Source organism: Scomber japonicus, chromosome 14, assembly GCF_027409825.1.
Source record: "Scomber japonicus isolate fScoJap1 chromosome 14, fScoJap1.pri, whole genome shotgun sequence".
Taxonomy (NCBI): Eukaryota; Metazoa; Chordata; class Actinopteri; order Scombriformes; family Scombridae; genus Scomber; species Scomber japonicus.
The window spans coordinates 31594275-31666363 of record NC_070591.1 but is presented as its reverse complement, the minus strand read 5'-3'; the positions used below and the strand labels follow the sequence as shown (position 1 = coordinate 31666363).

General features: G+C 39.8%; 4 protein-coding genes across 4 annotated transcripts; 3 read left to right on the top strand and 1 right to left on the bottom strand.

The window, feature by feature from the left end:
* The first annotated feature begins 7428 nt into the window (after positions 1-7428).
* wbp1la (WW domain binding protein 1-like a) lies at positions 7429-14613 on the top strand. Its single transcript, XM_053333089.1, has 4 exons — positions 7429-7572; positions 9739-9841; positions 11205-11366; positions 13587-14613. Exons 1-4 carry the CDS (start codon positions 7510-7512, stop codon positions 14060-14062), a joined length of 804 nt encoding a protein of 267 aa, XP_053189064.1. The 5' UTR covers positions 7429-7509; the 3' UTR covers positions 14063-14613.
* A 7213-nt stretch (positions 14614-21826) lies between these two features.
* Positions 21827-51458, top strand: nt5c2a (5'-nucleotidase, cytosolic IIa). The gene is made up of 17 exons (XM_053332927.1): positions 21827-21950; positions 28611-28684; positions 36746-36863; positions 37711-37806; positions 38279-38370; positions 39823-39880; positions 40081-40174; positions 40261-40314; positions 41238-41321; positions 41425-41466; positions 41730-41837; positions 41954-42020; positions 43874-44044; positions 44642-44693; positions 48298-48358; positions 50797-50973; positions 51069-51458. Exons 1-17 carry the CDS (start codon positions 21850-21852, stop codon positions 51309-51311), a joined length of 1692 nt encoding a protein of 563 aa, XP_053188902.1. The 5' UTR covers positions 21827-21849; the 3' UTR covers positions 51312-51458.
* Positions 51459-59930: 8472 nt separating this feature from the next.
* On the bottom strand, positions 59931-62860 carry borcs7 (BLOC-1 related complex subunit 7). The gene is made up of 5 exons (XM_053332773.1): positions 62707-62860; positions 61504-61566; positions 60994-61037; positions 60885-60905; positions 59931-60752 (listed from the first exon to the last, which is right to left on the bottom strand). Exons 1-5 carry the CDS (start codon positions 62851-62853, stop codon positions 60701-60703), a joined length of 327 nt encoding a protein of 108 aa, XP_053188748.1. The 5' UTR covers positions 62854-62860; the 3' UTR covers positions 59931-60700.
* A 966-nt stretch (positions 62861-63826) lies between these two features.
* LOC128372655 (steroid 17-alpha-hydroxylase/17,20 lyase) lies at positions 63827-70941 on the top strand. The gene is made up of 8 exons (XM_053332772.1): positions 63827-64141; positions 64266-64404; positions 65307-65542; positions 65901-65987; positions 67239-67457; positions 68720-68889; positions 69030-69133; positions 70661-70941. The coding sequence occupies exons 1-8, from the start codon at positions 63827-63829 to the stop codon at positions 70939-70941; spliced, it is 1551 nt and encodes a 516-aa protein (XP_053188747.1).
* The last annotated feature ends 1148 nt before the right edge of the window (positions 70942-72089 follow it).

Genomic DNA, 72089 nt, shown 5'->3' with positions numbered 1-72089 from the left:
GTTAAAACCTCCACAGGATGATCACAGCAGCCAAATGGGAAAACAGAGGGAAGATAGAGACACAGCTAATTGGTAATGACTCATGTAGTCTGTGGCAGGGGCTATACACAATATCTGACTTTAAAGGGAGACCCAGCTGCGTAGCTAATGTCACTGCCTCCATCCTGGACGAACTGAACAGTCAACATCTACAAAGTGTCCGTCCCTGGTGATGCCAGTGTGCACAGCACAGCTGGCTAGTGTGTTCAAGGACATATCTTCAGCCTCTCCCTTTCCATGTGTGTGGTCCCCTCGTGCTTCAAGTCATCCACCATTGTTCCAGTGCCAAAACAAAGTATGGCAACATGTTTAAATGACTGGCATGCTGTTGCCCTCACTACCATGGTGAGCAAATGCTTTGAGGGATGTGTTACAGCCCTAGTCTGTACTAGTGGTGGTGGAAAAAATAGATACAGCATAGCATTGCAATATTTTGCATGGCAATATTGAACCGATACACAGTTGACAAATATCGATATTTTATTATATAAATTGCAAATGAAAATTTAGGTTTTTGGTATTAGAATAATAAAATCAATTGCTTTCTCAGTCCACTAGAGGGCTCTAGTTTGTTTTCTGGTGAGGTCAGCAGAGATGACAGTCAGCGTGCAGGAGGACATTATTTGCAGTTGAAAAAAGGTAATGAATTGCAATATATCGCAGCATACCACAATATATTTAAAATCGCAATAATACTGTATTGTGACACAAGGATCGTGATAATATCATATCATGGAGCATCTGGTGATTCCCACCCCTAGTCTGTACCATGTTACCATCCACCCTCACCAATTTGCTTACCTGTTCATAGACTATAGTTAGTTCAGCATTCAACACTGTACTTATATAGTACTTTTCTAGTCATTATGACCCCTCAAAGCGCTTTTACACTACATGTCATTCACCCATTCACACACATTCATACGCAGGGTGCCAACCTACTCATCAGAGGGAAACTAGCCATTCATACACATTCATACACCGTTGGCACAGCAACGGGAGCAATTTGCCCAAGGACACATCGACATGTGGACTGGAGGAACCAGGAATCAAACCACCAATCTTCTGATTGGCAGCTTGAGCCCCTCTGACACTCAACACAGGAGTCCCCCTAGAGCTGTGTCCTAAGCCCCCTCCCCTACTCACGGTACATCTAACGGTGCATGGAGACATACAGCGCCAACTTTACAATGTAAATAAAGTTCACTGATGACATGACAGTGATAGACCTGATTACCAACAACAACGAGACAGCCTACAGCAGAGATGTCAACAACTTGACACAGTGGTCTCAGGAGGTAGAGAAAAGAGGCTGGACTGGATGTGTTCAAAAAAGGCACAGCAATGTCTCTTTCATCTCAGGCAGCTGAAAAAGTTTAGCATGGGGTCCCAGATCCTATGGGCCCTCTACAGAGGCACGACCAAGAGCATCCTGACTGGATGCATTACTGCCTGTAATGGGAAATGCACTTCACCCAACAGCAAAATGCTGCAGAGGGTCATGCGGAGCCCACAACCCAAACTGTCACACAGCCTGTCCACAGCCGGACCAGCGGCAACCAATAAACCAGGTTTATGAATAATGGACACTAATGGCCTGTCGCCTGTCCGTCTGTGACACACACACATGCACACACGCACACACGCACACACATACACACACACACACACACACACACACACACACACACACACACACACACACACACATACACACACACACACAGTTGTTGATGTGTATACACAAACACAAACAAAAATGTAAACAACTACATACTGTACACAGGACAGCACAGGACCTATACAGACAATACATTATTATTCCTATTTTTATTGTATTTAAGTACTATTTTAGTGCTATCCTTATGATTATTTTACTGCCATTGTTTCTGCAATGTCAAGGAGCTGAAACCTAAGAAAAATGCTCTCTTATTCTCAGTATGTAACAATAAAGGAATCTTGAATCTCTGGGATGAATGGGTCTGGTAGTGAGCAATGTGTTTTCTTGTCTCTGCGTGTTCTTTCTCCTCTGTAGTGTCACTCAAGGTTTGAGAGCTTAGACCACTGTAGGAGACAAAAAGGCTCCCAGATTGTCCTCTCATCACTGATACCTATGTCTCAGGTGACATCATCCATTTCAGAAGGTGCTACATCATGAAGCACAAAGCTGCTGTCGAGTGTCAGCCCTGTGAAAAATGCCACCCTGTTCATCCAAACACTTTTAACAAGTCAAATGGGGCAACAGCAGCCCTACCCCTCTTTAGTTTATTTCTTTAGACACACCTCTTTTGGACCTCCTTAATTTTAGTTGAATGCCAGCTACAACCATAAAGTATTAAAAAATGCTTGTTGTTTGTTTCTAATTGATTTTTACATAAACTTTTACAAGCACACATATTAATCCATAAAATGGAGATGGATAGCATTAACCAAAGACCCCACATTGACAAATAGCACTCAGCACCATGTGATACATTTTTGCAAAACAAATCCCAATAAGGAAAAAGTTGTATTGATTCTATAGTGGAGTGGGAGATAACCAGGGGACTGGAATCATTTGCACAAACCTATAACATTTCACAGTCCCAGATACTCAAGCATATGGACTGACAAATGAATGCATGGATTCAGAAGCAGCTGCTCAGAAAAAGCAGCATTCAGAGTTGTTCAGTGATTTGGTTGGACTAAATGTGCTGGATGGGGACCACGTCAACATTCAGGACTCTGACACCGAAGACTGGGGTTTGCATCCGAAGCCCTGTGTGTGTTTTGGTTTATACAGCAAAAGCACTTTGGTTAAGATCAGTGAAAGATGGTTATTGTGGATTAAATGTTAAAGGTGCACTATGTAACAACTGTGTAAAAATATGTTACGCTTCAAGTCACTGAAAACTCAAGTCAGGATGTTGTTAGCCAGATTAGCATTAAGACTTAAAGTAGGGGTAAACAGTTAGCCTGGCTCTGTTCAAAGTTAAAAAATTACACCTACCAACACCTCTAAAGCTCAATGGTGAACATGGTGTATCTTTTTTGTTTCTTCCATACAGAAATGTAAAAACAATTTGTGGAAGTTAAGAGCAACTGGGTGCAGTCACTGTCTGCAGACTGTTGGAGTTTTGCTGTCATGGTGGCCAAGTTTGTCACCATCATACCTGTACAGAGGCCAAAACAAAAACCTGTGCTCACCAAATGTATATGGCAACCTGTACTATAGCCGAACACTGCACTGTAGTGAACAGCACTAGGTGGATGGATACTTTGTTGTTCATCAAGAAGACTCCCTCCATTAACTCCCACCATGTCCTGATTCAAGTTCCATACCCAACAATAATAATAAATATAAATCTTGTCTTGTCAAATTTGAAAAGAGAGCAAATAAGTATACCTCCCAAATGTTGAACTACCCCTTTAACGCGATATTTACTCACAGTAGTGATGAGCTAAATATTCTATGTTCTTCTGATCAAAACATTTTGAAAATATTTTTTATTAGTTATTTATCCTATCCTGTGAATCCCCCATCCATACTTTAGTCATCACTTGGTTAACCAGTAACTCTCAAAATTAACCTTCATTGGACATTTTCTTCCATATCCAATCAGAGTGCAGCTCCAGCTAGCCTACATAAACACAGAGTAACAACTGCAGGCACCTGTCACACATGGAAATCCACCCTCCTGTGACTCACTCCGCATCACACAATGACTAACCTGTGATTTACCCCCAGCACTTAACAAGACCATCACTGTAACATGAGGAGATGTGAAGAATCAGCCGCTGTTTTCTTTGGCCAAGTTCACTGGAGCTGAATGGAGTGGGAAGCTTCCCCTTTCAATGGATGTGAGCCTTGCTTCCTTCAGCTCTGGGACCTGGAGTCAAGTCCTGCTGCAGCAGTGGCAAGGCCAAGGGATTGGATATCAGAAGCATTACTGCCTGGACAGTTTATTGTGTTTAGTGTTGCTACATGGAGCAGTCTTTTCTCTTACCTGAGGTGCTTAATTTTGACTGCAAAGGGAATTCTGTTGTAGACATATTTGTTCCAATGGGGCCACCTGGTGTCCAAAAGATGAAGTGCACCCATTGATCAGAGGAGTAGAGGCATAGATTTCTATGGTTCTTTGAATGGGATAGCCTTAGAAGAATAATGCTCATGCCTGCAGAAAAATGAGCAGAGGTCTTGATTCTCCACGCCTTTTTTAAAAAAATCATGGAGTTTGTTAAACATTATAAGACACTAAAACACTTCAGTAAACCTCATCACAACAATATGAAAGACACATATCTCAACAATAATTGGGTAATTAATCAAACTGCATCAGATAGTATCCATTGTATTAGAGGTGGGTGTAGGAGGAAATGACCCCAGGAGACAGGCAACAAAGTTGGGCACTTGCAGGGTCAAAATGTGTTTTTTGCTGAGATCTGGAGACACACATTAACATCAATATAACTGAGTTACCAGGCAAGAGTGCATACCTGCACCTTCTATCCCACCAAGAATACATTCACTCACTCGTATCCCCTAAAATGTTGCTAGAGAAATTAACTGCTTCTGTGCAAACCCCCCTCCCCAGGGTACAATTCCAAACTCTGTTAGTTCTTAACCCTCACCTGTCAGTCATTCCTGAGTCCCTGGTGTTCAGGGGACCAGAGGCCTGTCAGACCTCCAGCAGCCTCTCAAAGAAATATCCTCCCCCCCTGTCACAACCCACCCATCCCTCCCCTACCTCACTCCCATCCTTCTCGGACCCGCCAAACAAAAATAAAGTCACATAGAAGAGAGAGTAGCTGGGGCTCCTGCTTTGCAGATCAGTCAGTGGATACCTGATTGTCACTCAGGGTCGGGCCCTTAATCCTATTGTTTCTCCGACAGGATTACTCTCTGTGGTCCCTCTCTCCCTATGGCTGTGCGCGGGAGAAAGGCCAGATTAAGGGGATTAGCGTGTATCCTCCTGACTTGTCAAACTGGGATGTAAGGAACCATTGACTTTCTTGGGGACCCTGAATGAGGAGAGGCAGAGAGGTGCCTAAAGAAGAGGTAATGAAAGGCGGTGAACAAGCCAAAATTCCTGACAAGACAATGTGATTTGTTTGCTTTTGTTCCCTCAAACTGGGCTGAAAGGTTCAAAGAGCCAGCCCTGACGAGTGAACATCAAGAGAGAGATGCAAGGACAGAAAGTAGAGGGAACTTAACTTGATGTTTTGGGTGACGAATTTCACATCGCTCGCAAGAACGTCATGACAGTCAGATACTGTATCAGCCAGAATTACTCTGATATATGGGACTATTAAACTTGGTTTATGCTTGACACAAGGGGTTATTGGTAGTCTTGCTATAGACACCTACTACAGCAATTTTCATTTATATTTCAGTTTTGGATTCAACACCACAACACTGAATGGATGTATTGTACTGTATACCATTACATTGTATCATGATTTAATTCACATTATTTAATTCACTTTTTGTACAACCATGATAGGAAGGTTTCTGTCCCATGTACTCTCTCTAAGCACTCTCAAAAGTTTTGAGACAGCACACAGTATTTGGGGTGCACCTTCTTTTGTGAAGTAGCTGGATTCGTAAGATCACAACATCACAAGATCACGCAAAAAGCCATCTGATTGGTCAAAAACCACCAGTAGTCCTGCTCTTACTCTGACAGGTTATTCTCTGTGGTCCCTCTCTCCCTGTGTCTGCGGATCACTAGTGGTTCGGACCAATCAGCATCCTATGAGTATTTTCATGTGATCAGATCCAGCTGCTTCACGAGGTAAGATGGTGATAGAGGATGATAGACAGATGGTTCATCCAATCACCTGCTAAATATTTTTTGAAGTGCCTGCCACATTCCAAACAGTTTCCAAGGATGACTTCTTTTTCTTAGGTGGTTCCGTGTAACAAACCATCTGGAGTGTCAGGTTAGGGTGCAGCCTCTCAACACAGAACTATAGAGCTTTAGTCATTTAAAGCCTCTTTGTGTAGGACTATTCCATACTTGGCCCCATCAGATGTTGGTATCAAACATAACACCACCTGATTGCCTCAGGCCTGTGACCAGTGGGCTGTTCACACATAGGAACTTAAAAGCTGGGACAGGGATAGGCTGCTATTAATTGTGAATAAAGATCAGAGTCGATCTACACGCAGGTGAAAGTAGAGAGAGGCTCAACTTTATGCAAATATCCTCTGAGGCAAAGTGAGCGAAAATCTGGAAAATTAAGGAAAATACGTACCAATTCTCTGTGATGTGTCTTTAATGAGCAATCAGAACCTTAAAAAGAAGAATGATGTGGAAACCTGTCACTGGCATTGTTGGTTATTATCGGCTAACAAGAGCATGTATATTACGTATGTATATGATGTGCTCAAAGCAACATGTATAGCAAGAGCAGAGACTGCCTGCTAATTTTCAATTGTATCTTAACATACTGTGAAATGTGTGCCTCACCATTACACACACCTGCCACACCCCTCCACCTCCTAAAAAAGAATTTTCAAGTGAAAGAAACTCATTCACTTCAATTTGTACAATGTGTGAACATTCATTGAAAGTAATGAGGACAGTTTTGTCTGACCACTGTTGACTGATGCACCATGCATCTAAGGCAGATAGATAGATAGTTGCAGTTCTGTGGTATGTACTGTAACAGTTCAGGTACAAGGTCAGTTTTATGAATCGATTGATTGATTGATTGATTGATTGATCACTCTCACCACAAAAGGGCACATAGGCCTATGGGGACAAAGGACTTAGCACATGAGTAGTTTACAGTGTACAGGTCAAGTTGTGAAACATTTGAAAAGCATCTGTGACTGGCTTCTGATAAACATTTGTGTAGCCTTTGCAACCAATTAAATCCAATAGTCTAAAATGAAAGTTAGGTTACCAGTAGCCTATTTAACAGACCTAAAAGAGATTATCAAACTGATTGCAAATTCAACTTTAGCAATTATGGCAAATCCAATCAAAAAGCAGTAAAGGGTTGTTTGAGCCAATAAATAAAACAAATAAAATAACGGATCTATACAGCAGATAACTCATAGACCTTACTATGACTTTTTCCATCGAAACCACTTTCAGCAGAGGAAATGTGACTGGTAAAGCTATTTATATAATACCTGATTAAATAACTACTATTAGAATATATTGGTATTCATACTAATTTGAAGTTGAACCCGTCTCAAAAAAAAAAAAAAAAAGTTGAACCCGTCTCCCTGGTGACAGACGACATGTCAGTCAACGAAACGTCATTTTAGATTGACAATAGAAAGAGCCAATTGAGAAGCGACTACTTTCATGAATGGACCAATGGCAGAGAGCTAATGCAATCCAATGCAACAATTGTATAAGTTTTGCTGGACTTGTTTTTGTTTGGGTTGGCCTCTGAGGCCGACGTTTTGACAACAATGTGACGGTTCATTTATACTTTAGTGGTTAAGAGATATACATTTCTGATATTCTGGCAATGGGGTCACTGACGTCCAACGTAGGAGAAGAAAATTCAGCGACGGCAGCCACAGTAGCAGAGGTAACAGTTAGCAACAGTTTAGCTGTTAGCTAACATTACGGTAGCTTCGGCTAATTTGTTACATTAGTTGTATTAACCTGATGTTGACTGACCACATAACCGTCTCTTCATACTGTGGTTGGGGGCTACAGGTTTTTGGATTGAATTTTAAAAGCTTCTTTAAGACCAGTGTCAGTATTCACTACACTCACAGAAAGACGTTTGCACTGCTGTTAAAATAAAAAGTGCTAGTCCAAAGGCTAACTGTGGAAACGTTAGCAGGGATGGGTGATATCACTTATTTGGATTTCCTGGTAACATTAAATACTGACGGATTGTTTATATCTTACCGTGATTCCTTAGCCTGCTTGGACTGTCATATAGGATGTACCACAGACCTAAACTATAGCTGTAACAGCTGTAATGTTACTTATTATTGTAAACGATTGCTGAAATATAACTACACGTAACTGCTGGTCATTGGATTAAAGTAGCTAGCGTTACATGGCATCTTTTTCACTCAAAGATCCGCAGTGAAAAACTCAGTTACATCCTTCAACTGTAGTGATAGCTGTCGTGTTGTTGGTGATCCCCAGGGCCATACAAACAGACACTACACCATACACTACTGTACTATAACGTGACCCTACCGAAATATGTTTGGTAACAGACATAATACAGCATCGGCAATATAGCTGACATTCACATAATCTTGACAGGATTGGAGATTTCAATACATTGAAGATTGATCCATTAGTCGTTCGTGTTAGCATTTGTTGGGACAAATAGGTCTGTAATATTTGCAACTGTTTACTATCTGCAAATCTGGAAAACAGTGACAAATTAAAGTGAATAGGAATGTGCCGGTAACACATTTTCGCACTTTAATAATCGTAGTTGAAACAAGTATCAAGGTTAATGGTTTTATCACGATAATCACGTTTCCTGAAATCCTAATATTAGGGCTAAACCATAATTAAATTACTTAAAGTTCACACAATGATTGCCTTGGTTTGTTTTGGTTAGTTATTGCAACTTTGTTGGACTCATCTAACTTCATTAATTCTTCCTAATGAAATTGATCGGTTGATTCCTGGAGTGCAAGGACTTTGTAGAAAGTGTTGTCTTCAGGGTATTAACATTCAATCAATCAATCAATCAATCTTTATTTGTATAGCGCCAAATCACAACAAAGTTATCTCAAGGCACTTTAGACATGGAGCAGGTTCTAAACCGAACTCTTCAGGTTATAATTTTAAAGAGACCCAACATTCCCACATGAGCAAGCACTTGGCAACAGTGGCAAGAAAAAACTCCCTTTTAACAGGAAGAAACCTCAGACAGAACCAGACTCAGAGTGGGAGAACATCTGCCTCGACCAGTTGGGTTAGCAATTTAACTCAATTCTAGAACGCAGAAAAAGTGACTTTGAAATCTAATCAAACTGACTGACAAGCTGTCTAACTTGTCTCAGAAGACAGGAATCTTTAAAAATAGTATTGTCTTGCAGAGGAGTACACTGCTCGCACAACTACAGTAGTTTGCTCCTGAGCTCAGACTGTTGCAGCAATGTTTACCTGACAACTCATGCCAGAGTCTCTGATCAGTTAGATCCAGGCCATGTCTGGATGTTGAGCTCATATTATGTCATACTAAGACATTGAGGTTAGACTTGAAACGATTGGTTGGTTGATTAATTAGTTGGTCCATACCAAATTAATTACAACTTTTCTGATAATGGATTAATCATTTAGGTAGGCGAGGGCAGGATACATTTACTGTATTTTTATTTCACACCTTCAGTAAAACTTGTTTTTGTAATATATTTGCATCACAAGGGAAGTTTTTTGTTATGCGTTGATCTTATAACAAAGGTGTTAATAACAAAACCTGCACTGTAAGGACACTGAATGTTTGATAATATTTATAATCAAAGCTTTTAAATAGTATGTGGCTGTCTGAAATCTTCCATCATATCATTAACAAGACATGTTAATGATATGATGGAAGATTTCAGACGTTTGCAAAACATTGAATCTCACTGGTTTATAATGTGCTTGTAATATAAGTGTTGTGGTTAGTAATATAAAGGTGCATGTCTTGGTGTGACTGTGTCCTAATGCTGTATGTTGTTTCCATAGCATTCTCAATGCCATGTGTCAGAGTAGTGTGTTTGTGTCGTTCCAGGCTAAGTTGGTGTGTCTGGGAGTAAACAACCAGAGCTACATATGTGAGTCGGGTCATTGCTGTGGAGAGACACAGTGCTGCAGCTACTACTATGAACTGTGGTGTGAGTTACCTAACTCTACTTCTTTCATTCTCTGAGTTTTTTCTTCTTCGTCATGTTACTCATATATAAATAGCATACAACAGGATTACACAAAACTAAGCACATGACTTTGTCTGTAAATTTATACTGCGCTGGCTTGTATGATGAGAAGCTACATTTTATAGTAAAGTAAGTTTGAAATGCAGTAAAAGGAAGGAAATAGAAGGAGGAGCTGATGTTTCATAAAGGTCAGGAATTGTACCACTTAGCTGAGTGGAGCCAAGCAATGTGTCTAATCTGTCACTCATCTGCACTTGTTTACAGTTTGTGCTGCTTCCTGGTTGTCCAGTTGTCTCTCATGTTACAAAAGCTTGCGTGCCATTTTAATAAATACTCCCAGGCTTTCACAGCACTCACTGGTCCTTTTTTAAATTTAAACATTCCTTTTGTAACTCAAGTTTTTTGATTAAAAAAAAACATAGCAACACAACATAGCCAGCCAGTGGAAATAGTCAAAGATTGAATACCTAACAGTTTTAAACAAGTGAAGTGCTATTAATAGTAAAAAAGACAGTGTGTCAGATATCTATCTATCTAACTGAAGGAGGAACAGATTATAACAATATAAAGAGCTGTCACATGAAGACCATGGTGCATGTTTCATAATACACTCATTAGTTTGATGAAGTTATTAGAAATGTCCCATTCTACTTTTCTGCTTCAGGTATTTTTTAATATGCGCATTGATTTATTTACTGCTGCTGCACGTCTCCTGTTTAAAAGAAACGTGTTACTTATCCCAGGCTACATTATAAAGCCTATTTTAATAAGCACACTGCAGGATAAAAGAGAAAAACACAGAAAGAAACTGTTTTATTGATGCTGCTCAATCCGCCTGTGGCACGTTGAATAATAATAATAATATTCTCCTCAGGAGATCAGTTTGGCAGTGTTTTGCTATAATCAACCTGTAGCTGGAGATGGTGAGGCTCTCTCAGGTCAGTAGCTGCCAGTCCATCAGTCCCACGTATAATAATGTAATGCCTCCACCTCGTGCCATATGAAACAAAATAAAAACTTCTGGGGTTACTGGCAGGTTGCGTGTATCCATGACAAGCGTACTGAACGAAACAGATTTTTTTTTAATGAACCCTTCTTTGTCAGTGAAAAACTAATTTAAACTGTGTGGATACTAAGTATACTAAAGTATCAAAAAGTAGTAGAAGCTCAGATTTTAACAGTAATATCAAAAGTTTCAGCTGATACAGAGTCTGACTTTGTACAGTTTGTCAGGATGTCTATCAATTCAACATCATTATCAATATCATTATTATTATTATAATATCCTTATCATTTTGCTGCATGTCCTGTGGGCTCCCTGCAGGGTTCTGGTTGGTGTGGACTCTGATCATTATTCTGACATGCTGCTGTGTGTGTCAGCACTGGCGTTCTAAGCAGCGCTTCCAGCAGCAGCGCCGGCAGAACGAGATCAACCTCATTGCTTACAGAGAGGCTCACAACAACTCTCACTTACCCCTCTATCTCCGTAAGTAGCTGTGGCATGCTGCTGCCTCTGCACATTCCACACATAGTCTCTATCTCTCAGATATATCAGCAACCACGCATCAAACATATTTTTAAATAGAATTTGAAGTAAATGATTCTGTCAAACTGAAACACCATCCCCTGTGCCACTGCCAAGTGACCACTCCATTGATACAACCTGCACAGTTAGGACTGGTGCTGATCCAGCTCCTACTACACAACATTCACACACACAAACAGACAAGACTCAACATGCATTTAAACCTTATTTGACTATTAGTCTATCAGTGTAGATGGTGAAACTGAATAACTTTAAGGTGCACCCCTTCTAAAGTTGTGTTCCTTATCTTATCTATTCATTCATATGTTTTCCTTTTAAGGGCAGAACAGATGAAAAAAACAAAACATTCACTGACCTTCAAAACATCTATAGCCAGTTGTGTCTGCTTCCGTGTCATTTAGAATCACATTAAATGTGTCCAATCAAACCAGCTCCTGAAATTCAGTGTCCAAGCCAAGGGTGTATACCTACACACACCCTTTTTCATAATTCATTATGGACTTTAGGGACACTTAGTAGGAAGACAAGTCCTGGGAGCAAAGATAATAACTTCCCTTCTTTTTTGTAGGATGTGAAAGGAAGCAGTCCAAAAATAGCCCTATGAATAAAAATATGCCAATGCTTAAGTCCACAGGTGGAAAAGGCAGACCATAGAACCTGAGCATACATACAAAAAGCAATGGTGTGATTTGTAATAAATCTCAGTGCTATATGGTAGACAGTATCCAGCATGTGTTGGCATTGCAGAGATGTATATAACGTCACTGTAGTCCATCACAGCAACAACTCTCTTTTTGGCCTTTGTCAATTTCCAAATTCAACTTTAGTTTTTTCACTATTTGTTTACCAGTTGTTGAATGTGGGGCTTAAATGAGAGAGAAACATCAATTATAATTCTAAGGTACTTATATTGAGTTTTGTTGTCAGCATTCAAAGCTTATTTTGGATAATTGCGTTTGGGATATTTAGATAGTGACTGAATAGCAGTGGTCTCAGGACTGATCCCTGGGGCATGCCCATGGAGAAACTAAGGGAGCTAGAAGTGACACTGATATCTATCAGACAGCTTGCTCTTACTGAAGTCTTTGCTTTAACATTGCATAATCCACAGTATCAGATGCCTTAGATAAGTGAATAAAAATTGCCCGCCCAATGTTGCTTGTTATTTAGAGATTAGATCAAATCATGTACAACTTTTAAGGCTGCTGTAGTTGTACTGTCTTTATTCCTTAAACCAGATTGTAAATCAAATTTGATATTGTTAGCAGATACAGACACACACAAGGGATTGCAAAACCTCAGCTAGAACAGATAATTTGAGGATGGGTCTATCATTGTTTAGGACAGTAGGGTCAATAGGACAGTAGGGTATTTATATTGATTTAGGAAGTTCTTCCAAACTTATTTGGACATGGGCCTACAGTACACAGAGCTACATTAGCATCCATTTTGAGTAGTTTGTGTCCCCCTGATGAATATAAGTCCAATATTCACCCTTCTTTTAGTTCTGGTTTGTTCTCCGTCATCTCTAATCAGTTGTAAAATGTTCCAATATGACCACCAAGCTGCTGAGAGCTAGAAAACCAGAACCATCAGATAAATGAAGCTAAAACAGATATAGAGCTAAGTAGAACTGCAGAGCTAATCACAATTCTCTGTGGGTTAATTACTTAGACCAACCCACTTTCACAGTACTTGTTTGATTCAGTGTTGTTGTCACACACTGATCCTGATGGACAATGTGCAGGATCCTGTATGATCCTATATGCCATTGCCATATGTCATTAAAGCTTTATGTTGTGCAAGAACCTTTTGAAATTGCATCTCTTATTATTTTATTTATTCAATCTTTTATTTAAACAAAGAGTCTCATTGAGATACTAATGTCTTCTTCAAGAGACCTGTGTACAAAAAGTTCACACATACAGATAGATAAACAGACAATAAATAATTCAGACATACATGTCTGATAATGTGAAAAAAGTATTGATTGGTGTAGCTTTAAACTCTACAATTATGTTCTTTGTGATGGTGAGGGCTAGAATGTTTAAGTAGAAACAGTGTAAATGAATAGTGCTTGGCTCTCTAGCAGACTAGGAATGACTGAGGCACATCATGATACACTTGTCATTTTTATGCTTCTCTGTTGTCATTTTCCAGGATTCCTACCCACCTACCTGCTGCCAGCCTATGAAGAGGTAGTTGATCGCCCGGCCACACCTCCCCCACCCTATACCCCTCTCCAGCCTGCACTTCCACCCACAGACCCACCTGATGAATCACCCTGCCCACAGTCAGCTGTCTCCATCCCCAGTGATGCTGATGCAGAGCACCATGCTACTCCAGAGGCTATACACACCCACCCACACTGTGCTTACAACCACAACAAGGACTCAACGCCGGGCAGGTACCGGCGTTTCACTGGGGATTCTGGGATTGAAGTGTGTGATGGCCAGGAACTGTGGGATCAGCACAGCCTTTTAGAAAGAGAAGAAGAGACAGAGGAAGAGGGGGTGGAGCAAATGGATCGCTGTAGTCCCCAGACCTGTGAACACAGCCATATTAGTGATGTAGTCATCAATGAAAGCACAGATGGACATACAGTTGTGGATACAGAGCCACAGTCTCTTAGGTAATCTGAAACAAATCTGTACAGCAATAGCTGATGCAATATTCTGCCTTTGGTGCTCAGGGGTTAGGTCCTTATGTACATGTATAAGTTTTACTAACACCAGTTTGTGTGTGTGACAGGTCTGGAGACAAATGTAAGGTACAACTAAACAATTTCCAAGAATTTAAAGCAACGTTATCAACTTAGCAACTTCTGATTCTTCTGAGGTTGAAAGTGTGATTTTCAGCAAGCTTATCCCCCTTCACATTTAAGGCCCATTTATGCCCAACGTTAAATACAGATCTTTTTCCGGATGGAGCCTTCTGTCCGTGCTCTGCGTTCATTTCATCCGTATTTCTGCACGTTTCCATAAAGCTTACGGATACGGACTTAACGGAGCAGTACCACCGTAAACCATGGGGGGCAGTGTTGCTGTCACTACCCGATACGTAGCTCTAGTGAGACATGAAGAAGAAATAACAATGGCGGAACCTTTTAAGGAAAGGTTGTGTGAGTTGGCTAGAAACTTTAAACATATCGTTTTTTGTCTTTTATGCAAGAGGAACATTATCAATATCTCCCCCACAGTCGCCATGTTTGTTTTTGATTTTAGGACGCATGGAAGTATGTGAGCAGTGACGATAACATCGTTTGAAAAGGATGTATACATTTTCATACGTACATTAAGCATAAATGGGCCTTTACACACGTACAGCTGATGCAACACCATCTTATGTAGAAATGGATATAATAGATCTGCTGGCTGTAAGTAGAACTGATGTTCATATTTTTCATGTTTACCTTCACAGTTCTTGTAGTTACAACACTTCCACATACCTTAAAGGGCTTATGCTATGTCTCAGACTGCAGCAGTTTACTAGTAAAGTAGCTGTGAGGGTTGGGCAATATTACCATATACATTAGCACTGTCAACCTGGACAGCTGTGACCTGACAAGCCAATCCACATTTCTCAGTAGCAAAGTATAGTGTCTATTTCGTGATCATTCCCCCCACAGATCCATATATGAATGAAAAACAATCACAGATACCAGCTGGCAAACAGAAAATGTTTTAGTTTTTTAAAGGTAAAGGATTTCCAGTGATGCAAAGCAAGCAAACAGGATATTGTGAAAACTCCAATCATGCTGAAATGCCCGGTTTTTTAAAGAAGTTTTAAGAACCATAAGATTGTATTGAAGACCTGTGGACAACCAACAACATACTGTTGCCTTATCATGAGCATATTTGTACAATGCTCCAATTCACAAGGGATCAGTTTTTTAGTTAGTAATCAGTTTTCATAAACTCTTGTATGAGTCTCCAGTCACCTGACACATAACCCGGGTGAGGCATTTTTGTACCAGGCAATAGTGCCGTAATGTGTATCTTCATGTAGCCTTTCAGTAGAGAATGTGTAGGTGAACTTAATCAAAGCTCTGGAGTCTCTTTGGTCCAGGGTAACCCTCCAGTGTACCCAGTTATAGATTTATCATCATTTAATCATTGTGTTATTATGCAGAATATGTGTTTTACTTGTAGTTTGCCAAAAGAAGTTTCACACATCAGCTCTGGATTAAATACTGCAGAAAGCTGTTCCTGAATTAAGAACTATAGATTTGAGACATATTAAATATCTAAACATACCACCATCAGGATGTTTTTGCAGTGAAGATGTACTGAATGTGGACTGAAACAGCTCACAATCTTACGGTTTTGTGTTGTAGATTGTTGGTTGTACTCCACACGTGTGTACATAAAGGGAATGACTGACATATTGCAGCTCTTGGAAACACTCCGTGTGGAAATGTATCAGACTGTTGGGAAGCTGGCAGTGAAAACCAAACTTTATTGTGCACTGAGGGAACTTTTCTACAATTGAATCAGTTGAGCACTTTTCTACATGTGCAGCATTGTACAGTGGTCCACTCTACCTGCTGCTACACTCTTATGCTCTTTGTTATCTGCTCAATTAAATTATATTTTTCTGTCACATTTTGTATGAAAATGGTTATTAAAAGTTATGGGGAACAACAAACTGTAGTACTGTGTTTTGGCAGGATAAAAAGCAGTTTTATTGATGAAATCAAACACTTGAAAATCTAGAATAAATCATTACTAATCATACTGTACAAACACACACAACTATAACAGTCTAATGTGATTTTAAAAACAAACACTACAAAACAAAATGAATGCACAAGAAGAATCAGGAAGTAATTAGTCTGAATAAATGTAAAAGAATGAAGATATTGCTGTTAATTCAGTTGCTGCTACGTCATCCATCCCACCAACCACTGACATTACAAATGTCCACACCATCACCAGTTCAGTTGGCATGTCACCGTCATATCATTTTAATGAGTTTCTATGCAATTAATGATTTAGACTGACATTTCACCAGTTTCTTTGTTGACAACTGACAAGCAACATACAGTGAATGATATGTTTATGGGGCATCTTCTGCCAGAAGACCACATACCTAATGTGCAAAGAAAAGGTCATTAGAACTCAAACCAGTGCTTTCTTGAGAAATAGCCCTTGTAGCTTTATTAGGCCTTTTCCCTTCATTATTGATAGTGCTGCAGACTCACTGAGAGCAACTCTGGACTCCATCACTCCTTTAAAAAAGAAGATAAAACAACAGAGAACAGCTCCATGGTATAATTCTCAAACAATTAAAGCAAACTTCACGAACATTTAAAAGAATGTGGCGCTCCACCAAACCAAAAGAATCTCACTTAGCCTGGCAAGATAGTCTTAAAACATATACGAAGTCCCTCTGTAATGCCAGAGTCACCTATTACTCATCACTAATAGAGGAGAATAAAAGCAGTCCAAGGTTTCTTTTTAAACTGACAAAGAGTCATAAAACTACTGATTCATGTATTCCTATAACTCTCAGTAGTGATGACTTCATGAGTTTCTTTAATGATAAAATGTTAACTATTAGGGACAAAATCAATCACCTCCTGCCCTCAATAAGCACTGATTTATCTTCTAACACAGGAAACTTAGAAATCACTGTTAAACCTGATACATATTTAGACTGTTTCTCTCCAGTCGACCTTACAGAATTAACTTCAATGATTACTTCATCCATACCATCGTTCTGTCTCTTAGACTTGATTCCAACTAGGCTGCTCAATGAAGTCTTTCCCTCAGTTAGCACTTCCTTATTAGTAGTCTCAGTCTCTCAGATCCTCCACCTCCACAACCGCCTCACAGTTCCACGTACCAAACTGTCCACCTTAGGAGGCCAGTCCTTCAGTGCCATGGCCCCCAAGCTCTGGAATGCTCTCCCACAATCCCTCCATGACTGCCCCTCTGTCTCCATTTTCACGTCCCAGTTAAAAACGAACACTTCTCTTCCTTATCTTCTGCTCCATCTTGATTTGAGTTGTTGTTGTTTTGTTTATTTGTTTGTTTTATTCTATGTAAAGCATCCTTGGGTATGTAAAAGGTGCTATATAAATTGCACCTATTATTATTATTATTATTATTATTATTAATAACTATAGACCTATATCTAACATCCTCTTTCTCTCCAAGATCCTTGAGAAAGCAGTTACTGTCACAGCTGGCTCAAGGCCATGACAAAACAATGGAGATGCACCATTTAAAGAAGTAACAAATTATATTTATTTACCAAAATCATAAAGACAACTTAGGACATACAATAACGTGAGGTGTGGAAGTCAGTAAGATCAGTGGTGTAGGATGTGCATGCATGGTAAATATGGTGTGTGGATGTTGTATGGTGCACAAAAGGAAATCATAAGAACACAAACAAAACAAACTAAAGCTGCCGCATCACCCGGGATAACAGGCCTCTGTCTGTAAGGGAAGAGAGAGAGAGTGAATGAGATGGTGCTTATATATATAGGAAACCAGATCACTGGCCCAGGTGCCTCCAGTTACCCGATTACCTGATTACCTGCTGGCCCAACCCCCTGCCAACCAGCCATTTGCACAAGACCATACTGGCAACACCAGTAGGGGTCGCCACAGTTACCAATCAGATGTGGAACTTTCTACATAGTAATAGTTTATTTGAGGATTTAGAGCTCATCATAGCACAGAGACCGCACTAGTAAAAGTTATAAATAACCTCTTAACTTCATCAGACAATGGACTTCTCTCTGTCCTCGTCCTGTTAGATCAGGATTTGTCCTTCAATTCACACATCAAACAAATTTCAAGGACTGCCTTTGTTCATCTGCGTAATATTACAAAAATCTCAAAATGATGCTGAAAAACTAGTCCATGCATTTGTTACTTCTAGACTGGATTATTGTAATTCATTATTATCAGACTGTCCTAACAAGTCTCTAAAAACTCTCCAGCTGCTCCAGAATGCAGCTGCACGCATACTGACAAAAACTAGAAAGAGAGATCATATTCCTCCCATTTTAGCTTCACTGCACTGGCTTCCTGTAAAATCCAGAATAGAAATTAAAATCCTTCTCCTCACTTTCAAAGCTCTTAATGATCAGGCTCCATCATATCTTAAAGAGCTCATAGTACATTATGTACCTACCAGAACACTGCACTCCCAGCATGCAGGTCTACTTGTGGTTCCTAGTATCTCTAAAAGTAGAATGGGAAGCAGAGCCTTCAGCTATCAGGCTCCTCTCCTGTGGAACCATCTTCCAGATTTGGTCCGGGGGGCAGACACCCTCCCTACGTTTAAGAGTAGGCTTAATACATTCCTTTTTGATAAAGCTTATAGTTAGGGGCGGCCAGGATTGTCCTGGACCAGCTCCAGTTTATGCTGCTATAGGCTTAGATTACCAGGGACTCCCATGATGCACTGAGCTACTCTCTCCTCCTCCCTCTCTCTCTCTATCCATCCATCTATAACCATTAACATTAATGTACTATTAATGCATTCAATAACCTAAACTTCTTCCCCGGAGTTGTCTGTGCTTTCTGGTCTCACAGGTAATCTGGGCCTGTAGATTTCGGGATGACAGATTCCAGTCCCGGACCTTCTAACTTCAATGTTGATTTTCATTGTGCTTCTCTCTCCTCTCCTTCCTCTCTCTCCTCTCTACCCCAACTGGTCGAGGCAGATGTTCTCCCACTCTGAGTCTGGTTCTGTCTGAGTTTTCTTCCTGTTAAAAGGGAGTTTTTTCTTGTCACTGTCACCAAGTGCTTGCTCATGTGGGAATGTTGGGTCTCTTTAAAATTAAACTAGTACACTGAGTACAGTCTACTCTATGTGTAAAGTGTCTTGAGATGACTTTTGTTGTGATTTGGCGCTATATAAATATTGATGATGATTGATGTGTTCATGGAAGAGCATCTTCAGGTATGATTTTTGGTTGCTCCAGAGGTCATTTTATGATAACTTTTTCCAAGTTTTGTTTATTCCACAATACAATACACAATCATTTCAATACATGTTTAGAAGTAATTTGAACTTTTCAACTCATCAAAATGATGTGAAAATGTATTTCAGATGTTTTTATTTGTAAGAAAATGTTGGTATACCTTAGTACTCCTACTTGGATTTTTTTCTACATGTTTAAAACAGATGCAGTGCCCCTTTTTGAAACATTTGTTGGTTAATAAAAAAAGAAACTGAACTAAATAGATAGGCTAATTAAGTCCAGAAGATGGCAGTAAAGTCATCTAATGTAAAGGTGAGTACCACGACTTCAGCGGGCTGCAGGAGAACTCGGAAGAAGACGGTGGGGAAGTGTGCGCATGCGTGACACAGTAACTCTTCCAAAAACAGGAGAAAGAGGGTAAGTGTTGTGTCTTTGTCAACAGTCAGTCAGTGTGTCTGTTAATAATACCACGGTTGTAAAACAAGTTATTACTATCCCAAGTAAAACATAGAGCATATAGCTGATTCAGTTATATTTGAATGCGCTGTTCTCAGACGTTTTTAATAAAGTTATATTAGCTGACTTAACAGTTGGATTTGTTAGCTGGCTAACGGTGAAGTTAGCTTCCTATTCGGCGTTAAAGGGAAAGACATCGCAGTAGAAGCTTCAACGCTGTTTAAACCCACTGTCACATTTATGGAAGCTTTGTTTGTCTTATGAAAAATGAACAAAGGGCGATTTTGCTGATATTTCTCCGTAAAGGCCACATTAGAGCAAGTCTAGGTCAAAAGCCACTTGGTCCAGTCGATTCTTGACTCAGGTTAAATGATGAAGGAGAGTCCAGAGATGTCACACAGCAAAGTCCATTTAACTCATCTTGTGGCTAGAAAATCACAGCACGATTTTATTGTCCGCTTTATAGGTTGTAGCCGTGTAGATCTCCTCTTTCTCACTTAAAACGAAGGTAGATTTTCACCTTTTTATAAATACAATCACACAACATCTTTATACTTTTTCTTCACTCCATTTTTCTTTCAAATACAAAATGATTATTGTTCTCTCACCTGTCCTCAAACTGACCAGAAGTAACAGTGATTTTTTTCAGTGAAATCTTTTTTCTTTTTTAAGGCTTCTGCTATGATGTGTTTTCAGAAATGTAACTTAAATGATGAAAAAACAAATCCACTGTTAAATATAATTTATGTTTCTCTTTTAATCCCAACCCCCCCCCCCCACACACACACACACACACACACACACACACACACACACACACACGCACACCAATATGAAGCTAACCTGAATAGACCTGATAGAACGGTTGGTTTCAGATGACATAACCTTCCAGCAACGTTAGAAAGATAATAGAAACCTAAAGGAACAGCCACTTATCTTGCTAATGTTAGCTGTCAAGCTTCATCTGAAGTTACACTACCTTTACAGGGCACTGAGCTAACTTTAGTTTTGCCTCGATGTTACAGCTCTTGAATGAAAGAAGCATTAACGTTACGCTATACGCTATACTCGGTTTACAAATCTGACCTATATGATCTGCTGTAAATGACTGTCAACTCATATTAAACTGATGTTAAACTGTAACTCTATCAGAAACATCACTTTAGAGTCTAAAGCAGTCTCTAAATGTCATTGCGTCTTACATTCCTGTTTGCTGTCTGTTTCTTTTTCAAGTGTATCTTAATTAACTATTCAACTCATCGACAACTATTTTACTAATTGATTAATCTTTTATTTTTTTTAAACTATTCCTAATGATCAGATTCCAGCCTCTCAAATGTTATTATTTTCTTTCTTTAGTCCTCTATTATAGGAAACTGAATATTTTTGGTTTGTGGACAAAACAAGACATTAAAAGACGTCACCTTGGCTTTCGGGAAACCCTGATCAGCATTTTTCACCATTTTCAGGCATTTTATGGACCAAACAACTTATCGATTCATTTATAAACAAAAACTGAAAATCTTACACCCTTGACAATGTAGTCATATTTGTATGAAATGTCCTCTTTGTGCTTCAACAGTGTTTGTCTGCTGATCCATGGTAGAGGGAGAGAAATACAGAGGAAGTTTTGTACTAAAAAGACTGAAATATATTTTTACACAATAGATTTTGTGGAATTGCTTTAAGAGCTCTTTGTAGCCGACATGGACAGGATGAGTAAGAAAAACTGTCTCACAATACATTTGGACATTGGCCTTTTTGCAGCAGATTGGTATAACCTGGTCTTTATACAAATTTCATGTTCAAATTCAAAGGTGAAAACTTGCTCACTACATGCCAATCTCTGTAATTCATTGTTTGTATTGCTCTGTTTATGCTTACAGTTTGTTCTGGTCAGAATAGAATTTTAGAACATTTCACACAATAATCCTAAACAAAGACTGAAGTGTCACTGTATGTATGGGTCTGAGTTTAATAAGCAGCTCTTTTCTTCCCAGAACCTGCTTTTAATGGTATAAGATGACGACTTCATGGAGTGATCGTCTGCAAAACTATGCCGACCTCCCAGCCAACATGGACGGTGTGACCATGAAGAAGTATCGGCGTGAAGCTCACCACAGGTACATTTTAGTCACACCGCAGAAAAGTGCTGCAAACTATTTTAGCATCCACCAGTTGTTTCTGACACAAAGGTCACACCCGTGTTTGAGTCCGTTTACGAATTTTCATTGTGTGTGTTTGAGTTGTATCCACTATTGGACATTTGCACAGCATCATGATTGTTAAATAATAATGATGTATGATAAAAAACCAAATTGTTTTATGTTTAAGCTTCTTGTTGTTTTGGAGGAATGTGGTTATTTCGGTTTGGCTGTTGACAATCTGACATGAACCAGAATTTTCAGTAATTCTGAAAATAATCCTGCAACATTTAAAGCTGGCTGCTTCTCTGTTTTTATGCTTTTCATATAATTAGTGTTGGTAGATCAGCATGGTCTTTGGTTTGTAAAAAATACAAATTTATTTGAATATCACAATTTAAATTTCCAATATATACCATACCAAAAACTAAATACTGTTTTTATTGTGTACTTTTTTCCTTTATGAAATCTCTTAAATCTTGTACACATCTCTCCTGATTGTAAGACATGTAGAAAAACCTCTACTCCAAAGCAATTGTGTTATCCAACAGTTATGATATCCATATAAAAAGTCATTTTTTTCCAGCATGCTGAGCAGCAGTGTTTTACTGCCCTCTTTGTTTGAATATTTTAAAGGATAACATTTTTGGCTGAACTGCAACATTGGAGCCAACCCAAACCTGAATGTCTGTCTGTCACTGACTGACTGACTGAAGGTGACTTGGTCAGCTAAAGATGACTTAAGTATCCCAGAATGCATTTCGCACCAATTCAGTATGAGGACAAAGAGTGCAGTATCATTTGTTTTATTGAGATTTAGCTGAACAAACCGATACCTGACTCAGATGTGAGTTGGTGTGAATAGAGACATTACCACTGGGACTTACTGTACTCCTGAACTCTCATCTCAATTTTCCCTCTTCTCCCTTTCTCCCTGTCCTCTTTATTTCTCCTTTCTTCCTCCTCTCCTTCTTTCCCTTTCTCTCTCAACCTCAACTGGTCAAGGCAGATGGTCGCCCACTTAGAGTCCAGTTCTGCCTGAGGTTACTTCCTATTAAAGGGAGTTTTTCCTTACTGCTGTCACCAAGTGCTGCTCCTGTTGGAATGTTGGGTCTCTTTAAATTAAATTAAAGAGTACAGTCTAGAACTGCTCTATATGTAAAGTGCCTCGAGATAACTTTTGTTGTGATTTGGCGCTGTATAAATAAAGATTGATTGATCTCAATAGCTAGCAGCCTGACCCCTGTATGGGCCACAGTTACCTACTGAAGGAGACTCGTATGTGACATTTACACGAGAAAAAAGGATCTGTGCACTGTCACCAGAGTGACTTAGTATTAATTTACACATTACGTGCATCTAGTAAAGCACTTCCATGTTCATGGTAAATAAAATAAAAGCAATAAACAAATGCATTGATGAATGCAAACTTCACAAAGATAAAACCCATTGTAATGGGGTCATTTACACTTAGCACTTAGCATTAACAATTGACTTGATAGTAACTGCATCAAAACTATATTAGAGTTGTGGTGGGTAAGTCAAATAATATTTAACCCCCCCCCCCCCCCCCCCCCAACAACAGCACCGTATAGTTTACACCAGGCATGTCCAAACTAGTCCACAAAGATTGATGTGACTGCATCATTCATTCCAACTAAGCAGTAGCGGAGCAAGTCTGACTCTTTTAATCAACTGATCTCAGTCTTCAGACAGTTGATTAGTTGAATCGTGTACTCTTTGATTGGAACAAAAGCCTGCAGGCACACAACCCTTTATGGACTAGTTTGAACATGTCTGGTCTACGCTCAAAACCTGGAACACCCTACCAGCAGAAATCAAAGAGGCATCCTTAGTGATCACTTTTAAAAGCCAAGGAAGCACTTGCCTTACCAACATCTATCTATGGTTGTTCATTGTACAGCACCTTGCCTAACAACTACTGTATGAAAAGTGCTACATGAATAAACTTAAACTTACATAAAAACAAGCATCTTAAATATGCTGATGATGTCCATGTCTGAATGTATACGTGTATCACAGTTTTAAACGTACCAAATTCAAATGTGCTTCGTAGTAGGGCAGGGCAATATTCAATTCAGTCTTTATTTATATAGTGCCAAATTACAACAAAAGTTATCTCAAAGCACTTTACACATAGAGCAAGTCTAGACTGTACTCTTCAAGTTAGTTTAAAGAGATCCAACATTCCCACACGAGCAGCACCTGGTGACAGCAGTAAGGAAAAACTCCTGTTTAACAGGAAGTAACCTCAGGCAGAACCAGGCTCTAAGTGGGTGACCATCTGTCTTGACTGAGAGAGAGGAGGAGGAAAGAGGACCTTGGAGTATCATGGGTCTCTCAGCAGTCTAGGCCTATAGCAGCATAAAACTGGTCCAAGACAAGCCTGGCTGGCCTTAACTATAAGCTTTAACATAAAGGAACATTTTAAGCCTACTTTTAAATGGGACCCAACCTGGAAGATGGTTCCACAGGAGAGGAACCTGATAACTGAAGGCTCTACCTCCTATTCTACATTTAGAGATAGTAGGAACTACAAGTAGGCCTGCATGCAGGGGGCGCAGTGTTCTAGTGGGGTAATAGGGTACCGTGTAGATCAGTCTATATTAAATAGTGTTTTCTTTCATTAAGCTACATAACAGTTTGGATTTTTATTGTAGCCACAGACTGAATAACATAAATTAGAGCCACTCCCTGTCAATAAGGTTATTTTTTGTGACAGAAAAAGTGTTAATGGAGCTTTGAGTTGAGATTGTTTTGTCACAATACCGTCAGGTAGTTGTGTTGAAGCTCAGCCGCTGCTGACAAACTAACAAGTACATGTCCAGACTTAGCATACTTGGTATTGAGAAAGGCCTTATATCAAATTGGCTTCAGTCTCTTCCTGGGGGCTTGGTGGCCTATTGTCATCAATTCCTGTATCCATTGTTTGAAATTTAAAAACCCTCCAGTCTTTCATATCAAGCTTTATTTTAGGTTTTGATCTATTCTTGTTCAACTGTGTCTTAAACCATAAGTCTGTTCATATGAACAGTAAATAGGTCTTACTCTCTGTAATCATTCCTCCTGTTCATACTGACCAAAATATCTCCTTCAAATGGGCTTTCAATGGAAATTATGGAGGACAAAACCACAGTGTGCCACAGCTTCTATGAGTCTTCATCAGTGTGAGTTAGTCATATCAAGTGATATCTGACACATTTACAGTCTTTTTAGCATCAAATTCCCTCTTAGTGTTTCCTGTTGAGCTGTGGTGGAAGTATAGTAACAAAAACACTTTGTCACTAAAAACATTGTAATGTTGAAACATAGAAGACTTGATTTGACTCATTTGGATGATTGAAGCTTCATATTAGCTTCAGATCAACTTTTAAATACATTTTTACACAGAAGGAGGACTGTGGATTTTGTCTGAAGGGTCAGTATGGACAGGAGGAATTGATTACAGCAAACAATAAATAAATAAATAAAAATGTGATGTTCATTTTGACACCTGACTGTCGTTCTATGATAGAGTTGAACAACTGTGAACCCATCCTTCAAGTCTGTAGTACCATTAGGGAACTCCAGTAGAAATTAATTGGATATCTAACTGGCAGAACACCTTGTTGCACCTGTAATAACAGCCATCAGTGATGCCATGGTCCATGGACACACCCTGAGTTCAGTGGCAACATGTTACACAACCAGAGCTTAGCTGCTGAGAAGTTGTAACTAAGTCATCCTTAGTCATCCTCTGCCAGAGAAGACAAGCAGTTTCATCTTCTGTGTTCTGTCCATTTCTAATCAGCTACAGTTTCATGTTGTGCTCTTTGTTGTATGTCGATATCTCTGCTATGTGTAATTCTGTTGTATGTTTACTGCATGAATAAAACAAGTATCAGTTCAAATGTAGTTCCACTGGGAGCTGGAGCAGTGACACTGTACCTGCGGCTGCTAACTGTGATGTTAGAGAAAAGGTGGTTCATTTAGGCAGCACAAGACTCCATGAAAAAAAGCTTTTGATTTCAATATCTTAGCAGAAGGATATAGCCATGGCAGTATGCAGCTGGTAAAACATGTTCTGAAAAATATGAAAAAGTTGCACATCACAAATTTCCTAGTCAAGGAGGACAAATAACTAGCATTTCACTTGTTGCATTTGCAGCTGGTGTTGGTAATGTTGCTCTTGTGTACTCATACAGGAAACATTTACACCACTGCAACAGGAAACAGAACTGTCAGTGAGTGTCTGAAACCTTGATTATTATCGTACTCCATACTCGTTGGCCTTTAAGTCCTGGTTTAATCCATTCTTTCCTAAGAAAAGTATTTGTACTTCCACCACCACCTGTAGCATACAAGAGGTGGTGGTGGAGTGGGGGCGGGGGTTAGGGTAAGGATATAGGATGTAACTGTTGACAGGAAAGTCACCGATGGTTTACAGGGTATCTTTAATTTCAAAAATATCACTTCATGAAGTTGACAAAACAATCTCGACCTAAGGCCCGCTTACTCATGCATTCTGGAACATTCAGCCATATCACATGGTCTTCAACACCTGATGGACTTTGCTCAGTCATCATGGAACTGTAGATGTTTAGACATATTTCCATATTTCAGAGCACTTTCACGACATTCTACCCATGTTGCCCTAAGAGTTTAGTTTGACAGCTCATTGAAGACCATGTGATACTGTCAAAAGCTCCAGAAAAAGCGAGTACGTTTATGAGTAGAGATTTTCTGTTTCTTAAGTCAAGAATGAACTGTAAGGCTCAATCACTTCATGATGCTTTAAAAGCACATTGAGCTTCAATTCAAATACAGAGTCTTCCTTGTGTTCCATTTATTTCAAAATACTTTATTCATGATAGGTCTAATCATCTTCTAGTGAAATAACATTGGGAGCTGAATGAGATCTATCAAGATATGATGAGCTGGAAAATTATGTTAGTTGCATGGCATACAAATAATGAAACCCTGAAATGCTTTAAAATGTCAGATGTGTTTATTGCTGTTTGTATGTTTAATAGCAGGTAATGTTCATTGAAAGCTGATAAAGCACAGATTGTATGAAGGTCTTATGACTGTTGTTTGGATATAACAGAGTACTGATATGTAATAGAACAGACTGTTCAGTGACAGGGCAGCTTGAGGTCAGTGGTAATACTACATGTATTCTCTATTACAAAGCTTTCCAAGGGATCTGGCTCAAAACCATCCTGCAATGAGGTATGCCATCTTTTTGTTGTTGAAACAAACTGCGTCTACTGACTATATTACCTTCCTGTTTTGATGTCCATGATGTGATTTGATTGTCCATCCAACTCCCATGGAACTCCATCCGTACTGACACTGATTGTGAGTTGGATTTCACCCTGTGGAGCCAGCAGTTGGTGGTCATTGTGATTTCTTGGTGTGAGCACCTTTTGTTGCATTTTCCCCTCTTCCTGCATCTTTCCCTTTACCTCTCCACTCAGTAATCCTCATTTGTTACTGTCTGCTGCCATTCCTCACACAATCTGAGTAGAAACTAAAGGCCAGTGTGCAATCTGAGCAGAGTCAGAGATCATGCTGTCTGTGTACACTGTATAATCTGTAAATCTGCCGAAAAAGGATTCAGCAATGTATGAGATGGTAGAAGGTGCTAGCTAACATTTGTATAAAGTCCAGACTGTAGATTTTGTGGCTACTTTGACTGTGAGTTTCATTGTTGATGTGATTCATTGAGGGCAGCAATTCAGTGAAAGTCTAGAAACAATGGAAAGGATCATCAGAGACCTTGCTTTGCTATAACATCACAGGGTTCTTGCAGGTTGTTTCAACAGGCTTGAAATGTTAAAATGATCATTGCAAGGTCAGATGTTAGACTTCTGGGGAATAACTGAACCTGGTCATCAGCACAAGTCTGGATCTGAAATGATTAGTGGATTGATAGACAAGTCAATATACATCAAATACTACTAATCAGCAACTACTGTGATAACTGATTAAGCATTGAAGTCATTTATCAATCAACAATGCCAACCATTCTCTGGCTGCAGCTTTTTCAATGTGATGATTTGCTGTTTTTCTCTGTTTTACATTTCTTTGGGTTTGGGACTTTTGGTCAGAAAAACAAGGCAAATAAAAAATTAGCATATCAAGGGGGTGAACATGAAATCCACACATTGTGGGTGGTGGTGTTGTTTTTGTTTGGGTGTAGCATAACTTATTTTGTTAAATGGATATCTTTATGAATATTTTTGTTACATTTCTGGGACACTAATAAGGTTAACACCTTCTACTTTTAACATATAGAGTAATCATTACAAACTACAGCAGCTAAGTATCTGAAGGAATCTTTCACTGATCAGTGTATAATAACCAGGGCCAGTGCATGTCAGCAGGTGACATAGTTGTTAATGTTCATGTAATACTGTCAAACACAACAACTCACACATCATACCTGACCTCACATAGTTTCAGTATCAGACTGATGCACTACTGCCCTTTGGTTTTCTCCTGTAGCTTTAGTTTGAATCATATTCATCTTTATACATGAGTATTTATACACAAATACTACATTAGTCTGATTTGTGCAGTGTGAACTACCAGCTGTCATGTAGTGATTGATCATACACTGTTTTCCTCTTCCAGAGTGTTTGTGAACCGAAGCTTGGCAATGGAGAAGATCAAGTGTTTTGGTTTTGATATGGATTACACTCTGGCAGGTAAGTGTAGTTTGAGCCTATTGGAATCAGCATTGATAAATCTGTGAAGGTCTGCATGTAGAGAAAAAGATGTGTTTACAGATGTAATCACCTGGATGTGGACATACTTCCGTCCTTGCCCCAGTCTATGTCTGTCTTTGACCAAGCAGCTTGCTCAAAGCATTGCCTTTTCCAAGTAGGGGTTACAACTTCAGCCTTGTGTACAGCAGGCCTGCTTGACATGACCATAAGACCACCCACATGTTTATTATTTATTGTTACATTTGGCTAACACATTATATCCACAATTATTTTTTATTACATTTTCTAACAGATAAAGACCATGATGCAACACAAGACAACATCTCACAGTAAATCACTGAAGAGCCTATGAGAGAATAAATACATTAAAATAGCCCTTACAGATACAATAAAACAAGTCAATAAACATACATAATATAATAAGATTTAAAAAATGAATGCAACATTAGTGGTGTTTCAGTAATGAACAGCATATTTATAACAAAAAATTACAAAATGGGACCAAACCTCAGTGAAAGGCTCATGATAATTTAGTGAGTAATTAGTTAGTAATTTAATTTTAGTACCTACAATCACATTTTCTGCTTTACAGAATTGATTCAGACAAGATAGACGGAGCAGTTTTTGCCTGGTCACCCAGGGTAACCCAAGCTGCTGCTATCCAGCTGTTTATGTGGATATTCCTGGACTAGAGGCAACCACACAGTCATTCCACATACCATGGTGGGAGGAGGTGGCAGGGTTTAAACTAGGGTTCATGTTGTATGTTTCTAAAGGCTGATTGTTGTCTGTGCCAAGATTCATTATGTGTGAATAGGTTTCATTGGTCATGTACTTTTTTTTCTTTAGCTCTTTTTATTTATATTTGCACAGAGATAGTGTACAAATTCAAAGGCATTGATGATCAGAAATAATACAAATATAAACAAAAACAACTTAAACAACAAACTTATTTCTCTATATATTAGGGTTACCCTAACCCATGTAGCATGACATTTTTGAATACATCCTCTTGTAGAGTAGCGAATCTTCTCTAGTACCAAATGGTGTAGGTCATTGATCCACATCTTAAAGGTTGGAGGAAGTTTCTCCTTCCACTTAAAAAGTATTAATCGCCTAGCTATAAGAGATGCAAAAGCTATCATTTTCTTTGCCTGGCAGTTAAAGTGAGTGTCTTGTGGAGTTCTTCCAAATATGGCAGTAATGGCAGAAAGTTCAATAGGTACTTGTAAAACATCTGAAAAAGTTTTAAATATTGACTGCCAGAAATTGTCTAGTTTTGAACAAAACCAGAACAAATGCGAGAGGGTGGCTGGTGCTTGCCCGCAACGATCACAAATGGGATCAACGCTAGGTGCAAACTTTGCTAGTCTCACTTTAGACCAATGAAGGTGATGCATGACCTTTAACTGGATAATTTGCCCTCCCATTGAGTCTTTAATGATGCCAAAGGTTCCAAATTATATGTATTTAGTAAGGAGTATATGTTCCCAATATTCCCTTTGGAACCTGAATTAAGCTTCAGGATGCAATTTAGGAGGGTGCTGGGTGGTTGGGATGGGAAGTGGGTAAATGATGTTGATATGAAACTATGGAGCTGCAAAAATCTAAAAAGATGAGAGTTTGGGACATTAAATTTAAGCTTTAGTTGATCAAAAGATGCAAAAATTATATCAATAAATAGATTCTCTATTGTGGCAATTCCTCTATCAGCCCATTCATGAAAAGAATCAATTCAATCTATGATTGATGGCATGAACTGGTGATTTTTCGTTATAGGAGCACAAGTGGGTAGATCCCTGAGAGAAAAACTTCGCCTGAACTGTGTCAGAATTCTAAATTCTAAATCACAATTGGATTTGAGGTGAATTTACCTATGGAATTCAAAAGAGGAAGTTTTGAGCATAAAAGTGAGTGTAAAGAAGTGTGAAAACAAGAGGAGTTTTCCATTCTTAACCACTCAGGGGTAGTGTCACCAGATGGAGAATCTTTCCAAAACAGCATACAGTAATGTATGTACCTAATGTTGGCAGCCCAATAGTAAAACTGGAAGTTAGGGAGGGATAATCCACCATGTTTACGATGCTGTTGTAAGATCCTTTTTCGTAATCGGGGTTTTTTCTTATTCCATATAAATCCCGACACCAAATTGTCCACTGACATGAAAAAGGATTTAGATAGGTGTAGGGGAATGCACTGAAATATGTACAGGAATTTGGGCAAAACATTCATTTTAATTATGTTAATTCTGCCTCCTAATGACAGAGGAAGTAAACTCCAATGTTCCATATCTTGCTTAACACGAGTCAATAGTGGTGAAAAATTAGCTTTGAATATGTCTTGTTAAAGGCATGTGTTATCCAGATTCCTAAGTATTTGAATTTTTGTGGACTGACTTTAAGCGGGAATAGACCAAAGTCAATTTGCTTAGCTGCTATATTCACTGGCATAATTTCACACTTCTGTAGATTAATTTTGTATCATGATATTTTGCCGAATTCTTCAAGCAGTTTGAGAGTATTTGGTAGACTAGTTAAAGGATGGGACAGATATAAAAACATATCATCAGCATATAAGGACACCTTATTATCTGAGTCATACAGTGGGGCAAAAAAGTATTTAGTCAGCCACCAATTGTGCAAGTTCTCCCACTTAAAAAGATGAGAGGCCTGTAATTTTCATCAGAGGTATACCTCAACTATGAGAGACAAGATGAGAAAAAAAAATCCAGAAAATCACATTGTCTGATTTTTAAAGAATTTATTTGCAAATTATAGTGGAAAATAAGTATTTGGTCAATAACAAAAGTTCATCTCTATACTTTGTTATATACCCTTTGTTGGCAATGACAGAGGTCAAACGTTTTCTGTAAGTCTTCGCAAGGTTTTCACACACTGTTGCTGGTATTTTGGCCCATTCCTCCATGCAGACCTCCTCTAGAGCAGTGATGTTTTGGGGCTTGCGCTGGGCAACACAGACTTTCAACTCCCTCCAAAGATTTTCTATGGGGTTGAGATCTGGAGACTGGCTAGGCCACTCCAGGACCTTGAAATGCTTCTTACGAAGCATTGGGATCATTGTCATGCTGAAAGACCATCCATTTTCTAATAATTGCTCCCACAGTTGATTTCTTCACACCAAGCTGCTTACCTATTGCAGATTCAGGCTTCCCAGCCTGGTGTAGGTCTACAATTTTGTTTCTGGTGTCCTTTGACAGCTCTTTGGTCTTGACCATAGTGGAGTTTGGAGTGTGACTGTTTGAGGTTGTGGACAGGTGTCTTTTATACTGATAACGAGTTCAAACAGGTTCCATTAATACAGATAACGACTGAAGGACAGAGGAAAAAAAGAAGTTGTTACAGGTCTGTGAGAGCCAGAAATCTTGCTTGTTTGTAGGTGACCAAATACTTATTTTACCGAGGAATTTACCAATTAATTCATTAAAAATAAATAATAAATGTGATTTCCTGGATTATTTCCCCCCATTCTGTCTCTCATAGTTGAAGTACCTATGATGAAAATTACAGGCCTCTCTCATCTTTTTAAGTGGGAGAACTTGCACAATTGGTGGCTGACTAAATACTTTTTTGCCCTACTGTATCTCTGTATTCCCTTTATAATTGATTTCACCATGTAACGCTAAAGCCAGTGGCTCAATCGCAATAGCAAACAGAAGTGGTGACAGAGGACAACCCTGTCGGGTACCACAATGGAGAGGGAAGTAAGAGGAGAGGTTATTGTTTGTTCGAACAGCTGCAAATGGAGAAGAATACAGAATTTTAATCCAGGAGATGAATTTTTCACCTAAACCAAATTGTTTGAGAGTGTAGAAGAGATAATCCCATTCCAACCGATCAAACGCCTTTTCAGCGTCAAGTGATAGTAATATTTCTGGAATGTCAAGTGGAGTGGGACCATAAAGAATATTAAATAGGCGTCTAATGTTAAAAAATGAGTGACGACCTTTAATGAAGCCAGTTTGATCATCGGCTACAATTGAGGGCAAGACCGCCTCTAAGCGGCAGGCAGCATTTTAGAAAGGATTTTACTGTCTACATTTAAGAGTGAAATGGGACGGTATGAGCCACAATCTAGAAGGTTGTTATCTTTTTTAGGAATAAGGGAGATGATCGCTTGTTGCATAGTTAGAGGGAGAGAACCAGTGGCGTGTCACTCCTCGAATACAGAAAGCAGGATGGGAGACAGCTGGTCTGCAAATTTTTTAAAGAATTCGCTCGGGAACCCATCGGGTCCTGGGGATTTTCCAGCTTGCATGAGCTTAATTGCATTCATAAGTTCCTGTACAGAAAATGGTTTGTCTAGCTCGGATGCAGTTTTGTTATTAATTGTGGGGACATTTATTTTTCTGAAAAATGAATCAAATAGAACATGGTCGCCAAGAGATTCACTGTCATACAGCTTCAAGTAAAATCTATGAAAACATGAATTAATGGGCTTCCAGTGAGGCACGAAGCAAGATGGCAGCAACGCACAGAGCTCCTGAACAAATTCCCCCTTTTTTTGTGTTAAAAGTGTTTACAGATTATTTTCTTAGACATTTCGGGTTAGGAAAGTTTTAGATGAAACTATGACTTCCAGGAAAGACCAAGCTTCGGCCAAAAAAGACTTAATAAGCAAGCGGGCTCAACAAGCTGATTCGGCTGCAGACATTGATTCGCTAATCAAGTTAGCAATCGCCTCTGAGATGGAAAAACTCCCAGAAACGGTAGCTGTCATGCTGGAGGAATTGCTTGGAAAAGCCCTCGACCCTATCCAGAAACAGACGGCAGAGAATGGCAAAATTCTCTGGTCATTAAAAGAACAAGCCGACATTCACGCCAAGAAGTTTAGCACCGCCTTTAATCGTATGGATAACATACAAGTCAGCCTACGCAAGAATGAAAAAGAAACAAATGACTGTGTGGCTGAGGTAACAAAATTGCAAAAAAAGTTGGACGATCCAGGAGGAAAAACGTGAGGCTGGTTGGACTGCCTATTGGAGCTGAGGGAGACGACCCAAGAGGCTACCTACAGAGAATGCTTCCAGCTTGGAGACCGCAGCTGGAGGACCTCTCTCCACTGGAGATAGATCGAGCTCATCGGATCTACACGAATAGCTCGCAAAGACAACGTACCATGATCTTCCGGCTTCTACGTTATACTGACCGGCAGGCTATCCTGGAAGGAGCGAGGAAAGCGAAACCAAATCTCCCTGATGGCACCCGCTTACAGTTTTTTGCAGACTACGGTTTCGGGACGATGCGGGAGAGGCAAAAATACAAGGAAATTCGTGCTCCGTAAATCAGGGCTTCACCACCAATGCACTTTTCCAGGCAAAGTCTGGCAACAAAGATAAAATAGAGAAGTTCTTTATTATGTCATTCAACGTTAGAGTACTAAATTCTCCCTACAAGCGGTCAAAAATATTACACGTCTTACGCAGAAAGAACGTAGATATTGCATTACTCCAAGAAACACACCTGAAACTTAATGATGTCTCCAGAATGCAAAATCATTTCTACAAACCAGTGGTAGCTGCAACTGATGGTACTCGCACAAAAGGGACTATGATCTTAATGAAGCGTGGTATTAGCCTGACAAAGAGGGGCGGGTAGCATTTTGCTGTACATCTATCCAGGGCAAAAAGGTTGCTTTTGTAAGTTTGTATGCGCCAACCATTTTTGAAGCAGATTTTTTCCCTTTAGTCACATCACAATTATTGAAGTTGAATGATTATCAACTATATGTTGGTTCTGATATGAATGCCTTTAGAGATTGCAACCTTGATAAATCATCCTCAGCGGTATCAAGCTCTCAGGACTCTGCCTCCAAAGCACTTAACCTTTTTATAGCTGACTTGAATTTAACTGATGTGTAGAGAGTTCACAATCCCTCTGTTAAAGACTTTACATTTTTTTCCACAAGGCATAAAACCTTCTCAAGAATAGACTACATTCTTGTTTCTTCCCAGCTGTCAAACTTAGTGGATGTAGAACTCTTACCCAGATGCATATCTGATCACAACCCAGTTATCTCCATATTTAATTATGGAGGAATCAAGAATAAATTCACTAGATGGAGGTTTAATTCCTCCCTTCTAAAAAATGAAGAATTTCTAACTCAACTAAAATTAGGCCTAGAAGAATTTATTAAGCTTAATAAAGACAGTATTTCAGATAAAACCATGGTTTGGGCTTCGGTCAAGGGGTTCATACGAAATAACGCCATAATGTTCAGTTCCCATCTTAAAAAATACAGGTTACTGAAGATATCCACCCTGGAGGAAGAATGTAAGACTTTGGAGAGTGATCTCAAGGAGAGTTATAACATAACAACTGAGAATCATCTTAAAACAAAACAGGCAGAGTTAAATGATTTGTTGATGTGCAGGGCAGAATATATGATACACATAACCAAACACAAATATTACACAGAAGGCAGCAGGCCTAGCCATTTGCTGGCGTTGACACAAAAGCAGCAAGAAGCATAAAGAAATATACCAAAGAATTTTATAAAGACCTTTATACTGGTGGACCACAGCCCTCTGAAAATGATCTCTCTAATTTCTTTAGTGGGTTAGACCTGCCTTTACTATCAGAAGAGGATACTCAAGAGCTAGATTCAGCTATTACTTTGGAGGAATTGCTTAAGGTGGTAAAATCAACAAATAAGGGAAGCACCCCAGGTATAGATGGGATCCCAGTGGAATTATATCTTGAACTGTGGGATGTATTGGGACGGCTGTGGTTGGACACTTTAAATTATGCTATTGAACAAGGTGCTTTTCACAGGGAACTAAACACAGCCTTGATCACAGTTATCCCTAAACCTGGCAAGGATCCCTTAGAGTGTTCCAATCACCGTCCAATATTCTTAATAAATGCAGACCTCAAAATATTCTCTAAAGTTCTGGCCAGAAGGCTTGAAAGAGTAATTGGAGATATTGTTAGCACGGATCAAACAGGTTTCATCAAGGGGCATTTAGCCTCCAATAACGTCCGTCGGCTATTACACAATGCTTCACATAAAGTACCACCTGCCAGTGGCTTCCTTTTTTTAGACGCTGAGAAAGTGTTTGATCGCCTGGATTGGCACTTTCTGTGGAGGGCAATGAAGGAATTTAGATTTGGCAATAAACTCTCAGTGCAGCGCGTGTGAGATGTCACTGAAGATGTCCCAGTCCTACTTTTCTTCTTGTCAACCAAAGGCCTTTCTGTCATTTTAAATCTCCCAGATCTGCGCAGAAACACACCGTTCCTCCAGCGGGTCTAACATAAGGGGCGGGACACAGAACTTGCTGGGAAAGAGGGGGGCGCTGGATTTATGTCACAGGTGCGCCGCGCCGGGCGGAACAATAATTGTTTTATGTCGATTATTACGTTTTTAAAATCGCGGGAGGCCAAAATCGATATCGCGATTAAAATTCAATTAATCGTCCAGCCCTAATTAAAACCTCTGTAATTTTGCTCTGCTTCACTTTATAAGGACCAAACTTGGCAGAGATAATGGTCACACATTGTGCTATGTTTTGAGTTTTAGCTTCATCCTCATGATTTCAAAGAGACATTCATGAAAATGTGTGATTTTTTTTTTTAAGGCCGAAATTAAATGTCACGTATGCTTGTGTGCCATCTTAATTTACTCTGAGCCAGTGACATAAATACTGATACTTACACATCTGAACACATTTCACACGTGTTCCCTTTATTATGACACCAAAATTATTCAAGTAGACCTTGTAGATGCAGAGATATACTCTATTCATTTTGGGTATGTCATTTTCGAGCAGAAACCTAAAAAAGAGCCCAGAGCTTGTGCCTAAAAAGAACTTTTAACCCGAAATTCAGCAGAGCATGTTGCTTATGCTGCCTTCTCCATCGCCTGCTCGCTGACTCCCTGGTTTAACACATTTGACACCATATGGCTAGCAAATAATTACAGGATTCATTCTTGTTGCATGAGTGACTTTGGACTCATTGCCTCTTTCAGCATGGTGTGTGTGTTGTGAACATGAGCGTGTCTCCCTGTCTGTGTATCTAGTGTATAAATCTCCGGAGTATGAGTCGCTGGGTTTCGACCTGACAGTGGAACGCCTGGTGTCCATTGGATATCCACAAGAACTGCTCAACTTTGTTTATGACCCATCCTTCCCCACCAGGTTGGTCCACTAAAATAAGTATGTATCCTTACTTTGTTCTGTCTTGTTCATTGATTGTTTTCACCACTTAAAGTCCGTGTAAAGTAAGAATAAATATGTGTTCTGAGCTTGACATACCACAGAAAAGTGTGTTGTTAACCACCCTGCCAAATTTGAATGATTAAAAAATCCCCACATTTATGAAATTCAAAGTTGTGTAAAACTCTGCCTTTTTCTCTGCTCCCAAACGCTGTGGGAGTGCCCGTCGAGTTCGCTGAAACCCCGCCCCCTACCAAGTGTCACCTGTCAATCAAAGTCACCACCTCTACCAGAAACATGGACGCTACGTCTGAGACCTTTCTGCTGCTAACTCAGCTGCTAGCTCAGCGGCTAATTCGGCGGCTAACTCAGCTAACTGGCTAACTGTAGACTGTAGTAATAGTAGTGCTTGCTGAATGTATTTATACCTCTACAGCAGCAGGGGCGGGTTTATGCTAACCACCGCCGCATTACGAAACGCAGCTGTGATTTTCAGACCCGCCCACTAAATCTTGAAACACAGTTTGTGCTCCACAATTCAAATCTAAATGGTTGAAATGCTTTTTACACCTTTTTTAGAAATACATTTATGACCTATTTATTGTGTTTAGAAGAAAATGTTTGAATTCACTTTACACTGCCTTTAAACACTGGCAGCTAAGAGACTCCAGCAGTCATATATGTATGAATACATTGAGATGTTGTATCCTGGTCCCTGAAGACAGCAGAGTATACTCTACACTGTATACACACATGCATGACAGAATGTATTTCACTACTGCCTCTTACAGCTGTGCTTTTTTCATCACCTGTCTCCATTTTTCATCAGAGGTCTGGTGTTTGACACAATGTATGGCAACCTGCTCAAAGTGGATACCTATGGGAACATCCTGGTGTGTGTGCACGGGTTCAACTTCTTGAGGGGGTGAGATCAACTTCTCCTACTGAACTGGTGCCATGAAGGCTCAAAAAAAAGAGAAGGAAATGTCCACTTGATTAAGTCCTCCTTCCAGCCCACAGTATCTTGTAGTGAAGCATATAGAATATCCTGAATTAAGGGCTATGGGCTGTGTATTGTGAGCATCCTCCTATGGTACACAACCATATTCATGTACCCTTACATATATCCAGTGAAGATGACTGGGTGTCTAGCTTAAAAGCAGCTATTTAAACATCTTTCACATGCAGTGTCTTCATAAGCAGGTGCCTGTGTTGTTTGTATCTGACATACACATGCATATACCTAGCAGAGGGGTGACATAATACACTTTTGTGACCACTACACTGGGAGCTAATAGAGATGCAGTGTAGTTCAAATCATATCTCATATTTCCTGTCTTGACCTTTCTCATCACTTATTTACCTGCTGTACATATGTTTGGATTCCCTATGTACAGGCCTGATATCAGAGAGATGTACCCCAACAAATTTATTCAACGTGGAGATACAGATCGCTTCTACATCCTCAACACACTTTTCAACCTGCCTGGTAATGAAATACACAAAACAGCACTACTTGACATCACACCTTTTTGTGGAAAAAGTCAAACTACACTACACACACACACACATGTGCATGCTTGGTCAAAATTGTAATTTCCAGAAAAGGAGGCATTTAGATTTCATAATTTTTCCTGCAGTACCAATGTCAGTGGTGTTATTTTATCAGTGCCATACCACTTCAGTTCCAGCCGCCTAGCAGTTTTGAGCACACTGCTGTTCAGCTTTGAACCAGCTGAAGGTTAACTTTATCTGTTGTTGTGTAATGTCACCTCAAGACTGACATTACACATGTTGCTGGACATGACATATGCTGCTGTGAGAATTGACAGTCTGCTTACTTTTTGTCACCATTTCAGAGCCATGAAAGAATGATAGCTAGCTATTGTACCCTCTTCTGTCTGTAATGCAGGATGAAAACAGCACTGAGTGTGTGAGAGTAGCTGTAATTGTTGAAATAACATGAACCAAAAGTAAAGTCTAGCAGGAATCAGTGCTAACATTTTTCCTAGCTAAGTTAACTTGCTTCCAATCTCTGAAAAACAGCATGATGGTCTTCCCAAATGTTTGCTAATGGTTGATGGTTGAAATGTACATATATTTCAATGTATTGACATAGCGCAGAAAACCATTTGTTGTTAGATGTAGAGGATTCTTACAGCAGAGTGTGTGTGTGTGTGTGTGTGTGTGTGTGTGTGTGTGTGTGTGTGTGTGTGTGTGTGTGTGTGTGTGTGCAGGCACAGTGTTGACTGCAGGTTAAGAAAAATAGATTTGAAGTGTAAAAATCAACTTCGGGCCATGGTTACATGTGTGTTTTACAGTGGAAAAAATGCTTTGATGCAGAGCGCTCTATGGACAGAGAATGCATTTTCAATATCGCTCAATCACATTAATTTGATCATGGGAAGCCAAAATCGAGATTGCGGTTAAAATTTGATTAATTGTGCAGCTCTAACAGCTGCATGGATTAAAATATTTGTATCTGTGTTGTTGTATATCTGTGAAATAGATGAATGAAAACCCAGAGTGAATGGCTTTCTGTGTAGCTATATTTCAGATGTACCAGCTGCTGACAGTCCACCACAACATACACTTAAAAAGAAGAACAGGATGCAGACTTTTGACCTGCTCTCAGCTGGCACTCTGCTGGCTGCTTGGGCTGCTCCAGTCCTCTTAACAGCAACACACCACTTTGATGCATCCATACTGTAGCTCTACTCCTCTCTCTGATATCTGCCTTCTGACAGGCTCATATTAGATAAGACCTGCCCTCTTATACTAATTAAAAATGACAAAGGAAGACCTGTAATCATCAGAGGCTTGAGGTTTAGGTCCAAAATTCCCTCAATGATGTCACAAAAGAGTGCCTGAACTGGAGTTCAGTTCAAGATTTACAGTTGTTTAAATATTCAAGATGACAATGAGTGGTTTTGTTTTTCAGAAACCTACCTGTTTGCTTGCCTGGTTGATTTCTTCAGTAACTGCTCCAGATACACAAGGTGCTGTATGTCCACTCTTTTATACATAAAGCTGCTGAAGCTGGTGCTATTTTAATGACAATTTGAATATTTTCACTATGAATGATGTGTAAATTATCTGTCTCTGGGGGAAACACTTTCCTCCTGGTCATTGTCTGAGAGTAGTAGAGTCCCATGTAGTCCCAGCTCTAATGTGAACATGATGTGTACTGTCTCTGTAGTTGTGAGACTGGCTTCAAAGATGGCGACCTTTTTATGTCGTATAAGAGCATGTTCCAGGATGTCCGAGACGCTGTGGACTGGGTTCATTTTAAGGTAAATTCCTTTTTCAGGCAGCTTTTGGTCATTTCCTGCAAACAATGCTTCATTCATTCATTCCACTTTTTAAAATATTTTTAAAGGGGTCCTTGAAAGAAAAAACGGTTGAGAACCTGGAGAAGTATGTAGTAAAGGATGTAAGTAAACCACTTTAAAATTATACTCGGACTTTTTCATATTTTGTGTTTATATCTCAGTGATTTAAAGTGGATGAAATTTGAGGTGTGTCAATCAGTGTAGAATCAGAATCACTTGTATTGTCACCTCCAAATACACATCCAGCATATGTAGAAGCAAAATGCTGTTCTTAACAGATCAATTGTGTTCCCATTTAAAAACAGGCACATGAAACAAAAGACATATTTAACTAATTTAAAAATCCATATTGTGATAATGGCAATATTCCAACTTTTTGATGTAATGTCATACACTAGGAAAAGCAACAAGTGTAAGTAGCATTACTACCAGCTCTACAGTGGACTAGGTTGTTCAAAAAAGAAGACTGGAAGTGGTTTAGTTACTAAAGATCAGATATACAACAAACCACAGTAATATGTAAGAAATGCAAGAAAACTGTAACAACAAACTGGGTTCATACAACAAACTAATTCCACCACCTCAAGCAGAAGCTCCTGGTTAAGTAGGAGAAAAGCTCAGCAGCTGTTCTGATTTAAACCAAGCAGACAAACTACAGTACGCTGTTTGGCTTGTAAACTGTGTACTGTAGTTTGTCTGCTTGGTTCATGGAGATCATTTAGGTTTGGCTTTTGCTGAATATTTAAAGGCAAATTGTTTCATGTATGCTGACAAAAAAATAGCACTTATTTTAATCCAATTGTATGTTTTTGAAATGAATAATAAAATATTTTGGAGTGTGTTGTCATACTGTAAAGAATATCATTTTAGAGCCATATCATCCATAGATTACCCTCAATGAAAAATCTCCAGGAGTGACAAACACATAGTTACTGTGCAGCAGCATGGTGGCACAGTTGAGATGAATCTTGTTTCTTTTGCTGTTTTCTGTATTGATGAAGTTGTTGGTTCTTTTTCCACCTAGCCAAAGCTTCCTCTCCTCCTCAGCCGCATGAATGAAGTCGCCAAAGTCTTTCTGGCCACCAACAGTGATTACAAATACACACAGGTTAGCTGAATGCTCATGCCACAACTAACTGTCTTTTTTCACTTTGGATTCTTTCTGTAGAATATCTGATAATTATTACAGTTCTCTGTCTGCTCTCTTTCAGAAAATCATGACCTACCTGTTTGATTTTTCTCATGGTCCAAAGGTAACGCCAGTCACTTTAAATCATCTGGTTTAAATGCAGCTGAAGAAGGCATATCAAAACAAAAGTGAATGGAAAAAACTATAAATGAAGAGAAACAATTATATACTGTGTATTTAATTGTTTCTACTGTACAACCTGGGTTTCCAGGATTTACTTTAAAGGCAGATGCAGTATATTCTGTGTGTGTGTGTGTGTGTGTGTGTGTGTGTGTGTGTGTGTGTGTGTGTGTGTGTGTGTGTGTGTGTGTGTGTGTTATGTTGCAGCCGGGTACAGCCCACAGACCGTGGCAGTCCTACTTTGACTTGATCCTGGTTGACGCTCGCAAACCTGTGTTCTTTGGGGAGGGAACAGTGCTACGACAGGTGGACACTGTGAGTATCACCCTGCTAGTATTCCTTCTTCTGTACCCACTGTTAGTATTTTTTGCTGTGTCCAGATGAAGGAAGTATTGTGTATGAGTGCATGATGTAGTCCTGGTTTATTTCAGACCACAGGTCGGCTGAAGATTGGCACGTACACCGGACCCCTCCATCGTGGTATCGTTTACTCCGGAGGTAAACAACTTTTTTCACTTTTGAAATATTCACACAAACAGCCATCAGACAGTATCTGAAAGTGATCAATGCTCATTGCTTATCATTTCTAACTTACACACAGTAATGAAGCAGACTGTTTTCATAGCTTGTTGAGTGGTTTTAAACCAGACAGGAGTAGAAAACCATTAATACTAGAGAAGAACTAAATGTAACATTTTCTGATGCTGCTAGAGGTTTGTTTACGTCACGTCACCTGACAAATACAGAACTAATGTATACTGTATATGTAATGTGATAAACAATAATTACAATAATTAATCATCTCTTAAATGATATTAACAGATAATTGATCTGGCGTGAGGAAAAATATTTAAAGTCCAACATTAAAATAAAACTAATGAATAACTATTGTGCAACAGGGGAGACAAAAATGTGAATGTGCTGACTCATAAAAGCTTTCATAAAGCTGAAGTGTGGACAGCATTAGTGCCAACAGCCTGTAATGTAATACTTTGTGTACTCATATGAGCTCACAGTCCTAAAGAATTTACTGCACACACTCACTAGACTTACAGTCTGAAGCTTTAGGTGTTTTTTACTGAGCTCATCTGTTCCACCATTGCAGATATTGGTGCTCATAATTACTGTTTTCATTCAAATGAATCTTTATTACTGCTTCTGAGATTTATGAAAGCACAAAGACAGAAATATGCATACCAAATAGGCATGGGCCGGTATGAGATTCTGACGGTATGATAACCTTAGGTAAAAATATCACGGTTTCACGGTATTATGATTACAGCTATAAAATGTGATATTTTGAAATGTCTGTATTTAAAAACAAAAAAAGTTTTGTTTTCTTCCATTGAACAGTCTTTTATTTTTAGTAAATATGTATTTAAAATAATAATAATAATAAATAACTGAATTATTTCTAAATAAATAATTTAAAAAATAAGTGCAGTAATTTAACTTAATGTAGTCCTTTAACTGAGGCTAAACCTGCAACTCAAGTCACGACATAAATTAATAATTTCTTTTGAAAAAAAAACACAAAATGCAAATAAATGCAATCACTTAACCTGTGGCTCAAGATCAGAACATAAATAATTGAAAAAAGTAAAAACACTAAGATAAATCTCAACAGTTTTTGGAGACTTGCTCACTACTGGATGTATTGCCTCCTCGGGCTGCCACTGTCCGCCACTGTCCGCAAGCACGTTTTGCACGTTGGGACCTTCTTCCTCCAAGCCATGACCGTCTGTCTTTTTACGGTAGCCGAATTATTCGGGGGGGGGCGGGGGGGGGGGATTCTGGCGGCTCGCCTCCTTCAGCCATCATACCGCCTGCAGAGCTACCTGCTTGTAAGGGTTAGGGTTAGCAACCGGAGGAGGGCTAGCTGCACACGACCTGAGGGACCTCCACTTTAGCTGACGAGACGAATGTTTGTCAGATAAAACAAGACAAACATTCGTGGACTTGGGGAAACAGCAATGAGCTAGAAAATAATCTGCAAATCAATAAATAATGATCAGTCGCAGCCCTAATACAAAGCTGTGTGTAGATATGGTTTTTATAAATGTCGTATCTTGTGCAAGAGTCTCATTTTTTACTCCCCCAGTTGATCAGTCATTTTCCTGTCAATACATCTGCCTGTTCCACAGCTTGCTAAACCTGACAGTGGGGAAAAGCAGTGAAGAAGTAGCACAACATCACCAACAGTGTCTCTTTGGAGAAGCTTCACAACAACTGTCATTATGCACAGTCACCCATCATATCAATAATTCATCCTGTATCTGTTAGCCATGTCCAGCTGTGATACCACCAAATGACCAAAATGACATGATATAATGCCATCCTTGCACTCCCAGGTTCCTCTGACATTGTGTGTGACTTGCTGGGGGCAAAGGGAAAAGACATTGTCTACATTGGAGACCATATTTTTGGTGATATTCTCAAATCCAAGAAGCGTCAGGGTTGGAGGACATTCCTGGTAATACCTGAGCTGGCCCAGGAGCTGCATGTGTGGACCGACAAGAGCTGTAAGACTGGACACTTCAGCACTCACACATACACACAGTAGAACCAATCTGTACTTATGATTAGCTTCATCACAAATCAAGATGTTTAGCTTTTCCTCAGAGTTTGATCTGCACTTTTAGTAGTGACATTAACAGCAGTTATAGTTTAGTATTTAAGGATTAGTTTTAAGCAAAAATTCCAAAATGATCTGGTTTCAGCTTCAGTGATTTTTTCTGACATACATGATAATAAATTATCATTATATCTTTGGAATATGAAATGTTAGGTGGACAAGACATTTGAAGGCATGACCTTAGCCTGTGGTAAAATATAATCTTATATTGATATTTTTCACAATTTTCTCACATTTTATAAACAAAACAATGAATTGATTAAGTAATCAGTGAGGAAAATAACCATTTGCACCAATACCAGTTGCAGCCTTTTTCTTTAAGCAGTAAAGAAATAGTGCAAACTATCCTGTTTAAATGCAGAGTTCTATCTTTTTGGTACTGACTGACTGTTGATAAAATGCAGCAGTATTAAAACTATACTGACTGAATAATACATTGTGATGGTATGTGATGCGATGTACTAATACTAGTTTCTGTTTTTAGCCATATTTGAGGAACTTCAGTCTCTGGACTGCTTCCTTGCTGAGCTTTACAAGTGAGTTTCACTTTCATGTTAAAGCGGATGTTGGTAGTGTTCTGTGTGGTAGTGTGTTACAGTGTTGTTCTCATGCACAACTCATCTTTTGTACATCCTTGAAAGTTCCACCAAAATAGCAGTGCTAGAAGAATTCAAATACATTGTTTCCTGTCACAAATGTTTCAGTTAACACAAGGTTAATCTCTGTACAAACTCTCTTTAAGGATGATAGTATGGTATCCATGCTTTTAAACTAACAGGAAGTACCTGCTGCTTACTAGCTTGCAAGAGACTTGCTATGGTCACATCTAGGGGTGCAATGGTACAGGTAATCCACGGTACGGTCCGTACCTCGGTTTTTGGGCCACGATTTCGGGTTCGGTTTCGGTACATGTTTTGTGCAAAGAGAACAACTTTTTTTCTCCCAAAATTATCTCTTTATTTTGCTTGTCAGCTAAAACGAAAGTTACAGATGTAACTATGGTTCTACAAATCCTGGATGACCGCCAGAGGCGGTGCTTAAAGCACTGGGTATCTCTGTCTTGCGCATGCACGGGTCGAGTACATATACCAACAAAGTCATCTGTGACCCTCACGTGACGCGACCGGGATAAATTCCGGTGTCAGCTGAGGATCTGTTCCACTTGAATCCGGCACGTATCCGTCAGCGGCGACGGCGCCAACCACACCTGGCGACGGGCCTGGACCAGAGTCGACATCAGCCAACCCAGCTCCCTGGTCATGAGGGCAAATGCATGCAAAGATGCGTCACTGAAATCAGAAACCGACGCATCCGGCGTAGCCCGCTGGAGGGACGCCGAGAGGGCCAACATGAGGTGGGAAAGGGAATTCCCAATGTGGCCCATCCGTGCCCCAGCATCGTACGCCTTGGCCAGCAAGTCATCAGTGACCTGACACTGGGGACACGGACACCTGGCGTCTCGCCGAAGCGTCTCGTCCGGAGCCACCATCAGCGAGGCGATGACCGGCTCCACTGCCGGCATACGCCCCAGGCCATATTTAGCGGCGTCCTGCATGGCCGCCAAGGCCCAGGCCTCCGAGGTAGAATGGGAGTCCTTTGGAGTCCCTCCAGCACGGATGCAGCTCCACGACGTAGTCCGCCGACGGGGGAACCACAAAGGTTGCCGGAGCCTGCTGCCGCCTGAAGAAGGCACTGGCTGGAGCAGAGCCCTCCTGAGGCACGTCAAGCCGCCGGTAGCGTGAGCGAGAGCGCTGCTGCTACCACCGGCCAACAGGAGCGAACCGGTGTGAGCGAGAACACTGCAGCCGGCCAGAACAAAAGACGGCAGATAATACTGCGATTGCCACAGGAAAACTAGCAGGCACCCGGGTACGAGCGTGAACACTGCCCCCGGGACCGGCAGAGGGGAAAAAACAACAAAAGGCGACAGCAAAGCTGTGTTAAAAACGCTACAGTAGCCGCTACCGGCAACAAAAAACTACAGCACTAGCAAAAGGAACAGATCCTCAGGTGACACTGGAATTTATCCCTTTAAGCACCGCCTCTAGCGGTCAGGAAGGATGAAATAGAACTGCATTTCACAGTGAACAATTACAGTATCACTGGTGTACAGAATAATATAACACTTTCCTTCCAAGTTAACAGTTACCAAACACAACACTTTCAAATGGTAAACTGCCTCTTATTCCTTGACTACTTGTACGCTATACAGTATAAAATATGTATAAAAAATTACACTGGGTTGGGGGGGGGGGGGCGCGATCAGTGTCGGCCCGGTGGGGGGATCGGTCTAATAAGCTGCAACACACAGCTATAAAGGACGTTGTGCTCTCATACGCGCTGCATTGATGGTCTCACACACACACACACACGTACAGTCACTCACTAGCGCGCACTCTTGCTTGCTCGATCCAGATTCCAGGAGATTGTAGCTCATTTGCAGGGAGCTGCTATCTATATACGTGAGACTCCTGCATGTATTCTACGGCGAAACCGAATTTTACCCACACCGGAGATTGGAATGAAGCCGGTGCTTCTTCAAACTTTTCTCTGTCAACTCCTCCACTAGTGCTGGCCATGCCTCTTTGTTTTCTTTTTTCCACTTCTGTGTGTGAGCTGCACCTTTAACCTGCTCCAGTTACTGTGTGAGGAGGCACAACAGTGATTAGACATAAACTCACGGGGAGGGCTTTTCACCTGCCTGGACGGACGGATGGACAGACAGACCCACACACACACAGTGGTCTGTAAAGCATCAATGCAAAATGAATTGCGAAACCGAAAACCTGCGGTCCATAAGGTCGCATTGTTCCGTGTAGAGCGGGTCGAACGGTTCCATAACACCACAGCCAGACTTCTGTTTGCAGACTTCTCATCAGCATTTAACACCATGCAGAAACACAATCTGGCTGAGAAGCTTATCACACGCTTCCATCTCAACTACCAACTCACTCTGTGGGTTATAGACTTCCTCACCTACAGATCATAGAGGGTGTAGGTGAACTACACCCTGTCTGACAACCTTCTTCACCTCCACTGGCTCTCTGCAAAGCAGTGTCCTCTCCCCACTTCTCAGATGACTGCAGATCCACACAGCCAAATTGTCACTTTGTGAAATTTGCTGATGACTCATTCCTCCTGTCTCTGCTCTCTGGCCACACACACAACATCACCGCTCAGCTTTGCAGGACTTTGTGGAGTGGTGTGGAAGCTCAACATAAATAAGACCAAGGAGATGATTGCGACAGATGGCTGAGGCAGTCACCGCAATCATACAGGAGGATCCAGTGGAGATTGTGGAGGAATATAAATATCTGGGAAAATTCTTCGACAACTTGCTGAGGTTTTCTTCTAACAGAGGAAATCCTAAAGAAGTACCTACTCAGGAAGTTGAAATCATTTGGAATGAACAAGGACATTCTCACCACATTCTACTGTGCCTTCATTGAAAACGTAATAGCCTTTTCTTTCACTTGCTGGTTCCACTCTATCACCCTGCAAAACAGGAATCCCCTGCTGAATGTGCTTAAGGTCTCATTGAGCAGCCTGTTTGAACTCTCACTGCACTATATGATCAGCACACTGTAAAATCATCACGCAGGATTCTACAGGACCACTCCCATATTCTGTTTCCTGAGTTTGAGTGGCTCCCCTCAGCACTCAGAGGAGGAAGGCAACCTTCATCCTCAGGACTGTCCAGCTCCTTAATACTGATCACTGACCCACTTATGAACATGCTGACATAACCTTTTTACCATTTTTTGCATGAACTCTTAAGATTTTGGATCACAAAATCTAAATGCTCTTTATAATCAAATTATTATTCATGTGTTGAATGTTGTCTTTTGCAGTGTATGTGCTGCTTGTGTTTGTTGATTGTGCAGTGTGTGTGCTGCTTGTGTTTGTTGATTGTGCAGTGTGTGTGCTGCTTGTGTTTGTTGATTGTGCAGTGTGTGTGCTGCTTGTGTTTGTTGATTGTGCAGTGTGTGTGCTGCTTGTGTTTGTTGATTGTGCAGTGTGTGTGCTGCTTGTGTTTGTTTATTGTATTTCTTTTTAGCTACTGTCATGCCCCTTTTTTAAATTGCCCCTCAGGGACAAATAAAGTGATTTGAATTGACTTGAATTGAATTGTGCTTGCAGGCATTTGGACAGCAGCAGCAATGAGAGGCCTGATATCAGCTCACTGCAGAGACGGATAAAGGTACAACTTCTTCACAAACATCCCTTCTTCCTGTCCGTCACTTATTAAAGAGCTCCTCAAATCTTAAAGATGTCCTTCACTCTAAGACATATACAATACTCTGCATTGACTAATAACTTGTGTCTGGTATGGTTTATTGTTTTTACTCCACAGCAAAATAAATGCCTCATCAAAATAAATCCTCATTCAAAAGTCCAGAATGTATGAACATGCATATATGTTAAAGTTAAAACTGCTGGACACAAGACATCTCCTACTTCATTGTAAAGTCCATCCTCAATGTTTATAGTATACCAGGTTGTTTCATTTAACCTCTTAACGCACGCTGTTCCGCCTACGGGACGGGTCGGATGTTAGGAGGTCGCTACCTCCTTCTGAATGTTAGAAAGCTTGGATTGCCCTGATTCATTCAAGACCACTCACAAATTATATGGTTGCTCACACACATGCAATAGTATTAGCAATTGTCTCGGCTAGCCACTCAGCTAAGTGAGAACCACTATTATGCTACATACCTTCAAAGTCTTCCCTTTATCCACAACGATCATCTTATGACACAGGACCTTTTGTACAGCTCACCAAGTATCCATTCTGGTGAAATATGAAATCCGTTTCCATAAAACCGAAATACTTTCCTCAATATGTCAACATGTATTTAGTCCAACACGTAACGTAATACACAAATAACAAACCATATACGGTCCGTTTACGTCATTTCCTGACCTGGACGCCCATCTCAGAGTACAGGTGACTAGATGTTTACGACCGTGAGCCTCTCCTGCTTCGAAACCACACACAAGCCAATCGGTGCTTAGGATTAGGCAGTACATGCCTCCAAAGCCAATGAGGACATGTGACTGACGATAACGACAACATGGCTTTGATTGACTGTTGTTCCAGCCTATGGAAATATTCGGTGAAATTAAGTTGATAACCTTAGCCAGTAGTCCGAGGTTTCCAACGGTGTATGACACTAAGCTATCAGTTTGGCTGTCCATAAGCGTGCACCCGGTGCATAAAAGAGCTGAATCATATCATTACGCATTCGGCATCTTGTTACACAGTTGGTCCTTCTTCGACTTGACTTTATAGCTAAATAAATGGATAGATAAATAGATATATAGCTAAATAAATAGATAGATAAATAGATGTAAAGCTAAATAAATAGATAGATAGCTACATATGGCAAAGAAATACACTGCTGCAGAGGCAGCTTATAAACTGGAGGGATGAGGAGGCATTTTTTGGTCTTTTGACTCCAAATTTGGACTGCATGAAGCCAAGACCTGTGGCTGTGACCTCATTGTGTCTATATCCCGCTGAGAGGTCCCTGAATGTCTGTACACGTCATTGTCTAGGCAAACCTATGGGCGAGTAAACAACCCCATCATTGTAACCTCTGCCACTCTTTGTCAGTAAGTCACAGAATCACACAGACACTTTTACAAGAATTCTGAGAGTGTTTCCTTTCCAATGATACCAGACACATCTCTGAGTCTCAAACTATGTGGGATCTGTGCTGCTCACACCTTGGGCATGTCGTTTAGGCTAACAACATAAAAAATAGGGGCGTGTATTAAGAGGTTAAATACATTTCATATGGAACAAGAAGAAAAGCAAAAAAAAATATTGTGTGGATACAATGTCAATATTTTCCATCACTATTCAACATTGTGACTGTACCTACAGCAGAGCTCCAGAGTGCGCTTGGTGTTGATTTCTCATTAAATTCAATGAAATAGATCACCTGCAGCATTTATAGGACAGTAAATCACTGAACCTGTCTGAATGATGACTTCTGAACCTTCATCCATTCAACCAGTAGTTGCACTGCAGTATGTGCATGAGTAGAGTCAGCTGTGCATGTTGCTGTTAGAAAAAACATGGAGGACAGTGTTTGCCACAGGTTCAGTAATAAAGTGGTCAAACAAAGGTTCATGAATCACAGTTACAGAGTTCTTTGTAGGAAAATACAAAAAACATAGAAAACACCCACATCCTCTGGCCTTCATTAGATGATTCTTGTTCAGGGTCCTTCACTGATGTAGTGTTCCTCACAGCTGTCACATGTGATGTCAGGATAATAACATAAACCACTCCAGTCTTCCTCTGCGATGGAGTCTGTCAAACACACAGCACAGCTGCTTCAATTTGTGTACTGCTTCATTCACAAAAAAAAGGAACTACTATTGTATCGATTTAGGATTGGGGGGGGGGCATTTCTCCCCATTTGATAACCCTAAAAGTAAAGTTATGAGAATGCACACTCTGACACAGCATTTGGTACACTCATGATGACATTAAAACATCTGTGAAACCTGAATAATAAAAGTTCTGCTCTACATAATGGCCCAGATGTTTGAGATGTTTTTGTCTGCTGCCAGGATGCTCAGGATTGAAGACAATAAATTGAATCTTGTCTTGCATGTCTCTTACAGAAAGTGACCCATGACATGGACATGTGCTATGGTATGACAGGAAGTCTGTTTCGCAGTGGATCCAGACAGACTCTGTTTGCCTCCCAGGTGATGCGTTACGCTGATCTATACGCAGCCTCCTTCATCAACCTGCTCTACTATCCCTTCAGCTACCTGTTCAGAGCTGCACACGTACTGGTGAGACTCTGACTTCTGACTCATAATTCTAAAGCTTCAAATGTTTGTCAGCTGCACTTTGATCCAGATGTCTCATTAAAAACGTTCCCTCCCAGATGCCTCATGAGTCAACAGTGGAGCACACCAACGTCAACTTCATAGACACAGAGTCTCCGCTGGCCACACGAAACCGCCACGATGTGGACTTCAAGGAAATGGAAGGCAAGCGACACCAGCTGACCCGATCCATCAGCGAGATCCAGCCGCCCCACTTCTTCCCTCAGGCTCCACAGGAGATCACCCACTGCCACGACGAGGATGATGACGAAGAGGAGGAAGAGGAGGAGGAGGAGGAGTAGATGGAGGGAGGAGAGCGGAGGTGTAGATAAGCTTTGCTCTTATATTACAGTGCATCCTTTTTTAATGCTTCTCAGCTTCAGTCAGCAGGACTGTAGTTCCAGTTCCATATCCCAGAGCTTGTTGATCCATTTTAACATTTCTGTGTCTACCACTCTTGGATCAGGTCTTGTACTAAACATGGACTACTGCAGATTCAGGTGGTCTTGACTACATCCCTGGTAACTGAACCTGTCAACAGAGTTTATATTCATACCTGTTAGTAGTGAAACATTCAGGCAATGGGATAGAGAACTTCAAAATGACAAAACAGAATATTTTGTATACAAAGTAGAGAGATGCTTCCGTTAGCAGGTAGAGCAGCTGTTACATGTTTGATCCCCCTGGCTTTGCTGCATCCGTTTGCAGATGAATGTTTCTACTTTTGTTTAGGTATCACTGAGTTCAATGAATGGAGTACTAACACTTCCCTGCACTGCTGCTCACTCCTCTCACTTTAAAACAAGTAGAACACAGAGGTGAAGAACTACACCAAGGAAGCTTTAAGGAAAAATCCACTCTCAAACTCTGCCACATTAGTAGTAGTTGTCACATGCTGTTTTTGGGACCATATTTGAGGCGTTTTTTTTTGTTTTTTTTCCTCATCAAATGTTGGTGAGATGTGATGTTGTGTTGAGGCGATTGCAAAGCTCCAATAGAATTGAAGTCATTAAAGACATCCAGGGTAGATGTCTGATGTTTGTACATGTGCTGTAGCCTCAGTAGAGCAGAATTTAGTGCAGCCATCGTGTGTCATCACATCACAGCTTTTCAAAGAGTTTTTGAAAGTGATTTTGGGAAATGTAGGAACTAAATAACAGCACATCTGAGGGTGGATTTTTACTTAAATAGAACTAAATTGTTGTTTTTTTCACAGCTGCTGAATTTTAAAACAGTTGTACTCCAGAAGAGTATTTTGTGTGAAGCAGCAACTATATCATGCCTGCTACAATGAGGTCAACATCATATCACAATTCATGCATAACCCTGACAAGAAACAGAAACTTCACCTATGTTTTGCCATATCCCATATCCGTCAGAATAAAAGGCCTTCATGGCTTCATGTGTCCATACTGTATGGCCTGCACAGTGTTCACAGAGGACTGTGAAACGGTTACTGCCTTATATATTTAGCTTTGACTTGATACAGTGAGTGTAAAGAGATTCTGTATAAGAGTATATTTTGAACATGTATTGTTTTTGTTTGGTGTTTTTTTTTTTACATCTAATGCTTGAAAGGTGAAAGTTAGGGAAGCCCATTTCCTTTCATTCTTTTTTTCTCTTTTTATTGGGTTGGGTAGTGGGCATTGAAGTAGCAGACAGGAACAAAGGGAGAGAGACGGTTACAAAAGCTGCAAAGGTCCCTGCCTCTAATCACACCAGGGATGGAAAATTTTTTATCAAAGTTAAGAATGAATATATATTTATATATTCAGGTGAGTCACAATTAGGAGGCACAAAGGAAATATTTTGACTTTTACTCTACCCTGTGACCTCAGGGAAACTCTGTAGACTTTCAAAATCCACATTCTGAAATACAGCAACATTTAGAATTACAAAGTCAAACCTGTGAGTCACTGAATCATCATCTTGAGATTTTGTTACTTATAAATTTGAATCAGATCAATCTTTTGACTATGGTCATCATTTTGAAATATTTTGTCAAATTCAGAGATGGTTCAAATTTAAACTAATTTGGAATTATGTGATTTGTCAAAATTGTGACTGATCTTGGAATAATCACTCATAGGTTTAAGTTAACGTCCAAGTTGTGACTTCATGACTAATAATTTTGACTAATAATTGTGGATCATTAGGTCAAACTTTTATCTTAGTGTCATAATTTTTATCACTACTATCACAATTTTGGTGGTTATGGTGAATATTTGTATTTTTTGCCATTTTGAACATTTTATGTGCATGTTTGTTCTCCTGTCAGTGATGGTGTTCAGCTGCTGTTCTATGACTGTAGTTTGAATTGGATCTGGGCTGTTGTCTGTTCTGACTGCTGTACACATGCTGTTACTGTAATATGAGAGGTGGACTCTGCTGTTTGAGTTTCAATGTGGGTCTGTCTTCATTTGCACTAATGTCATCAGATACCATCAACGTGATGAACATGCAATATTATATGTTGATCTTGTTCTTTTTTGACTATCATGTTTTTATCAGTTCATTGGGTGTGTTGGAGTGATCACACAGTTATGATCCTTAGAGGAGAATCTGTTATATATGAAGTTGAAGAGACTTCTTCTTACTCTCCTAGTTGTGGCCTACAGCTGGTTGAAATGTCCTGCTGTCAGTGAGATCTGTGCTCAGATGGACTGTTGCTGGTCTGATCTTTGTCAGTCCTGCTGCTGTGTATGCTGCTGTAGAAACACAAAGGTTTCAGTGTGGAGGGCCAAAGCAAGCAGTGCCAATGGTTTTTTATATTCAAGTCATTTCAGAGCGGCTGACATGCCTGTTTCAGTGACAGTGATTGCTGTCAGACTTTCATAATCAGACTTACACCAGTGTAAAGTGAACCAAATGAATGTTTTTCTGTTGTTTTTTTTTATTTTAACAGAAAATGCTTGTGCATGTGTTGAAGTTGCAATTTTTAAAAAAATGTTACCTTTGTTTTCAAGTGTGTTGAAAATCAGGAATGCTCCAGTTGAGATCGTTTGAGTCATGACTGATGATTGTAATAAATTTTTGATCTGATCTTGAAGCTGAGTTTCATTTTACTGTAAGAACAACTCAAAAAATACCAAATACCACCTGTCTTCCATTAACATCTGTAGACATTGACTTTGTTCAGCTAATGGATTTTCTAGTGTAAGACAACAGTCAGGTGCACAAATATTCATTGACTATTAAGATCCGTTTATGCAGTGCTCTGGGAGCTGAATAGTTTATGCACATGCCACATCACTGCAGTGTTCCTGGTTCAGATACATCCAGGGATCCATCTCTATCTCTCCTCTTGTTTTCATGTGGATGTTAATGATGGCAGCCTTAACACTGCATTTATCTCATTATTAGATTCAATTGGCTTCTCCCAAAATGTGAATGAACCCACTCACTGTTATAACCACACCCTCGACCTTGTTCTGACATATGGTACTGAAGTTGAATCCTTTTTTTTATCAGACCATTATTTAATAACGTTTGAATTTCTATTACTGGACTATACACCGTTAGACAGACATGTTCTTACTAGATGTCTGTCTGATGGTGTTGTCACTAAATTTAAAGAAATAATTCCATCAGTACTGAACTCAATGCCATGTCTCAATACAACAGAGATGACTTATTCTGACTTTAGTCCCCCCCAGATTGACTGTGTTGTTGATAGTGCTGCAGACTCACTGAGAAAAACTCTGAACTCCATCGCCCCTCTAAATAAGAAGGTAATTAAACAACAGAGAACAGCTCCATGGTACAATTCCCAAACTAGACAATTAAAGCAAACTTCACGAACATTTAAAAGAATGTGGCGCTCCACTAAATTAGAAGAATCTCACTTAGCCTGGCAAGATAGTCTTAAAATATATAAGAAGGTCCTCCGTAATGCCAGAGTCACCTATTACTCATCACTAATAGAGGAGAATAAAAACAGTCCAAGGTTTCTTTTTAAACTGACAAAGAGTCATAACACTACTGATCCATGTATTCCTATAACTCTCAGTAGTGATGACTTCATGAGTTTCTTTAATGATAAAATGTTAACTATTAGGGACAAAATCAATCACCTCCTGCCCTCAATAAGCACTGATTTATCTTCTAACACAGGAAACTTAGAAATCACTGTTAAACCTGATACATATTTAGACTGTTTCTCTCCAGTCGACCTTACAGAATTAACTTCAATGATTACTTCATCCATACCATCGTTCTGTCTCTTAGACTTGATTCCAACTAGGCTGCTCAATGAAGTCTTTCCCTCAGTTAGCACTTCCTTATTAGATATGATCAATCTGTCTTTAGTGACAGGATATGTACTACAGTCCTTTAAGGTAGCTGTACTTAACCCTTAAACAGACAACGTGCACCAGGAGATACAGACTCTTTAACCTTCCTGTTGTCCTCCCGGGTCCTTCCTCTGTCCTTCCTTCCTTCCTTCCTTCCTTCCTTCCTTCCTTCCTTCCTTCCTTCCTTCCTTCCTTCCTTCCTTCCTTCATCTGTCCGTCCTTCCTTCCTTCCTTCATCTGTCCTTCCTTCCTTCCTTCCTTCCTCAGATCTAAGTTCAGCTGTTAGGGTAAATGTTCCCTCCTTCTGTCCTTTCTTCCTTCCTTCATCTGTCCTTCCTTCCTTCTTCCTCCCTTCCTTCACTTCCTCCCTCCTTTCCTTCCTTCTTCCCTCCTTTCCTTCCTACCTTCCTCCCTCCTTCCTTTCCTTCCATCTTCCTCCCTTCCTTCCCTTCCTCCCTCCTTTCCTTCCTTCTTCACTCCTTTCCTTCCTACCTTCCTTCCTTCCTCCCTCCTTCCTTTCCTTCCTTGCTTCCCTTCCTTCCTCCTTTCCTTCCTTCTTCCGTCCTTTCCTTCCTTCCTCCCTTCCTTCCCTTCCTCCCTCCTTTCCTTCTTTCTTCCTCCCTTCCTTCCCTTCCTCCCTCCTTTCCTTCCTTCTTCCCTCCTTTCCTTCCTACCTTCCTTCCTTCCTTCCTCCCTCCTTCCTTTCCTTCCTTCTTCCTCCCTTGCTTCCCTTCCTTCTTCCTTTCCTTCCTCCCTCCTTCCTTTCCTTCCTTCTTCCTCCCTTCCTTCCCTTCCTCCCTCCTTTCCTTCCTTCTTCACTCCTTTCCTTCCTACCTTCCTTCCTTCTTCACTCCTTTCCTTCCTACCTTCCTTCCTCCCTCCCTCCTTCCTTTCCTTCCTTCTTCCTCCCTTGCTTCCCTTCCTTCCTCCTTTCCTTCCTTCTTCCGTCCTTTCCTTCCTTCCTTCTTTCCTTCATTCCTTCCTTACTTGAGGTGCAAATGACATAACTAGTAAGGTCTGTTTAAGGGTTAAACCACTTCTTCTCACTGTCTAACCTTCCCTTTCTCTCCAAGATCCTTGAGAAAGCAGTTGCTAATCAGCTGTGTAACTTTCTACATAGTAATAGTTTATTTGAGGATGTTCAGTTTAGATTTAGAGTTCATCATAGCACAGAGACAGCACTGGTAAAAGTTACTAGTGCTGTCTCTTAACTTCATCAGACAATGGACTTCTCTCTGTCCTCGTCCTGTTAGATCTTAGTGCTGCCTTCTATACCATTGATCATTAAAGCTGCAGTTGGTAACTCTGAGGAGAGAGAGGACTTAGCATCAAATTTGAAGAAGTGCAACTTTCAGATCCCTCCCCCTCCCTCTCCCTGTCTCCAAAGTCCCTCCCCCAGAACAGGCTGACGTGCGCACGACCACGTGCACGCAACCACGTGCACGCGATCGGTAATACATGAGCTACACTCCACACAGCTAGATGTAAAACGCTTTACAGTGACTTTCACATGGCTATACCTTAGCTAGAAACTCTGAGATATGAGCTTGACCGAGCTGGGGGGGAAGGGGGAGGGGCCTGTGTGCATGAGCAGTGATTGACAGCTGTCAGACACTCCATCAGACACAATCCTGGCTCTGATTGGTTCTTTTTGTCCGGTCGTGGTGGATTCTGGCAATTTGCAGTAGGAGCAGTAGGTGGGGCTAAATGAGCCTGTTTTTTTTAAAAGATAATAGTTTCATGTAATGCTGTCTTTATAGTAGTAGTGACAGTCTTAGCAAATATGACAAAAAGTTACTTTTATAAGACTTACCAACTGCAGCTTTAAATAGAGGGATTGAGAGGCTGTTAGTGCAATACAAAATGATTTAATGAAAAGAGTAAAAGATGCAAGTTATGAAAAGGTATTCTTGCTACATCACAGCTCTTTGCTTTATATTGAACAAATTGAGTGAAAGAACAATGATTACATACTGTCACTCAAATCACCACACCATAAAAACTTAAAATATAATTGCCTCACTGTTATAACTAAACAATAGGCTATCTTTGAATATCTTTGAATCTTTGAAAAAGGTATTCTTGCTACATCACAGCTCCGCTGCATCTTGGACAGAATGAGTGAATGAACAATGATGATTACAAACTCTCACTCAAATCACTGCAAGAGATATTTAATAAATTATAGGTCATCGCGCCGAGGGCCACCAATCTGAAACAGCGTTTGGTAAATCACTGGATGGTTGGTAACACGACATGACTGGATGGAGTTATCTTAAAAAACGTTCAGTCCATTCTGACTGATGAGCAGTCAATGACTGACAGAGATCAGACAGTGAATTAAGCTACAACAGACTGACGTTAGGCTCGATGGAAACGTTTGTATTCAATCAGACTACCTGTTTAGTTGGCGGTGCAGTTTTGTTCAGCGTGGCAAATTTCTTTCACATCTGTTGTTGTTTGTCTATTAGTTATAGTGGTATAATAATTTATAACTAGGCTATTCATTGATTAACTTGTTAATTAATAGCTTGTTCATAAATTGTTTTAGCTTCAAAGAGAAGCATTTTGTGATCTTTGTGTTATTGTGGCTGATCAAAATAATCAAAGCTCAGTTCACTCCTTCACTTTTCCTATTTGATTGATTAAAGTTAATCTGACAGTTAACTAACAATAGATTATTCTTTAATTTCTTATTAATCATTAATAATTATTGATGATAATTATTAGTCATTATTAATAACCAAATACACTCCCTTCTACCCAACATATTATGGATCCCCTTCTGGTGAGGTCCCAAAAAGAAACAGCCTCTAATTGGTTTAACCAAGATATTTTGTGGTAGATTATAGATTATATTCAAATTTGTGCCTGTTATATAATATTTTTAATGGTTCGGCCCATCCTCCACTGTGTGACTTTGTGTATATTCACACATTAAACTCTATTAGATCCTCCATAAGAGATTGTACCATAGCATTTTATTGCACTACATTCAGACAGTCAGCATTCTCTGTGAAAGACACAGCTCAGAGTGAAAGCCCTACCTGATGACATGAGGAGCTGCACTTCCAACAGCACATTTAAAACCAAATGAAAAAGTCTGATAAAAGCTTCTCAGCTGACTGTACATTGTGTGTAGATTTGTATTTTGTATGTTTCCTGAGTGTTTTTTGCTTTGCACTGTTTATTGTGCTGTTATTGTTTTAATACTGACCTACTGAAGGGACTACAGATTAAAATGTTTAACACTGTACATGGTCCCATAAACTTATTACAACTACCTTTGGGACATTTTGAAGCGACCTTCACCATCATCATCAAGACACTAGACGAGGGAATATGTTCTGGATTAATGATGTTCATCCCTCCAGCACAGTTCACACACTTAGAGAATGTGACAAGGAGTCCTGAAGCTGTTCTGGAGGCTCGTGGTGGATGTGGGACACATTTTCATGAAATGCTGGAGAGCTATTCGACTGACTGGCTGGCACAAGCACAATGTTTTGTCTTGAAGTTATGATGTGTGTAAGGGACAGAAGATGTGATATGTTCCGTTGTCCCTGGACCTGTATCCTTAGAGACAGCAGGGCTATGATAAGAAGATATACTGTCGTAGAGAAAGAACATTATTTACACTCAAGGTTTAAGTCAACAGGCGGAAATGGCCAGGCAGCACGCAGGACCTTAGTCCACCTGACAGGGTCAGTGCTCTGCCTGAATGGAGACACATCCACACACTGGAGGAGGGTTTGATTCGCTGCAGGCAAATACTGAGCACAAAATCCTCCTGAGTCCTCCCTTTGTCAGTTCAAACATCACATTTCATTAATATGTTGAAATGCATATTAAAGGCAGAAGTAAGTGTGTGTATGAAGTAACAATGCATATATTTGACATACATACTATACACACATTCTATTTTGGCTTTCACTATTCAGTCAGGAGCCTGAGCAATGTGACAGCGGTCTGACCAACATGCCCAAAATCTGACACAGAGGTTAGCTGTGCTAGCTGTTATATATGTCTACAGTATTAATATTAATCTCTATAATTCATTATAATTCTAAAACTATGTATAACTCTTCATCTTTACACAGATTCAGTTGACTAGCATGCATGTCCACTGTATATTGATCTCAGTGTAATATTAGTATTATGTGCTCTCAGTCAGCTCATGCTATTGTACACGTGCAGCATTAGTTAACAAACCTCAGCAGCATGGCTTCAGGGACACTGTCAGGGCCAAGCAGCTGTTTGGCCTTCAGGCTGCAGATAAGTTTGTCCCTTTGCTCCTCGTCATAAGTCAAAGATGACCATGCCGCTAACAAAGAGCTCTCTCAGCATTATTAAGAAGTATTAGTTTTGCAAATAAAACATTTGCCAACTTTTTATTTTATGTTCATTGGCAGCTGTAAGACTGGAGTTTGGAGAGTATCACTGGATTAATTCTAGCCTCTCCATCTAAAATGATCAGTTATTATTATGTACATTACATTAATTTTAATACATAACCAAATATAGTTAAACTTGCAAGCAGGCATATTTGGGTAAAACTAGGTGTGAAGAACAGGAAGTGCACTGACTCAGGGAGATGAAAGCATCACGATATACAGCTTAAGCTGGTGTTTCAACATGTTTATTTGTACACTTGTATGAGGTAAAAGCCTCCTGCAGCTCACACTAACATCTGCTCCATCACTGAACCACAGGGCCATGAATTATTGTTCATCTTCTACAAGAACTCTCTGTGCATTTCATACATCATCATAAACACAAACAAATATAAGCAGGGTTAAAAAAAAATTTAAAAACTACAAACAGCTCACATGGTCAATTTACATGTGACATGACATTTGCTGTACTGAAGGAATTGGTGCTAATGAATTACTTTCATCCTGACAGCAGGTCAACATGGAGGGCAGGGGAAATGATATTATTATTATATAATTATATGTGTGTGCATGTACTGTATAAGCCTACTTCTCTGCCACTGAGGTAAATGATGGACCAGCCACTAATTAAGAATGTAGGTTATGATTTGATTGACAGGGCGGCATTATGAGGATCAGAATACAAATAAAGGTGACATTGTCAAGGTATTTAATCAATTAACTGAATACAAATGATAAAAACAGGAAAACACTCAAAAAAACACTTTGGGGAACTTTGCCCATGAGCAAGGCACTATGTGGGATACAGAACAGAACTTCCCTTCAAAACTGGTTAAATGAGTCCCACATCAGTCCAAAGACAGTTCCAAATCTGTTGTTTATAAAGTACAAATATGGCAGATTGTCCATGTGGTCCAGTGTTCATCTCTATGGAATCCTGCTGAGACAGTGTTCATTAACACGCTGTCATCTTCTGATGAAGGCTCAGAATCATTTGCTGCTCTGTCACTTCAGCAGGTGTCTCAGCTGGTCCTGCAGGTTTTTAGAGTGCTCCACACTGCACAATGGAAACAAGTCAACACATGAGAGTCAGTGCAGCGTCATCAGCTCGTGTTATGGCTTACTGCTGAGACAATGATGTAAAGCTGTTTCTACTTAAGAACAAACACAATGTCATGTTTAGACTTACTTCTTCTGGATGGCCTCCTGCCTGAGTGACAGATACACAGTTTCAGTATCTCACTTCCACAGCTTTACAGATTTTTACACAGAAATTGCCAATAGTAGTCAATACTCACTGATACTGTAAATGTGTGGTGATGATGGACATTTTTCTCAGACTCTGGAAGACAATCATTTAATCATGATAATCATGTTGACTGGTGACATCTTGTGGATCACACAATGACCGCACATAACTTTTACTACATCATTTAAGTATCACAAACACCCAGTGAGATCTTTTGATTGGAATGTAATTGAGACTTTCTTAGTTCAAAGTCAACTTTATTGTCAATCCTGCTACATGTACAGGACCTGCAGAGGACCCACTGTGAGGTAGACAACAATAAAAACTAGAAAATAAATAAAAACAACAACAAAAACAGTGCAACCAAAAAGTAAAAAACATTTTAAAAAAACAGCTGTAATGTTCTAACAGAAGGGGGCAACAAGGCACTCGCAATATTGAATATATCTTTACAACTCCTTCGTTTTTGAGACTTAGATTGTGGTGCTTTTGTCTTCCTTTTCTAGTGTTTCAGATATTTTGTCCACCTGTGCCATGCTAAGCGGGGCAGGATACTTACATCCTCTGAGTGCAGGATGGCATCCTCCTGAATCACCATGTTTCTGGCTGCTTGTCCAAGAAGCTGGAAGATACATAAGCAACAACATGGTGTTCATGGCTGCAGGCAGCTTACTATTATTTTTTATAGCATTCACATACAGGGGCCCCGCCAGGAATTTTGGGCCCCACCATCACCACACAGGTCACACCAACCATGCGCCATTTACGTAACCACACCTCTACCTGTGAAGGCTTGCAACTCTCTTATAGTTCAATATACTAATTGTACAATATTTACTGACACTGTAATAGTTTATTGTAAATTAAATATTCTATTAATGTCTATTAATGATGATATGTTAATAAAAAAAGAACTAATGTTATAATATTTTTTAGGGTCCCTGTCAGTCACAGGTCCTTAGATTCATCCTAACTTTTCACCCCCTTATGGTGCCCCTGTTCACATATTCTATCATATAACTTTATTGTATTATAAAATAATAGGATCATTTTCTCAGTTAATGAATTTGTCATTTGATCTGTAAAATGTCACAAAACGTTGGGAAAAAACACATATCACAGTTTCCTAAACAAGCTGATTAAACTGTTCTTTCAGGCAAACGCTTCCATAGTTAAAGATATTCACCTAATGAACAAACAGAGTAGGGCCGGACAATAAACTGATATTATATCAATGTCGTGATATTGTGTAGATACTTAGATTTTGGATATCATAATACGATGGTATGAAATAAGTGCTGTTATTTCCTGCTTTTAAAAGCAAAAAGTAAATGATGTCATTTTCTGAACTTAACAGACTGTTCTATTATCTGTCTTTATCCACTAACTATTATATTCACATTACTGATGATTATTTATTAATAATCTCATTGTGTTAATATTTTGTGAAAGCACCAATAGTCATCTGTACAATATTGTCAAAATATCGATATGAAGGTATTTGGTTAAAAACATTATGATGACGTCAGCAACAACCCACAGCTGAGCGATTGACAGCTGTGTGCAGCGTTGAAATATTATGTCAGCATAACTGAGCGAGATACATTAAAAATCAATTTATACAGCATTAGCAGTATCATGCTAACCAACAGAAGAGCCAAAGGTGTGTGGATGAAGTAGGAGAGAGCTCATGTTGTTTCTGTTAGCTCTTCTGAAGCAGCTGTATTACTTTCGGGGTAAAAACACGTCACGCCATTTTTACCTCTTGGCTGCGGGATCCCTTCAACACCTGGCGGGTCAGTGCGATCACATCCCCGCTACAAGAGCCCACTTTATCGGATAATAAGCCTTTAACAGACTGCCCAAACCTCGGCTGGGACTCCGCTGAAGCCATTTTCTGTTTGGGCATCTACGGTGTGCGGACAGGGACAATATACACAGCACCGCGTCCGCAATTTTCTGTCACGTCAGATGTAGCCTGTTCATTTAGCCAAAGTAAACGGATAGCCTTTATCGTTATATAACGGTTCATAATGTTATTTTATACTGTCAAATGCGGTTTAAGACAACACATACACATAGATTTATACATACACCGAGTCTCATAATGTATGTTTGAATGTAATATATGACATTTTAATGACTAATCAGATGTATGTAAAAAATGCACAACATTTCTGAATAATATTTTGAGTTACTATAATTGAGAATAAAAGAACAACAACTTAAATGTACAGTAGAACTGTGACAACAGTGAAAGAAGTATGCAAGACCCTGCCTGAGTAAAAGTACAATATACCACTTTTTAAAAAAACAAACTCCACTACAAGTACAAGCCCTGAATTCAACTTAAATGATATCTTAACTAACAATACCAGTGTAGGTTACTGGGTGTTCAGATTTACTTTTGTATTTAAACAGGTTTTAACTCTTTTTTTTAATAAATGGTTGGGTGATGTAATATAGACTATACCCATGTGTCATACTTCATCAACTGATCATATGATTTGTTTTGTTTTTTACGTAAACTGCAATGTAACAATTAACCATAACTGTCAGACAAATATAAATGGAGTCTAAATGTAAAGATAAATGAAAGAAAATCAAAATACCACAAAACTGTAGTAGTAATGTTGGATAGGACTTTCCCCCACTGCTGACTACACTGTGTCATGTACAGTATATTGGGATGTTTTCGTGATTGGATTCGTCTTATCTTGTTTAAATTGGCACAGCTTAAAATATTCAGAGTCAAGGATGTGGCATTGAAGGAACAGCTTAAAACGGTGGCCCTGCTTCATCTCAGGACCTTCCTGCAGAGCTCCTCTCAGTGATGCTTGGCCTCCGCTGAGCCAGACCCATCAGGGCCCTCTGCTGCAGTTATGGCTTGGTTTCTGTGCGTGTGTGTGTTTTTGGCTGTGGGCCTGGCTTTGTTACTGTTGCAGCTGAAGCTCAGGATGTCCTCACATGGCCCACAAGTGCCTCCCTGCCTCCCATCACTCCCCATCATTGGCAGCCTGCTAAGTCTGCGAAGCTCCCATCCGCCTCATGTGCTTTTCAAGGAGCTGCAGGAGAAATATGGACAGACTTATTCTCTGATGATGGGCTCCCACAATGTTATCATCATCAACCAGCACGCACACGCCAAAGAAGTCCTGCTGAAGAAGGGAAAGACATTTGCAGGGAGACCTAGAACTGTGGGTACACCTCTTCTTCCTTGTCTTCATCATCTTAGCAAAAGCAGTTTAAGTATGTGCACTATACCTTCTTTGTAGACATTTATGTTTTCTGGTTTTCCATCCTGTCCTGTGTGTGATGGAGGTAACCACAGATGTTCTGACCAGAGACGGGAAAGACATCGCCTTTGGAGACTACAGTCCTACCTGGAGGTTCCACAGGAAAATAGTCCATGGAGCTCTATGTATGTTTGGAGAAGGTTCTGCCTCCATCGAGAAGATCAGTGAGTATCAGTTCATTCTGGACTCCTAACATCACAACTCCTCTCAATTGATGTTTGGGTTTTAAAGTGTACCCATTCATATAACCCTTAAAGGTTACAGCTCTGTGATTTCTGAGACTGAATATTGGAGGTTCTGTTTAATGCAGATTGATTCACCTAAGCTACAAATCATTTAGGTTTTATATTTTTTCTCCTTCCTCTCATATAGATAGCTTTAGTTTTATTTATCCAGGAGATCTGTCTCATTCTGCCTCTATCTTTTGTGGAGCTTAAAGCACGAAATTATACATCAGAAAAACTCAGCAGCTATGTGTTTTTCCAGAAACATTTCCCCAATTACTGTGAGTAATCCACAGATTTTACTGTGAGGAGTTTTTAAAGAATTACATTCTACCAAAGAAAGTCTCAGTAAAAACGGTTGTAATTTGCAGTCAGTAGCTGGCAGAGAGGTTGACAGGAAACAGGGACAGAGAGAGGGGAATGACCTGCAGCATACTGTAGGTTCCTGGCCAGATTTGGACCAGTGACACTGCTATTATGTGACATGCGCTCTAACCACTCAACCACCAGGGAGCTCCACAGCTTGCAGTTTTTAATCAACATTACTGAAACAGGGGGAAATAAGACATTTGCTGAGGGCTATTTTCAGCAGCAGATTAATACATAAATGGTGCAGTGTATGTGGGATTAAGTCCAACTAAATGACAGTGTGTGGGTTCATGGTAATAATGGGACATGTCACCAAGTGCAGCAGTGTGGCTCATTGATGTGTTTTAATGGTTTGTGGGCAACAAAGGAGCTCTATGGCACAGAGAAATAACATAGTGTGCAGCAATAGTGAATATTTCAATAATATTTTTAGAGAGTAACTGAAGATTGTTTTTCCCCTGTGTTCTCCTCAGTCTGTTCAGAAGCCCAGTCTCTGTGTTCCATCCTCTTTGATGCAGCAGCTGTTGGACTGGCCCTGGATCTGTCTCCTGAGCTCACCCGTGCTGTCACAAATGTCATCTGTTGTCTCTGCTTTAACTCATCGTACCACAGAGGTGACCCTGAGTTTGAGGCCACGCTGCGCTACAGCCAGGGCATTGTGGACACTGTGGCTAAAGACAGCCTGGTGGACATCTTCCCCTGGTTACAGGTAAACAAACATTAAGCAGGAAGTATCTTGTATTTTGTCATGATTCATTTGTGCTTCAAGAACCACGCTGTGCCCTAAAGTGTGGACCACAATGGACATGACATGTAAAATTTACTGTCTTATTTCTTTGCAGTAGTTATACTAATGACTTCATATTCATTTGGATTTTTGATATTTAAACAGTTTACAAGTCTTGCAAATAGATATATTTTAAAGCAAAGAATCAAACAAGGATAAGACTAAGAATGATAACATACTGTATATAATGATTCTGTAAGTCATATTCACATTGTAATTAACACATGCACGCTCATTACATCATGTGTATTAAACAAATTGACGGCTCTCTTTGTCACAGATTTTTCCCAATGCAGACCTGCGTCTTTTAAAGCAGTGTGTTTCAATCAGAGACAATCTTCTACAGAAGAAATTTGAAGAACACAAGGTACAGTGGGCTTTTCACTAATTATGTACACTGTGCTGTCACTATTGAGGTCAACAGTCATTTTAAAAACTCTAATGCAAACCTGTGCTCATGATGTATTTCACATCAACAAATACATTTATTTTCATGGTTGTAGCTGATATGTGACCTGGGACTTTTGAAACTATATTTAACTATCTCAGCAGCACCATGTGTAAACAGTGCTGCAAGTGTAGACCTCCTAGTGCTTGATTTGATCAACAACACAGGGTTTGTCTGTTCTTTCGTGTCCTGAAAGGTACAAAGAGTTTGATAGTGTAATGTAAACCTGAGCTGTTGTGAATAAAATACAGTACTGTGTAAAAGCGTTAGACCATCACCATCATACTAACAGAAAATATAACTATGTACAAAAAAATGTAACATTAATTATTAAATATTATTATGAATTAAGGTTCCATTCCATTTAGGTTTAAGAGTCTCAGGTTCGTGCTATTACACAAGTGTAAGGGGAGCTCTGTATACTTACACACTTTAACCTATAGAAGCTGTTTTATTTTCTGTTTTTTAATACTGCATACACATTTCCTGTTGTATTCTTATAAAGAGACGGAGAAATAATGATATATGATCATTATAGCATTGCTAAAAAAAAAATAATCTAATGGTGGCCTAACACTTGTCAGAGAGGACTGTGTGTCTTCAGCCCCCATTATCTGTTAATAGCAGGAAAATCTGACATTTCCACATCATATTTTTCAGCTGACACACGTCAAAGTCCCTCATCACTTTGCTTATAGTCTGCAGATATACAGTACATCAAAGGTCTTAGGCCACCATTAGATTAGTTGTTTTAGCAATGCTATAATGATCATATATCATTATTTCTCAGTCTCTTTAATAGAGTACAACCAGGAAGTACAGGAAATGTGTATGCAGTACAGTGTGTAACAGCTTCTATAGTATTTAGTGTGACCACTTTTGCACAGTACTGTATATTGCACACACAACATTATTTCATAGTTGCCATATTTTCAGATAATTTCCTAGAAAAGATCTGAAGGTTTGTGGATGTTGTTAGTATGCTTCCAAGTCATTACTTGACTGATCTTTTACCAAAGTTAGACCAGAATATATGCAAAGTTTTAGTCAGTACAGCAGGTCAGCTGAACATGCAAAAATATTTTACTACAAGTAGCTCTATCTGCTAAATGTAAATCCTGTGAAACGTGCTTGTTTGTTTACTGTAAATGAACGTGGTGTCCCCCCCAGGCAGACTACAGTGATCATGTGCAGAGAGACCTGATGGATGCCCTGCTGAGAGCCAAGCGCAGTGCTGAGAACAACAACACAGCAGAGATCAGTGCAGACTCTGTGGGCCTCAGTGACGACCACCTCCTCATGACTGTGGGAGATATCTTCGGAGCCGGTGTGGAAACCACCACCACTGTGCTAAAATGGGCCGTCACCTACCTCATCCATCACCCACAGGTTAGGCCTGGAGCAGCAGAGGTGTCTGCCCTCATTTAACCATATAGACACTCTACCTGTGGCAGGGTTAGGGTTTCTGCTCTCATTCTATCTGCTCTTCCACATGCTTACTCTATGTCTGATAGGGCTGGGCAGTTCATCGAAAAATAATCAAAACAGACATTTAAAAACTCTAATCAACTTAATCTTGCTCATGTTAATTGATGGTGGTGTTCACTGTTGCCATGACAGCAAAGGTTGCATATCTTTAAGGAATTTGAAAACTTGTCTCCAGTGATCATTTGAACCCAAACCACGATCTTTTCATAGTTTTAATCAATCATCACACCTCAAAACATCTTTATTTTCACTCCCTAAAGATCCTCATGTGTGAGGGCAGCAGTGTAAAATACAAAACAAAAGAAAGTGTGAAAATACATAATTGTTCATCAAAGGGTGGAGATAATCCTTCATTAATCGTAATCAAGGTTAAAAGTTCAATTAATCATGATTTTGATTTTTGCCATAATCACCCATGTGTCTGGGTTCTCTTCAGTGACCCTGTCCCTTTAAGTGTCTGTTAACACTTTTTTTGGCAATTTTAAAGTTGGAACTTGTTTGACTTTACAAGCTTGATCAATTGGAAAAGTCAGTGCAAAATGCCACAAGTTACAGCAGTTTCTTTAATGTCCACTAGATGCTACTCTAAGGAAACTCTGACAGTATTAACATTTGCCCCACCTCTCCACAAGTTACATGTTAGTCTCCCAAGGGTTGATTGACTTTTTATGTCGGCACTGGTTGCAGTTTTAACAGTATTTGTTTCCATTTCTGAGCTAGTAAGACTTAAAGAGAAGTTTGTTTTCAATCATGTCAGCTGCCTTCCCTTCTGACTCATTAATCCAGACCTGAAAACGTCTCTTCATAAACCTGTCCAGGATGTCACAGATCCTGCACCCTAGCTTTTCTATACTGTTGTTACAGAACGTCTGCAAAAAGCAGAAATAACGTAGTGCCTGCTATTGATCAACTGCTACTATTAGACACAGTCTCACAATCACAACTGCTATAAGTGTGTAGCTTTTAAGGGAAAGAGATGCAGGGAGCACTCACTGTAGTGTATATCACGTGAGAAATAAATACGCCTCAGTTCAATCAGGGACCTTTTTTGCATGTCATCCCTTGTTTCTTGTCTGCATCTACACTGTCTACTGTGCCATAAATAAGAAAATACCAAAAATAATACTAAAAAGTCTGAAATTATATATATGGTTCATGTTCAGGTGCAGAGAAATATCCAGGAGGAGCTGGACAGTAAAGTGGGGGGGGGGCGCTCACCCCAGCTGAGTGACAGAGGTAGTCTGCCCTACTTGGAGGCCACCATCAGGGAGGTGTTACGGATCCGCCCTGTGGCCCCTCTGCTCATTCCTCATGTGGCCCTCAGTGATACCAGGTACACTCATTCAGGGACATTCACCTCTGACCAGTAACAGATCAGAACACCAGCTGATTCTAACTGTAACCTTCCCATGTGAGAGCTCAGAGATCACTGTTCCTATAGACTCACCGCTCTGTCTGTGTGCCTCTTTGCAGCATTGGGGATTTCACAGTGAGAAAAGGAACCCGTGTTATAATCAACCTGTGGTCTCTGCATCATGATGAGAAAGAATGGAAAAACCCTGAGCTTTTTGACCCTGGTGAGAATCAACTTCTGTTCTATGTATCACATTTTATTGGGCTCAATAAAGTACATGATTAATGATATTGAGAAAGAACCCATGTCTGACATATCACTGATACATCCATTGTTATTATGGACATAACATGGAGTGTTTATTGAGCCAGTTTCATTATAATGCGTGTAACCATGGTCTAATGTAGTTAAAAACATTTACCAAAGAACATTCAGTCCTGAGAAGATTACAACTAAACATGGACTAAAAAAGTATTAAAAGTATTAAATGTTCATATGAAGGAAATGAAAAGTGTTGTAACATGTTGTAATATGTTTTCACATTGTAGTTTCATCTATAGGACAGGTGTACCCAAAATATTTAAAAGCATGCATATTTTATTTTACTTTTTTATTTCCATTTTCTGCTACTTTATATTTTTACTTAGAGAAATATTGTACTTCCTACTCCACCACATTTATTTTATGCTATAGTTACTGGTTACTTTTCATATAAAGATTATACATAACATATATTATAAGCATTTAAAATACAACACACTGTTAAAGATTGAACTAGTGGTTCCCAACATTTTTGGCATGTGTCCTGTTACACACCAGCAGTGTCACATGTACATCAAAGAGATACTCACAGAGTTCAAATTATTCAAAAAGCAGACAACTTTTTGGCCTCTCCCTAGTAAACTACTACACAGTCAAGGCCATTATTCTGTAGAACTAGTATTTGTAGTTGTAATACTTTAATTCCATTTTGCTGATAATGCTTTTGTACTTTTGCTTAGGTAGAATTTTAAATGCAGGACTTATTTGTACATAATTGTAAAATATCTTTTTGTAACTAAGATGAACTGAACCTTTAAAGTCAGTGTAAAGTAAGAATAAATATGTGTTCTGAGTTTGACATACCACAGAAAAGTGTGTTGTTAACCACCCTGCCAAATTTGAATGATTAAAAAAAATCTAATAATCTATAATATATGAAATTAGGCTTCAAAGTTGTGTAAAAATCAACCTCTTTCTCTGCTCCCAAATGCTGTGGGAGTGCCCTCCAAGTCTGCTGAAACCCCGCTCCCTACCAAGTGTCACCTGTCAATCAAAGTCACCACCTCTACCAGAAACAGCTTTCTGCTGCTAACTCAGCTGCTACCTCGGCGGCTAACTTGGCTGCTAGTTTGGCGGCTAGCTCGGCGGCTAACTCAGCTAGCTGTAGACTGTAGTAGCAGTAGTGTGTGCTAAATGTATTTATACCTCTTGGCGGAGATTTTCAGACCCGCCCACTAAATCCTGAACACAGAAATCTTGAAACACAGTTTGTGAAGCCAAGCTCCACAATTCAAATCTAAATGGTTGAAATGCTTTTTACATCTTTTTTAGAAATATTTTTTATGACCTATTTAATATGTTTAGAAGAAAAGGTCTGAATTCACTTTACACGGTCTTTAAGGTACAAGCTTTTCATTTTGTTCCAAGAACTACACTTTTCATTTTATCTGGTTTAGTCATGATCCCCATGTTTGTCCGTCCTTTTCAGGTCGCTTCTTGAACAGTGAAGGCACAGGTCTGGTCATCCCTTCGCCCAGCTACCTGCCCTTTGGTGCTGGGATAAGGGTTTGTTTGGGCGAGGCGTTAGCCAAGATGGAGCTCTTCCTCTTCTTGTCCTGGATCCTACAGCGCTTCACCCTCTCCGTCCCACCAGGCAACTCTCTGCCTAGTCTGGAGGGCAAGTTTGGTGTGGTCTTCCAGCCAGCCAAGTACAAGGTGAATGCCACGCCTAGACCAGGCTGGGAAAGAAACAAGTGCCAAGCATGTTAACATAACAGTCTGTGTGGCTTTTTTCAGTCAAACTTTAGGCAGACATGCAGTGAAGTAAAATGGACACAACTGGACTCTGTATGCAGATTTATTCTTATCATGTGAAGCTTCTGACCATTATTCATTCATTTTACGACTGGTGATTTATTTGAATAAGTCTTGTCTGTTATCTAAGTACTCAGGGACTGGATATCTCCATTCACAGAATTGTAGCTGCCAGAATTCTTAGAGTAAAATTATTTTGTGTTAATAACATCATTTGAGCAGCAGTGGGAGGCAGATATTCCAAGCAGCCATTAGGTCCTGCACAAAAAAGCAACATCTAAAACTCCACAGCTGCAGAAAGATATTGTATTTGTACCTAATTTTAAGATGTATTTAATACCTTTGCTTTATGATCACTGTAAGGTGGTTTGCACTATGGACAGCCTGCATGATGGATTTGGAGAACAATATTGTTTCACTACATAGTCTCAGTGAAGAATCCATCACTACAGTAAATGAAGGGACGCAAGGGAGCTCATCAATGCAACTCTTTTTAAGAAACATGTTAATGACATAAAGTGTGTCAGTGCATACTTAAATTATACATTAAACATACATGCATATGTATATAAACAAACAAGGACCACAAAGCCACTTTGAAGCGGTTGCCTTTATATCTGATAGATCTAAAATGCTTTCCAGAAGGCAACAACTCATATTCTGAAAATAGAATGTGAGAGGAGTCATCCATGATTCTGTCTGTTTGACAGCATTGCTTTCATACAGAGACTGCAGAGGCCCAATTTGGTTTGTCCTCATCACTTGGCGGTTTTTGTAATGTTCAGTAGTCTGGTCCTATTCTGAACAGTAAGAGATCCAAACCAGACAGACATACCATATCTGATTATGCTTTCTAGCACCGCCTGATAGAAAGTTAGTGTCATTTATTTTTGGACACCGAACAATCGGAGTCTTCGAAAGAAGTGGAGTCTTTGGGCTAGTCTGGAGCATAGCTAATCCACATGAGCATTCCAGTTCAGTTTATTATCATATCATAATACCCGAATATTTGAAGGAAGGCACTTGCAGAATTACATCATCATTCACGAACACTGGGCCATGGTCTGTGACTTCCCTGGGGTCAACGATCATTTCTTTTGTCT

What these genes read in the sequence shown, in the direction of transcription:
- borcs7 (XM_053332773.1), bottom strand. Translation starts at nt 62,853, where the DNA reads ATGCCCAAACAGAAAATGGCTTCAGCGGAGTCCCAGCCGAGGTTTGGG. An exon ending in CCATCCTGCACTCAGAGGAT is followed by an intron (nt 61,038 to 61,503) that starts GTAAGTATCCTG and finishes ATTGTCTTCCAG; the next exon opens with AGTCTGAGAAAAATGTCCAT. An exon ending in CAGGAGGCCATCCAGAAGAA is followed by an intron (nt 60,753 to 60,884) that starts GTAAGTCTAAAC and finishes TCCATTGTGCAG; the next exon opens with TGTGGAGCACTCTAAAAACC.
- LOC128372655 (XM_053332772.1), top strand. Translation starts at nt 63,827, where the DNA reads ATGGCTTGGTTTCTGTGCGTGTGTGTGTTTTTGGCTGTGGGCCTGGCT. An exon ending in AGAAATTTGAAGAACACAAG is followed by an intron (nt 65,988 to 67,238) that starts GTACAGTGGGCT and finishes TGTCCCCCCCAG; the next exon opens with GCAGACTACAGTGATCATGT. An exon ending in GTGGCCCTCAGTGATACCAG is followed by an intron (nt 68,890 to 69,029) that starts GTACACTCATTC and finishes GCCTCTTTGCAG; the next exon opens with CATTGGGGATTTCACAGTGA.
- nt5c2a (XM_053332927.1), top strand. Translation starts at nt 21,850, where the DNA reads ATGACGACTTCATGGAGTGATCGTCTGCAAAACTATGCCGACCTCCCA. An exon ending in TGGACTGGGTTCATTTTAAG is followed by an intron (nt 40,175 to 40,260) that starts GTAAATTCCTTT and finishes ATATTTTTAAAG; the next exon opens with GGGTCCTTGAAAGAAAAAAC. An exon ending in CACTGCAGAGACGGATAAAG is followed by an intron (nt 48,359 to 50,796) that starts GTACAACTTCTT and finishes TGTCTCTTACAG; the next exon opens with AAAGTGACCCATGACATGGA.
- wbp1la (XM_053333089.1), top strand. Translation starts at nt 7,510, where the DNA reads ATGGGGTCACTGACGTCCAACGTAGGAGAAGAAAATTCAGCGACGGCA. An exon ending in CGGCAGCCACAGTAGCAGAG is followed by an intron (nt 7,573 to 9,738) that starts GTAACAGTTAGC and finishes GTGTCGTTCCAG; the next exon opens with GCTAAGTTGGTGTGTCTGGG. An exon ending in TCACTTACCCCTCTATCTCC is followed by an intron (nt 11,367 to 13,586) that starts GTAAGTAGCTGT and finishes GTCATTTTCCAG; the next exon opens with GATTCCTACCCACCTACCTG.